At 38.5% G+C, this 72,089-nt stretch overlaps 3 pseudogenes; all 3 read right to left on the bottom strand.

Annotated features, from left to right (window-relative positions):
- Positions 1-2,412, bottom strand: part of LOC144249270 (protein arginine N-methyltransferase 6-like) — a 3,762-nt pseudogene extending 1,350 nt beyond the window's left edge.
- A 40,226-nt stretch (positions 2,413-42,638) lies between these two features.
- On the bottom strand, positions 42,639-49,081 carry LOC144249269 (BTB/POZ domain-containing protein KCTD5 pseudogene; annotated as a pseudogene).
- Positions 49,082-51,218: 2,137 nt separating this feature from the next.
- Positions 51,219-52,296, bottom strand: LOC144249268 (pantothenate kinase 2, mitochondrial pseudogene; annotated as a pseudogene).
- Positions 52,297-72,089: the final 19,793 nt, after the last annotated feature.

Genomic DNA, 72,089 nt, shown 5'->3' with positions numbered 1-72,089 from the left:
CCTTTGGGACTTACTGGGGCATATGCTCTTTCCCCTTACTGGTTAAGGGTAAGTTCAAAGAAAAAAAATGGAACTGTTAATTCTGGCTGAGAAATTAGAAAAGACTACTTAGTAAAAGTGGTATGTGAGCTAAGTTTTCAAATAGGAGTGATAGGATTCAACCAGAAAAGGGAAAATGAGATGACAGAAACTCAGACATTTTGACTTGAATAACATTTGACTCATGTTTGCATATCATTATCCACAGTACATGTATGAAAACACAAATTGGTGTAAATATATTTTATATACAACAAGAGATATGAAAGCTGTGCTCTGTAAGTGTAATATGAATTGTAATGTATTCCGCTGTCATATAAAAAATCAATAAAAAAGGCATTTAAAAGAGTGTTATATCAGTAGTAAATCTTCATAACACAGCATATGTTTTTACTTCTGAATGTTTTATTTGTATATTATAGTTACACATAATAGTGGGGCTCATTTTGACATAATTATATATCATGGAATAAAATTTTCTCCACTTCAGTCCCCAGTACTTCCCCTTTCCTCTCCTTCTACCTCCTCCTATTTCCTTTCTACTCTAATGGTCTTCCTTCTATTTAATTATAATTTTAAAATTTAGTTCTTTATATATAAACATAAAGGTCAAATTCATTGTGGTGCATTCACATGTACATAGCATAATTTGGTAAATCTTATTCCATTGTTTCTCTCCTTTCCAATTCCTCCTCCCTCCCCATCCATTGCTCCACTGATCTCCCTTCTATTTTCACGGGATTCCTCCCCCACTTTTTCCTATTTCTTTGGTCAAGCTGCCTTCTATGAGAGAAAACATTCAACCTTGACTTTCTGAATCAGATTTATTATATATATATATATATATATATATATATATATATATATATATATATATATAAATTACTCACAAAATTTAATATTTAACTAGAAGCCTACAGTTTCATGGCATTGAGTACATTCACATTTGTACAACCATCACCAACAACCATCTTCAGAACATTTCCATCTTGGCAAATTGCAACTTTTCACCCTTAATAAAGATAACTCCCAGTCCCTGGCAACCTCCACTCTACTCCAAGAGTACTTTTGGACTGTTTCTTTTTCACTTAGTAAGAGAGGTCCACCACTGACTAATGGGTGGTGTCTATATTTACAGGCCTTGCTGCACATACATGATTGAGTGTATTGTAAGGACAGGTAACAGAAAATAGAGAAAAAAAGAGGTGGAGATAAAAACTAAACATATGGATCTCTATCCACAGGCTTAAGCAGCCCTGCCACAGATCTGCCTGATTATTTCACATCAAGAAATTGACCTTCCACCTGGTGCTGTGGCGCATACCTGTAATCCCACCAGCCTGGGAGGCTGAGGAAGGAGGATTGCAAATTCAAATCCAGCCTCAGCAAAAGCAAGGGGCTAAGCAACTCAGTGAGACCCTCTCTCTAAATAAAATACAAAAAAAAGAAGGCTGGGGATGAAACTTGGTGGTTGAGCACACCTGAGTTCAATCCCGAGTACTAAAAAAAAAAAAAAAAAAAAAAAAAAAAAAACAGAAATTGACCTTTACCTTGACCTTCCTATAATCCCAACTACTCAGGAAGCTGAGGCATGAGGATTGCAAATTTGAGGGCAACCTGGGCAGCTTAGCAAGACCCTGTCCCAAAATAAAGTTTGTAAAAAAAGCTGGGGATGCAGTTCAGAGGTAGAATGCTCCTGGGTTCCAGTCCCCAGATTTTTGGAGCCATTTTCACTTTGCAGATCCACCAGAAGTTTCACACTTTCCCAGTTTCTCTGCCTTCACAGGAGGTCAGGCACATCACAGCACCACTATAGATTCATGTCCTCAGTGCCCATCCATGGTGAGGATTCTGCTGAGGGTCCTGTAGGCACTTCCATGTTCCCCTCTTGTACCATCACAGTCCTGGCATTGAACATCACATGTTTTACCATGACCTTAGAATTGAAATCTAAATTTGTAGAACCCTGAGCCCCCAGAACCCAGCTAACCTGAAGCACACTTGCTTGCACTGATGCTTTCTGTCAAGAAACCATTTCCTAGTGCAGCCTCTTGAAAAATAATTTGGCAATACCTCAGAGTTAAACAGTTATACTATGATGGAGGAACTTTCCAAAAGTGTCAAATAAAAATTAATCACTGTATAATCCTAAGCTATATGTCTACTAAATCATATTAGTTAGTAGAGTGACTGACTGGACTCATCAAAAATTGAGTATTAAAGAAAATTCTTTTTAACACTCGTGTACTTTACTTGAATATAATAACGCATAAGTAATTAGCTTAGCCTTATAAAAATATGGGGCTTGGTCAAAATAGTTACACATTTTTTAAATTAATGTAGAATACACATACCACTCACCACCACAACCATTTTTAAGTGTACAGTTCAGATCAGTGGCTTAATTACAGTCACGCGGTTGTGTGCCCAATCTTCAGAACTCTTTATCTTACAAAACCAAAACTCCATTTCCATTTAGCAACTCCATATTCCACTATTCATTCCCTGGCAATCACCAACCTAACTTTCTTTCTCTATGAATCTGACTACTCTGGGTCAGATTAACTAATGTTAAGTAGAATTATACAGTATTTGTCCTTAGTTCACATAGCATCATATCCTTAAATGTCATTAATGATGTATCAGAATTCCCTTCCTTTTTAAGGATGAATACTATTCTACTCTATGTGTGTAGGCCAAATTTTGTTTATCCATTCAACCTTTGATGGACACTTAAAATGCTTATACCTTTGGCTACTGCAAATAATGCTATGAGCATGGGTGTCCAAATACTTGTTCAATTTTTGTTATCAATTCTTTTGTGGACTTATACCCCAAAGTGGAATTGCTTATTAAGTTTCTTCAGCAACTGCCATACTGTTTTCCATAGTGGCTGCACTATTTTACATTACCCGACCAACAACACAAGAGGGTTCCTATTTTTCCATTCCATTGTCAACACTTGTTATTATTATTATTTTTGAATAGTAGCCAATCATAATGGGCGTGAGGTGGTTCCTAATTGTAGTTTTGATTTTCATTTCCCTAATGATAAATGATGCTGTACATCTTGTGCTTTTTGGTCCTTTGTGCAACTTCTTTGGAGAAATCCTTTGCCCATTTTTTAATCAAATTTTATTGTTGTTGAGTTGAAGGAGTTCTTTATTTACTTTGGATTTTTTTTTAAAAATATTTTTTAGTTGTAGTTTGACACATACCTTAATTTTACTTATTTATTTTTATATGATGAAGGGCCTCACACATGCTAGGCAAGCACTCTACTGCTGAGCTACAACCCCAGCCCATTACTTTGGGTATTTTTTTAAAAAAATATTTTTAGTTATAATTGGACATAATAACTTTATTTTATTTATTTTTCTATGTGGTGCTGAAAATCAAACCCAGTGCCTCACACATGCTAGGCAAGTGCCCTACCACTGAGCCACAAACCCAGCCCAACTCTGGATATTAAACCCTATGGGATATGGGATTTGTAAGTATTTTCATCCCTCGAATAAGTTGCTATTTCACTATCGACTTAACAAGTTTTAAATATATATAAAACTCTTGGGTTTAATTGAAACTTTAATATCCTCATCACTCTTGAAGGTCTTCAAATATTATACTTTTCTAGCTTGTACCTTTGCCCCACCCAGTTCTAGGTATGATGTTACTGCAGTCTTTTTTGAGCTGTGTGATAATTTTAGACTTAGACCTCTGGGTAACAAATCTAAACTTTTTCTCTGTCATGTAATGAGGAAGCCACATAAAATAGAAAAAGTCTTGGTCCAGGAGGGAGAAAACCCAAAGTTTAGACCTGCTCTATCACTTATTACTAGTGTAATACTTGAGTAAGTCATTTAACTTTTTTGACCTTAAGTTACATGTTTACAAAGCAGAATGTTAATTATTGGCCTCCAGTGAAACATTCACCATTATAAAGCATGGACAACATTTTCACCATGTGGTCCAGCAGTCATGTTCTCTGGTATTTAATCCAGTGAATTGAAAACATATCCATAAAAACCCTAACTATGCATGTTTATAGCTTCTTTATTCATAACTGCCCAAACTTGGAAGCAATCAAGATGTTCTGATGAAAACAAATGAATTAAATTCTAGATAACAGAATATTTTTTTCTTTGTTGTTCAAAACATTACAAAGCTCTTGACATATCATATTTCATACATTAGATTCAAGTGGGTTATGAACTCCCATTTTTACCCCAAATACAGATTGCAGAATCACATCGGTTACACATCCACATTTTTACATAATGCCATATTAGTAACTGTTGTATTCTGCTACCTTTCCTAAACTCTACTATCCCCCTCCCCTCCCCTCCCATCTTCTCTCTATACCCCATCTACTGTAATTCATTTCCCTCCTTGTTTATTTTCCCATTCCCCTCACAACCTCTTATATGTAATTTTGTATAAAAATGAGGGTCTCCCTCCATTTCCATGCAATTTCCCTTTCCTCTCCCTTTCCCTCCCACCTCATGTCTCTTGTGGTGAGCCGTTTCTGTGAACTGTGGCCGCCATTTCAAGATGGCGCTGGTTTCCCCTGTAGTCTGTGACAAACAACTCCTTATCAGAATGAGTTGGCACGCTGTGACTTGGCACCCTATGAGAAAAGTCCACGTGGCAGTTGTGCATTGGGGCTTTATCTGCTTTATTAAGGCTGGGGCACACAGGAGGAGTGTTCGAGAGAGAAACAAGCTAAAAGACATGTCTAAACAAAGGCCTGAATAAACTGCTGAAGGAAGAATACTGTGTTGTGTTTCCTTTGCTGGCGAGGGGTCGCGGCAGTTGGTGGCCCGGACGGGGACACCTCCTCGAACCCAGGATCCAGAACCTTCAGCAGTCAGGGTGGTGCACCGGTTAGTCCCAGGTAAGTGGGATCTGCGATCAAAGCGGGGTTAGTCCCAGGTTAGTGGGATCCGCGATTAAAGCGGGGCAGCTCCTCTGTAGATAAAGAGAGAGCAGGGGAAAAAATAATAAAATAAGATGCTCCTCTGTAGATAAAGAGAGAGCAGGAAAAAATAATAAAATAAGACGCTCCTCTGTAGATAAAGAGAGAGCGGGGGAAAATAATAAAATAAGACACTCCTCTGTAAATAAGGAGAGAGCGGGGTTTTGTATTTTCACTTTCTTTATACTGCTTGGAACAGTATGGGTGCTACTCCCTCAAGCCCAATTTTGCTGGCCTTGGACGGGTTACTGCGTTCTAAGGGACTTAAAGTGAAGCGGAGCACATTACAGAGGTTTTTAGAAGAGACTGACTCTGTAGCTCCTTGGTTTGCTTTTTCAGGGAGTCTCACGATTCCCAGTTGGGACAAATTAGGGAAAGATCTGGATTTCGCTTACAAACAAGGAACTTTAAGGGGTGGTACCATTCCGCTTTGGAAATTAGTGAGGGGGTGTATAATGGATGGTAAATGCCAGAAAGCTGTGAGCGAGGGTCAGGCCGTTCTTGAGCAATTGCATGAAGAAAAATCGGAGGGGTCACATAGTGAGGTAGCAGCAAGTATTAGGAGTAAGAGTGGTGAACAGATAAGGGAGTCTGAAGTTAAACAGAGGAGAAGGCTCTATCCGGACTTGACTGAGTTAAAAACTCCCAAGGACACAAGTAGCTCGGACAGTTCAGAGGAATTGGATCCACCCTAGCCGCTCTCAACCCCGCCTTCTCATCTTCCCCCTCCCTATCAGGCCCACAGAAAAGTCTTAATTGACCTTCTCCAGAATATTCACCATGGCTGATTTTAGGACTCTTAGCAAAACAAAAAAAATCTCTACAAAAAAGTTCAATATAGATAAAATTGCCTATTTTCATGTTGCCCTGTTTTACTTGGCCACTGTCTGTAAAAATCAGCACTCCAGGCGTTGGACACTCCCTTACTAGTTTTTCACAAAAATTTGTAAACAAGGCCTCTGGCCTTGAGCTGGGCTTCACAGTGCTGACTACATTTCTAAGATAAGGGAGTTACTAACTGGGCTCCATGGTAACAGCTGGCAGGAGGAAGAACTGGAAAGGGAGATAGAGGAACTGGAGGGTCGAATGAGAAAATCAAGATTTAAAGCACCTACCGCCCCGATCGCTGTCACGCTCCCTCCTTATAACCCCGATTGGGACAAGGACAACCCCAGAAGGCTGGGGGTGTTCGGTGGCAGCCTAAGACGGCCCAAACTTCCCAGTAATTAAAAACCTGGATGCCGATGGACAGCTGGCCAGAGTGCATGTTTCTCTAGCCTTTAAGGATATTAAACAACTAAAGGAGGCAGTTACTAATTACAGACCCCATGCCCCCTTTACATTGACTCTCTTCGAGTTTTTCTCTGCCAATCAGCCGACATCTAGTGACTGGCAACAGCTTTGCATGGCTGTGTTGTCCGGAGGGGATTTTTTGTTGTGGAAAAGTGAAAATCAAGAGAGGTGTCGCGAGCTAGCCCGAGTCAATCAGGATGCCGGCTTCTCACGGCGTAACCTTGAAATGTTAACAGGCTTGGGACAATATGCTATCATAAATCAACAAATTAATTATAATCCTGGGGTCTATGCTCAGATAGCTACAGCAGCCATTTAGGCTTGGAAGGCTCTACCTATTTCAAATGCAAAAACAAAAATTTCAAAAATTGCTCAAGGACCCTCTGAGCCTTATTCTGACTTAATTGCCTGATTGATTCAGGTGGCAGGGAAAATATTCCCTAACTTGGATCAAGCCACGCTGTTCATTAAGTAATTGACTCTTAAAAATGTAAACTCCTATTGCCAAAATGCTATTAAATCTACCAGAGCAAAGAGTGTTGATGACATGATTCGAGCTTGTAAGGATATTGATGGAGCTCATATTACTGGACAGGTTCTGGCCGCTGCCCTCAAAACAGGAACAGGGGCCCGCCCCAAGGTCTACTGGGCAATCCAGGGATGGAATGGTGCCCCGGGGAGTGGGCAACTTCGTCACCTCCCACGGACTAACCCCTTTCTATCTGTAGACTCCCCAGGGGAACGCCAGGAAGTGCAGGATGTACACGAGCTGCAACCGCAGGTCACAGAGACAGAACAGGCTGCTACCGCAGTAAGATCTTGGCCAGGCGGAGGGAAAATGCAGACAAAATCAAACAAAATGCAATTGGCTAGGAAAACTTGGAGAACTTTTGCCCCGAAAATGGGCAGCGGACTCCATGCTGTTTGCATCACCATGGTAACCATGGGGTGCCTGGCCGGAAGAGTAGCTTCCTGGTCACACCTCCCACACCTTTTCGGGCTTCTGATTGGTTCTTCCACAGTCACTCAGACAGGACTTCTAGTCCCGCTTTCCAGCCACTAACCTGTACTGCTGTGTTTCAGATTTCTACCGGAGCTGCTCAGAGCCTGTATTTTTTTTTTTAAAAAATGCCTACCTGTAAATGCTAATGAAAGATATCTTTTTCATACAAAATTTAATTCCACAGGTTTCTATGTTACAGTCCTAAATTTAAGCTAGTTCTAAGTTAAATAACCTGACTTTTCTCTATAGTTGTGTTACTAAATAATGTTCTATTGATGAGAGATATCAAATATGCTTCTTTATATTTTACTTTTAATTTTGAAGGTTATGAGGATGCATTTGCTCGCCACAGGAACAAGCTGGCAAAGTTCCTGTGATGACCAAAAAATCTTTATTTTCATTGCTAACTATAAAAATAAAAATGTATACTCAAGGATCTTATTTCAGTTACATCAAGTGACGTCACATAGAAGAGTGCACTCCTAGTTAAAAATAAATTAAAATGGATCCAAATATTTTAAGACCACGTGGTTACATAAAGTTAATACAATTATAAGTTATGTTCTTATTCTTAATGTATATATATATTTTAGATATTTAGATAACCTATATTTGTTAATCTATAAATTAATTAGCACATGCCTAATTGATTAGTTAATATATATTTGCCTAATTGTTTTCTTCAACAGAAAACCCATAATTTATGTTTTATATTTACATTTATCAGATACTCTGCCTTTTCAGTTACAGATATTTGAGATAAATGTGTTTACTATAAATTTGCTTTTAAGTAAAAATACAATCAAGTAATTACTAATTCTCAAGGTTATTGTTAAAACTCATAAAATGATAAATTATTATAATTATTTCTCCAAAATATCTAAAGGTTTTAACTTTATTTTCATTGATATTTCTTATCAAAATATAATAATTTGTTTATAGATTCTAAGGTTTTCAAAAATTGTTCCAAAAATATAAAAAGAAATTAAAAAAAAAAAAAGGCACACATGCCTCCTCCTGGATGAAGAACCTTGGTGTCCTGTGATTTTTTAAATGTTTTAACCTCGACGTCTCTCGCCGGACTCGGTTTCCGTTAGCCGGACTTGGCATCTGGAGGTCCTTACCGAGACTCGGAAAGCAGAGGTAAGCAGACGAAGCTCACCTTCTAAGGGAGAAGGGGGAAAATTGGATCAAAGATAATTTAAAGAGACAGGGTACATACCATGGGTAACTCAACAGTGAAACTTCGTCTGGCTAACGAAGTTAAAGAACTGTTAAGCAAACAAGGAACAAGTATAAAAACCAAGACAGCAACTGAATTCGTTGAAGCTATAGCCCAGGCTTGTCCTTGGTTTCTGACAGGAGGCTTTCTTAATAACAGTGATTGGGATTTGGTAAAGCAGGATCTCCAAAAGTTGTTGAGGGACCAAAGTCCAGATAGAGTCTCGATTGCTACTTTCTCTCTATGGAGATTGGTAAAGGATGCTCTTTTAACTGATAAAGTGAAGATTAAGGAGCAGCTTGCTGGATGCAAACAGGCTCTTAACCAGGTCCAAACTGCTGCCACTATTAATCAGGTTATTCAACAAACTTCCAACATACTCGAATCTCAAAGTAAAATTAATCAATATACTTTGTCAGGGATTTTAGCTGCCAACCAAAGAATAGATTTACTTCAGGCTCAGGTAGAAGAATTGTCTGACCTGGTGCTTTTGGGTTGCGTTGACCAACGGGAACATTTGTGCATAACCTCTGTCAGATTTAATAATTCCAGAAATGCCTCAAGCATCATCGGAGAGTATTTATCCAGAACCTGGTCCATGGAAGCAGAAAACTTGATCCAGTCTCAACTAACTCAGATTGCTGTTTTGAATAGCACCTGTGTCGAACCAGTGACTTTGGGACAATTCACCCGTTGGATTTCTTCTGCTTTTTCCTTTTTTAAGGAGTGGGTGGGAGTAGGCATTTTTGGCACTATGTGTTGCTTTGGTGTGATTCTTTGTGGCTTCTCTGTCGTCTCAAGGCCCGCAATGCTCGGGATAAGGCTATGATCATACAAGCTCTTGCTGCTTTAGAAAATGGCAACTCACCTCAAGTCTGGCTTGCGCATCTTAAACAGTAAACCTTTGACATGGTCGTTGCACCCCAAGTTATTATAACATTGCACTGGGATCGACATGTCCTTCTTTTGTCACTCTTCTAATGCTGGAACTTCTACCATATCTTTCCTTTGTGCATACCTCTCCTCCCTGCCTTTCTGCACTAGGATCTTTGCTAGCTAATCTTACGGTTCAACTACACCTGCCATTTGATGGTGATGGTCATGGGTCCTGTTTATGGAGGCGGTTACCATAACACTGTCCTGTTGGCCACAACACGCTGAGCTGATCTTGTAGTACCCAGTGACGGGCAACTTCCATGCTTGCACTGCAACCTAAGACAGGGGAATGGGGCCTCCCCAGAGACGGGTAAGCAGTGCAGGGGCGGTGGACGACCTAAGACAGGGGCTACTTGATTCCCCTTGACATGCAACAGCAAGAGAGGTTGACTTGCTGGTAGCAGGCCTTCCCTGGCCTCCGGGGCCCAGCCCCCAATTCCTTGTTCTGCATGTCAAGGTGGCCAGCTCACAAGGCCATGACATATGTGCTCCATGGGAACATCTTGACCTTTATCTAACAATGGCAGATGTCACAACCAAATTTCTCCCCCTCTCTGTTGTCCCTGCCTTTCTCTTAGGGTGTTGCCAACTTAATTTTGTCTGCCCTACAAAGACAGCCTCAGCTGTCCCCCTTCATCTACCATCGTCACGATACAGGATGCGAGACAAGGCACTGCACTTGAGTGATCTACTTGAGTGGACCTCAAGGGGAGCATGTCCTATTGCATGCAGGTTTGACGTCCACGCCCCGCCCCATGAAAAAAGGCGTCGGCTGATATGGCCTCAGGTTTGGGGAAGGGCCCTCCTTAAGGCTGGGCCATACTATGCAGCCACTTCTGCACAGTGGGATAGGACCTCTACTCTCGCCTGTATTGTCGTAATAAAACAAAAAAGGGGGAACTGTGGTGAGCCGTGAACTGTGGCCACCATTACAAGATGGCGCTGGTTTCCCCTGTAGTCTGTGACAAACAACTCCTTATCAGAATGAGTTGGCACGCTGTGACTTGGCACCCTATGAGAAAAGTCCACGTGGCAGTTGTGCATTGGGGCTTTATCTGCTTTATTAAGGTTGGGGCACACGGGAGGAGTGTTCGAGAGAGAAACAAGCTAAAAGACATGTCTAAACAAAGGCCTGAATAAACTGCTGAAGGAAGAATCCTGTGTCGTGTTTCCTTTGCTGGCGAGGGGTCGCGGCAGTCTCTGTTTAATGTTAATCTTTTCTTCCTGGTCTTCCTCCCTGCTCTGTTCTTAGTTGCTCTCATTATATCAAAGAAGACATTTGGTATTTGTTTTTTAGGGATTGGCTAGCTTCACTAAGCATAATCTGCTCTAGTGCCATCCATTTCCCTGCAAATTCCATGATTTTGTCATTTTTTAGTGCTGCGTAATACTCCATGGTGTATAAATGCCACATTTTTTTTTTTATCCATTAATCTATTGAAGGGCATCTGGGTTGGTTCCACAGTCTAGCAATTGTGAATTGTGCTGCTATGAACATCAATGTGGCAGTATCCCTGTAGTACGATCTTTTAAGGTCTTCATGGAATAGTCCGAGTATGGCAATAGCTGGGTCAAATGGTGGTTCCAACCCAGCTTTCCCAGGAATCTCCGTACTGCTTTCCAAATTGGCCGCACCACTTTGCAGTCCCACCAGCAATGTACAAGAGTACCCTTTTCCACACATCCTCACCAGCACTTGTTGTTTGACTTCATAATGGCTGCCAATCTTACTGGAGTGAGATGGTATCTTAGGGTGGTTTTGATTTGCATTTCTCTGACTGCTAGAGATGGTGAGCATTTTTTCATGTACTTGTTGATAGATTGTATGTCCTCCTCTGAGAAGTGTCTGTTCAGGTCTTTGGCCCATTTGTTGATTGGGTTATTTGTTATCTTATTGTCTAATTTTTTGAGTTCTTTGTATACTCTGGATATTAGGGCTCTATCTGAAGTGTGAGGAGTAAAAATTTGTTCCCAGGATGTAGGCTCTCTATTTACCTCTCTTATTGTTTCTCTTGCTGAGAAAAAACTTTTTAGTTTAAGTAAGTGCCATTTGTTGATTCTTGTTATTAACTCTTGTGCTATGGGTGTCCTATTAAGGAATTTGCAGCCTGACCCCACAATATGTAGATCTGAGCCAACTTTTTCTTCTATCAGATGCAGAGTCTCTGTTTTGATATCAAGCTCCTTGATCCACTTTGAGTTAACTTTTGTGCATGGCGAGAGGAGGGGATTCAGTTTCATTTTGTACCATATACATTTCCAGTTTTCCCAACACCATTTGTTGAAGATGCTATCCTTCCTCCATTGCATGCTTTTTGCTCCTTTATCAAATATAAGATAGTTGTAGCTTTGTGGATTAGTCTCTGTGTCCTCTATTCTGTACCTTTGGTCTACCTCCTGTTTTGATACCAGTACCATGCTGTATTTGTTACTATTGCTCTGTAATATAGTTTGAAATCTGGTATCGCTATACCGCCTGATTCACACTTCCTGCTTAGAATTGCTTTTGCTATTCTGGGTCTTTTATTTTTCCATATGAATTTCATGATTGCTTTATCTATTTCTACAAGAAATGCCATTGGGATTTTGATTGGCATTGCATTACACCTCTAGAGAACTTTTGGTAATATCTCCATTTTGATGATGTTAGTTCTGCCTATCCATGAACAGGGTATATTTTTCCATCTTCTAAGATCTTCTTCTACTTCTCTTTTTAGGGTTCTGTACTTTTCATTGTATAAATCTTTCACCTCTTTTGTTAGGTTGATTCCCAAGTATTTTATTTTTTTTGAGGATTTTGTGAATGGAGTGTTTTTCCTCATTTCCGTTTCAGAAGTTTTGTCGCTGATATACAGAAATGCCTTTGATTTATGCGTGTTGATTTTATATCCTGCCACTTTGCTGAATTCATTTATTAGTTCTAGTAGTTTCTTTTGTAGACCCTTTCTTTTGTCTGTCTAATTGCTCTGGCCAGTGTTTCCAGAACTATATTGAATAGAAGTGGTGATAGAGGGCATCCCTGTCTTATTCCAGATTTTAGAGGGAATGCCTTAAATTTTTCTCCATTCAGAATGATGCTAGCCTGAGGCTTAGCATAGATAGCTTTTACAATGTCAAGGTAAGTTCCTGTTATCCCTAGTTTTTCTAATGTTTTGAACATAAAGGGATGCTGTACTTTGTCGAATGCTTTTTCTTTGTCTATCGTTGCACTAAAAAATGTTAGGAAGCCATGAAAAGGCATGGAGGAAGCTTAGATGCACATTACTAAGCAAAAGACACCAGTCTGAAAGGGCTCCAAACTGTTCGATTCCAACTACATAATATTCTGAAAAAAAAATTAAAAATTTTTAAAAGAATTGAGGAAGAAGGGGGGAATAAATCAAAAATCAGACTTTTCTCATTCTCTGCTCAGCCTAAAAGGTAAAAAGAGGAACAAATAATCAAGCAATATGCTTACCTGTGTTTACCGTGATTAAAGCCAGATTTTAGTTGGAAGAGAAAGGGTGAAGCTTATCACAGGATAGTTTTTCATTTCCAAGTCTTACAGAGGTCAAATCAAATGATACCCACTGCACCTTAATACCATTAGGAAGCTGCCTATTTAGAAACTCTTCAGCACAGAACACACTTTCCCCCTTTATCTGGCATCACCCTGTTTGACGTTACACCTGTATCAGAATCTCGGCATTACACATATCATCTGTGAAGACTTTGAATCATTTATTCACAAAATGTGGATCCCTAGTTCATACAGGACAGCCTTAGGAGTCAGTGATGATAATGACAAGTAGTAGTAAAATGATATAAAGCTACCAGCACAAACAAGATTCATCCAGGATTTACTGTAGGAAACCACACTCTAGATATTTCAGAACACAAAGGAATTTCATCTGGCATTTTAGTGCTTCTGAGGTACTTGGAAGGGATGGAGGAGTAGAAATTCCCAGACCAGTGAGTCAAAAGTTACATCAGTTAAGGTGAACATTACTAGTCTGATCCTATTTCACTTCCTTTTTAAAAAATTTTATTTATTCTTTTTAGTTATACATATCTGTAGAGTGTATTTTGACGTATCGTACAAGCATGGAGTATAACTTCCCATTCTTGTTGTTGTATATGATGTGGTGTTACGCTGGTTGTATATTCATATATGAACATAGGAAAGTGATATCCAATTCATTCTACTGTCTTTCCTATTCTCATTTTCCCTCCCTTCCCTTCATTCCCCTTTGTCTAATCCAATGAACTTCTCTTTTTTTCCCTTCACCCCCCTCCTTATTGTGTGTTAGCAATTGGATATTAGAACACTTGGCCTTTGATTTTGGGGGATTGACTTGTTTCACTTAGCATGATTGTCTACACTTCCATTCATTTACTGGCAAATGCCATAATTTCATTCTTCTTTATGGCTGAGTCCATTATTATGTATACCACATTTTCGTTATCTATTCATCTTTTGAAAGGCACATAGTTTGATTCCATAGTTTAGCTATTGTGAATTGAGCTATTATAAACAATGATGTGGCTGTTGTCACTATAGCATGCTTATTTTAAGTCTCTTGGGAATGTGCCAAGGAGTGGGATAACTGGGTAAAATGGTGGTTTCATTCCAAGTTTTCTGAGGAATCCCTTATTGCTTTCCTTAGTACTTGCACCAATTTGCAGTCCCATCAGCAATGTATGAGTGTACCATTTCTCCCACGTTTCACCACATTTACTGTTATTTTTATTATTGATAATTGGCATTCTGACTGTAGTGAGTTGAAATCTCAGTGTACTTTTAATTTGAATTTCTCTAATTGATAGAGATGTTGAACATTTTTTCATATATTTATCAAGGAATTGTATTTCTTCTGTGATGTGTACATTCAATTTCTTTGCCCATTTATTGATTGGGTTATTTATTGGTTTTGGGTGTTAAGGTTTTTTTTTTTTGGGGGGGGTACTGGGATTGAACTCAGGGAACTTGACCACTGAGCCACATCCCCACCCCTATTTTTTTTTTTTTTTTGTTTAGAGGCAGGGTCTCACTGAGTTGCTATGTGCCTCACAGTTGCTGAGGCTGGCTTTGAACTCACAATTCTGTCTCAATCTCCCAAGCTGCTGGGACTATAGGTATGCAGCACCACATCCAGCTGGTGTTAAGTTTTTTGAGTTCTTTACATACCCTGGAGACTACTGCTCTATCTGAGGTGCAGGTAATAAAGATTTTTCCCCCATTCTGTAGGCTCTCTCTTCACATTCTTGCTTCCTTTTGTGTGACTCCTTTACTTCCAAATATGGAAGCTTACATTTCTAGGTCCACATGTAGATAGGACCATGTGACTAATTCTAGCCAATTACATCTGAGAGGAAGTAATGTGTCACTTCCAGATTGACACCATCACAAACTTGTGAGCACTCTCTAGACTGTCTCTTCCATGCCACTAAAGTCATGGAAGAGACCCTGGAGTAACATAGTAGGTACAAAGTTGAAGCATCCTAGATTCTAAGAACATGGAGAGCAACTGTCCACATCTGCAGTAAACATTTTGGTGTAAGAAAGAAATTTTTACTGCATTAGGCCACTGAGAATTGGGGAATCATTTGGTTTTTTTAATTTTTTAATTAATTTGGATTTTTAATTATACTTAAACACAGTACCTTTATTTAATTAATTAATTAATTAATTTTTATGTTTTGCTGAGAATTGAACCCAGGGCCTTTCAAGTGCTAAAGGAGTGCTCTACCACTGAGCCACAACCTCCCCCTTTCTGCCCAATTATTTGTTACTAATAAGCCTGGCTTATTCTGACTAGAATGTACCTAGGATTAGACACTGCTATTGCTGCTGTCAGCACCGACTCTCACACCATGAAGACCACAAAGGGAGTGTGAATGTCACATACATGTCATCATACCTCACAAGTGACCTGCAAATGCAGGAAGGTAACCTTCATTTACTTGTACATATTTTCTAAGTATATCTCTTTGGAAGACCTTATTTGTACCTAGAACTCAAGTGGGAAGGGATTCTGAGAAATGTCATTTTTAGCTTTTTAACTTCTTCAAACAGGAGGGTGGAGTGTAAGTTGGAAAGGGTACCAGTAATGTACAATAATGCAAGTTCTTCAAAGGCAGGGGTGGTTTTGCTAATTATCTTTGTATGTTTTGTATTCAGTCTGGGACTAATGTGACATTAGTGGTTGTCAAAAAATATTTCTTGAAATAATCTGAGTTTATGGACAAATCCTAAGTTTTTATCTCTCAGGTGAAATAATAGAGATGTAAAATAAATGCTAAAACTACTCCCTGCTAAGGATTTGAGAGTTCTGAAATTACTCTAGACTATGAGAAGGAAATAGCAGAAGTCATCAATACAAAGGAGTGGAGGTGGGCAGAAGAGAAAATAGCCATACCAAACAATTAGATAATACCTGCAAATATAACTTAAAATTGCATTGGCTTAAATATGATAGGAGCTCATTGTCTCCTTAAAGACAGTGGGTAAACCATCTGAAGCTCTGCCATGGGAGCTCCTTGACCCTCAGGAACTCATGCACTGTTATGCCATCATCTTTAATGTGTGGTTCTGACCAGATGGTTGATGATAGCTGCTTTTGCACCAGCCACCATTTCTCAGTTTCAGTCAGCAAGAAGATGGTAGGAAGAAAAGTATGCTCCCTCCTTTGAAGAACATTTCCTAGAAGATGCACACTCCTCTTTTATTTAAATCTCATTTAAATGAATGTGCACTGTGAGCAGAAGAATGATACCAATTGAGGCCTGGTTCATAGAGACTGCCCTTACGTGATCCTCTTCATTTCTGACATCTTCTGGTCAGATTTTTGCCATCAAGGGAAACATTGGATATCACATATTGGATGACAGAGCCTCTACTAACCTGGATCCCGAGGTGATTACGAATCAAAGAGTTACTCCCCTCACACCCCCCCCCCTTGGCCAGGAAATGCTTACACTGAACTGTTAAGTGAGTAAGAAACAAAAATTTATTGTGACCCATTGAGGTACATTTGCCACAAAAACTAGCATTGTCTTCATACAAAAATTGTTACAGAAGCAGGATGCTATTTTAAAAATCTCAAACTTGTCAGGCTGTAGACAGCAAGAAAACTTACCTGAGACGGGAAAATGGAAATCCATGGCAAAATGTCTTGGTATCTTTTCTCCTATTAAAAACATAACACCACAATTTGGATAGGTTACAATGAAGAGTGGTTTATTTTGGCTTATATTTCTGCTTCAAGGTCAAAGGGCTGCATCTGGTGTTGGCCTTCTTGCTGGCAGAGTCACAAAGTGGTGCAAGGCATCACAAGGCAGGAGAGAGGGACCATGAGAACTTCCTTTTGTAGCAAACCCACTCTCAATCCATTATCCTATTAATGTGTTAATCTATCAATCACATAAATGAGGTAATCCATTCATGGGGGAAGAGCTCTAAATGCCTCCTAAAGGTTCTTTCTCTTACTGTCCCATATGGATTCAGTTTCAGTACAAATTTTGGGTATTGAAACCATAATACAAGACATTTGGTAAGAATTGCCTGCAGTAAATTAAAAGGACAATAAGATGCCTCTAAATCTCATAGCTCTAGAAGAGGTTGGAAAATGAAATGCTGGTAGGCTATATTCACTGGCTGTATTTAACAAGGTATTGGAAAAATAAGATGAGCTCCTAGAATAATGAAAAGGTTTCCAAACATGATGAAAAAGGAATATAGAGAGTTCAGAACTTTGGAGCCTTGAGGGGTTGAAAAAACTGACTATTCTATACTTCAAAGAATAGGAAATAAATCTGAAAAGACCTTTGAGCAACAAAGGTCGATGAAATTTCAGTTATGCAGCAAAAATTAGATTTAGGGCGTGGCCTTACATTGGAGGTCTCTAAATAGCTCCCTCAAATTCAGAGGAAAAGAGGCAAAAGAATGAAGAAGCAAAGAAATAGGATCAAGAATTATCTCTAGGAAACTTTCATGTTTACTGGCTTTTGGAAGTGACAGGGAAGGAAATGGATCAGAAGTATTTTCCGTGTTTGAGAAATTGTACTGCTAAGAAAATCACTTAAGAGCTTATTTTAAAAGCTGTACTCTTTCTACAGAAATCATGCTTCTCAATACCCATTTAAAATGCAGGCTTAGAGGAAGAACTTCCAGAACACAGATGCAGTTACTACAGAGGACCAAGCACAAGAGGGTTCCCTACTGAGAGTGGTACCAGGGTCTAGTGGAGGAACTTCCCATTCAGGTCCTTCACAGTGCCTCCTAGCAGGATCTCATCTTTGCATAGGCCAGTGTCTTCTTTTCCCTGCTTTCCTACCTGGACATGTTGATTGCAGTAAATTTGCTGCATTGTTACATACTGGGTGCAGGTTGGAACAGATATCAGTTCATGGGTTGCAGTAGAGTTTCTCACCCTCAGCACTATGTTGAACTGGAAAGTTCTTTTTGTGGGGCTGTCCTGAGTATTTTATAATGTTCAGCAGCCTTCCTGGCCTCTGCACACTAGTTGCCAATAGTATCCACCTCACTCCCCCAATTGTGTCAGTCAAAACGTTTCCAGACATTCCACAAAAACCACCTCTGGTTGAGAATTATTGGTCCACAGGATAATATGGAGAGATATCATGACCAGATGGAGAATCCTGTGCATTACCTGGGAATCCTGTATTTTGAATTTAATGCAGTGGCTGGGTGGGATTTTAGGTTGTCTTTCTTGGTGAGGGAATGAGCATATTATTTGTTTGCTAAAAATAAAGGATGAAATGGTGATTTGGGGACTAAATGGATGGACTATAGCATAGAGTTCAAAGTTATCACCAAACCTGCTTTCTCGTAATTCAGGATAGCTAAGATCCAAACTGGGATTAGATAACCCACTCTGCTTAGCCCTAAATATAAGCATTCAACAAACAAGAATGTTCGCCAGAGTACTACTAGCAATGGCCTAAAACTCAAAGGACTTGGCAGAGCTTTACATCCCTCTAGAGGAGCCTGTTCTATAATCGATAAACCCTGATATACCTCACCACCTTTAACATTTATCAGCCTATATATGTTAGTCTGTAAACAAGTCAGGATGGTGCCTGGCATTTTGACAGAGAAATGTTAGGGTCTCTAAACAAGTCAGATTGGTGCCTGGCAAAATACCAGAGGGAGTGGTTTGTGAAGTAATGCCAGTGAGCCATTAAGTGTGGAGATTCCTTATGGGTTGACTGCTGTATCTAGTTTATGTTAATTAGATAAGCTGTATGGAATGTATAAATACCGCTCCTGTCCTACAATAAATGGCTCCCACTCCTGCTGTATCAATCTACACAAGTTCCTCATCACCCCCCCCCCCCGTTATTTTGCTGCAGCCAGACTACGGCATATATACTTCCATCTTCAGCAAACCCTAACAAGTTCTTATAGTAAGCAAGAGAATTTTACATTAATATGTCAGGTCAAGGTGTAGCCTATAAGGTGGAAAGTAATGGATTACATTTTCTACTTCTTAGAACAAATCTTCAAGACAGCTTTTATGAAACTTAAAAGCCCAAGTCAGATTTAGTAGCAAGTTAAGAATAGAGAGCTTAGCTGAATTGGGCAATAAAGTATGCACACACCACCCATCACCCTCTTCAAATATAATTACATAAAATCTGATACATAATCCACTTGATTAGACTGTATGAGAAGAGATAAGTCATAACAAGATAGACATATTGGAAAGTGTGTTTGAAATAAACAAAATGTAGCTTATTCACTAAATCACCTGGCCTACACCCAGGAAATTTCACCCACTATGAACATTTTGAATTAATGCTAGCCCACAATCCCTTCCCACTAAAATATGATTCATTTTAATAAATAAAACATTTATCTTAAATAAAAGTAGAGGAGATAGAAATTATTACCAGGAGCTATAGAGAAAGCACCATAAGGGAAAGATGAAAAAACATTTTATAGTGTAAAAAAGCAAAGACTAAAACTTCAACCTTTTGCATAATGATTTAACCAGAAAACCCTTGACAAGAAGAATTTAAGCCAAGCACCTCGAAACCAGACTAGCTACTTATGAGCAGCTAATAAGAGCTCATCTGTCTATGTTGCAAAACAGGGGAATGACTTATAAGTAGAGGTGAAAAGCCTAGGCAGCTTGGTGATAGTTGGTTGTCCAGATTAGAATTTTAGATCTACTTTAAATTTACCTGAAGCACAAGCAAGCCAAATGTAATTTTAAATGTTAATCTAAAGAGGGACAGCTCTTTAGAATCAAGGAAAAACCTTAATTAGGGAGTAAATCTGCTAATTTCCATAGTTGGCCTAAAAGCAGTCTTCAATTGAAAAAGCATTAAAGCTTAACCTAATCATCAAAACTTAATACCTAACTCTCAATAACCTCCTAAACCAACACTGGACTAATCTATTTTTCTTATAGAAGAAATTATGTTAAAATGAGTAACAAGAAGATAGTTCTCCCTGCATAAGTTTATATCAGACCGAATAATTCACTGATAGTTAACACTGATAGTTAACCTTTGACATCATCAATTATACTATTTATTGTTGCTCCTACCCTAGCCCTAACCCTTTCATTTACCATGTGAATCCCCCTACCCATACCCCAACCCCTGACCAACATAAATATAGGCGTACTATTCATTCTCGCTACCTCAAGCCTAGCTGTATATGCAATCCTGTGGTCAGGCTGAGCCTCCAACTCTAAATACACTCTAATTGGAGCATTGTGAGTCATAGCACAAACAATCTCATATGAAGTAACTCTAGCCATTATTCTCCTCTCTGTATTACAAATAAATGGCTACTTTACTCTATCTACCCTTATTACTAATCAACAGTTCACATGACTACTTCTACCAACATGACCCCTAGCAATAATGTGATTCATCTCAACACTAGCAGAGACCAACCAAACTCCGTTTGACAAACAGAAGGAGAATCAGAACTTGTATCAGGCTTCAACGTCAAATATGCCCTTTCACCTTATTTTTATAGCTGAATACACAAATATTATTATAATAAATGGCCTAACAGCAACCTTCTTTATAGGGACATTACTCAACCCTTCCCTTCCCGAAACTTTTACACTCAGTTTCACCCTAAAAACCCTCATTTTAACTTCTATGAATTTGAGCATTCTATCCACGATTTGGTTATGATCAACTTATGCATCTTTTATGAAAAAGCTTCCTATGCCTCACTCTGGTCCTATGCGTATGACATATCTCCCTTCCCATTATCACTGCATGTATACCACCCCTAATCAAAGAAATATGTCTGGTAAAAGAGTTACTTTGATTGAATAAATAACAGAGGTTTAAATCCTCTTATTTTTAGAACCATAGGACTTGAACCTAATCCTAAGAATTCAAAATTCTTCATGCTACCTTTACACTGTGTCCTAAAAAGTAAGGTCAGCTAAATAAGCTATCAGGCCCATACCCCGGAAAATGTTGGTTTATATCCTTCCTGCATTAATTAATCCCCTAAACTCCTCCACAATCTACCTCACCTTATTTTCTGGAACAATAATTACACTATTCAGCTCCCACTGACTACTTATTTGATTAGGCTTAGAAATAAGTATGCTGGAAATTATTCCCATCCTAATAGAATAATTCCACAGAAGCTGCATGCATATATTTCCTAATTCAAGCCACTGCATCAATAATTTTAATAATAGGCACAATTATTAATTTTACAAACTTAGGCCAATGGACCCTATCCAATTCATGCAATCAAATCTCATCATTTATATTCACAATAGCACACTCAATAAAAATGAGACTTGCCCGTTTCAACTTTGAGTACCAGAGGTCACTCACGGAGTTACACTTAAATCAGGACTAATCCTACTAACATGACAAAAAATTGCCCCAATCTCCATGCATATCAAATTGCATCTTCCATAAACTCCACCCTTATATTACTTATGGGAATCCTGTCTATTATGTTAGGAGGCTGAGAAGGACTCAACCAAACTCAACTATGAAAAATCTTAGCATATTCATCAATCACGAATATAGGATGAATAATAGCAATTATTACATATAATCCAACTTTGACAATATTTAACTTAACCATTTGTATTACACTTACCATTAATATATTTATACTTCTCCAATACAACAAAAAAACTTCTAATCTCTCCTTATCAAATTTATGAAATAAATTCCTCCTACTAACCCCATCAATTCTAATCATACTAATATCAATAGGAGGATTACTTCCTCTAACCAGATTTGCCCCCAAATAAATTATTATTAAGGAACTAATTTCAAACAACAATATTATCTTCTCTATACTAATAGCAATAATAGCCCTCCTAAATTTATATTTCTACACATGACTTATTTATTCTACATCCCTAACCCTATTTCCATCATTTAACAACACTAAAATAAAGTGGCAATTTAAAAATACAAAACTAACTCCCATTCTACCAAATTTTATTATTATCTCTACCCTCTCCCTACCACTCACACCTCTCCTATCATCTCTGAGCTAGGAATTTAGGTTAACCCAGACCAAGGGCCTTCGAAGCCCTAAGTAAGTGTCCAACACATAATTCCTGAGTTAAGGACTGCAAGACTCTACCTTACATCAACTGCATTCAAATCAATTAATTAAGCTAAGCCCTTTCCATCTAGAATAATGGGATTTAAACCCATAAAACTTCAGTTAACAGCTAAATGCCTAATTCACCTGGCTTCAATCTACTTCTCCTGTGGTAAGTAAAAAGGCCAGAGAACCCCTGGCAGAGTTGAAGCTGCTCCTTTGAATTTGCAATTCAATGTGATTATTCACCTCTGGGCTTGGTAAAAAGAGAGCTCAACCTCTGTCTTTAGATTTATAGTCTAATACTTACTCAGCCATTTTACCATCTACCTATGTTCATCATCCGTTGATTCTTCTCAACTAATCACAAAGATATCGGAACACTTTACCTCCTATTTGGTGCTTGAGCTGGAATAGGAGGAACAGCACTTAGTCTATTAATTTGGGCTGACTTAGGCCAAACCCCGGAGTCCTGTTAGGTGATGATCAGATCTATAATGTTATCGTAACTACACACGCATTTGTTATAAGTTTCCTTATAGTCACGGCAATTATGATTGATGGATTTGGGAACTGAATACTACCCCTTATAATCGGAGCCCCTGATATACCATTTCCCCATATAAATAACATGAGCTTCTGGCTCCTTCCCACCTCCTTCCTCCTTTTGCTTGCTTCTTCTACAGTTGAAGCAGGTGTGGGAACAGGTTGAACAGTATATCCCCCACTAGCTGGAAACCTTGCCCATGCAGGAGCCTCAGTAGAATTAACCATCTTCTGCCTTCACTTAGCAGGATTATCATCAATTCTAAAAGCAATTAATTTTATTACAATTATTAACATAAAACCCACTGCTATATTCCAATATCAAAACCCTCTGTTCGTATGATCCATACTAATCACAACAGTATTACTTCTTTTATCTCTTCCAGTCTTTGCAGCAGGGATTACAACACTTCTAACAGATCAAAATATAAATACTATATTATTTGACCCCGTGGAAGGTGGAGATCTATCAACAATTATTCTGATTCTTTGGGCACCCTGAGATCTATATTATTATTCTACCAAGGTTTGGTATTATCTCCCATATTGTAAAATATAGTCAGGTAAAAGGAACCATTCGGTTATATAGGAATAGTATGAGGTAAAATGTCTATTGGTTTTCTCGGATTCATTGTATGAGTGCACCACATGTTCATTGTTGGGATAGATGTCAATGATACCCGAGCTTACTTCAAATTTGCAATGATAATTATTGCTATTCCAAGAGGGGTAAAGTTTTCAATTGACTAAGCAACCTTTCATGGAGGTAATATTAAATGGTCACCAGCAATACAATGAGCCCTCAGCTTCATTTTCTTATTCACCATTGGAGGTTAGCAGATTCCGGCTAACAGGAATCATTCTGGCTAACTCTTCATTAGATATTGTCTTACATGTTACATATTATGTTGTAGCTCACTTTCACTATGTCATATGTATACGAGCAATATTTGCCATCATAGGAGGGTTCGTTCAATGATTTCCCCTTTTTTCTTGTATATGCTAAATAATATATGAGCTAAAATCTACTTTACTGTAATGTTTATAGGGGTAAATTTAACTTTCTTCCCTCACACTTCTTGGGATTATCAGGAATACCATGTGGATACTCCCACTACCAGACTCATACACAGCATGAAACACTGTATCTTTGATGGGCTCATTTATTTCCCTCACAGCTATCATAATTATAACTTTTATAATTTGAGAGGTATTCGCATCAAAACGAGAAGTTCTTACCATAGAGTTAACACCCAATAACTTATAATGACTACACGGATGCCCTCCACCTTATCACACATTTGAAGAACCGACTTTTATTAAAGCCTGGACCAAGAAAGGGAAGAAGTGAACTTCCTAAAACTAGTTTCAAGCCAGCCCCATAACCATTGTTACTTTCTTCATGAGATATTAGTAAAATAATTACATAACTTTGTAAAAGTTAACTTATAGGTTAAACTCCTTTATATCTCTATGGGATACTCCCTTGAATTAGGATTTCAAGATGCCACATCACCTATTATAGAAGAGCTCCTACACTTCCATGACCACACTCTTATAATTGTGTTCTTAATTAGCTCTCTTGTCTTCTACATTATCTCATTGATATTAACTATAAAACTAACCCATACAAGTACCATAGACGCCCAAGAAGTAGAAATTATCTGAACTATTCTTCCTGCTATTATTCTCATCTTAATTGCCCTTCCCTCACTCTGTATTCTATACATAATAGACAAAATTAACGACCCATCTCTAATGGTAAAAACTATAGGCCATCAGTGATATTGAAGTTATGAATATACAGACTATGAAGATCTTAGTTTTGACTCCAATATGATTCCAACCTCGGATCTGGCTGCAGGAGATCCTCGATTTCTGGAAGTAGATAACTGAGTAGTACTTCCAATAGAGTTACCTGTGCGAATACTAATTTCATTTGAAGACATGCTCCACTCCTGAGTGGTCCCATCCCTTGGCTTAAAAATGGATGCAATTCCAGGTTGAATTAATCAGGCTACCTTAACATCAACATGCCTGGGGCTTGACTATGGGCAATGTTCTGAAAACTGTAGCTTTATGCTAATTGTCCTTGATCTGGTCGCATTAAAACATTTTGAAAGTTGATCCTCACCAATGTTATAAATTCATTATGAAGCTACAGCAGCATCAACCTTTTAAATTGAAGATTAGGAGCCAAAATCTCCTCATAATGAGATGCCCCAATTAGACAGATTGGCATGATTTGTTACAATTTTATCAATGATCCTAGCCCTATTTTTCGTATTTCAACTTAAAATTTCAAACCATCTGTACCCATCTAACCCTTCCCCCAAAGACATTAGTTTAACTGAACAAAAAACCATATGAGGAGAAAGTTGAACGAAAATTTACTTGCCTCTTTCATTATCCCTACAATAATAGGACTTCCTATTGTTATCTTTATTATTATGTTCCCCAACATCATCTTTCCCTCACCCAACCAACTTATCAACAACCATCTAGTATCATTCCAACAGTGATTAATTCACCTTGTACTAAAACAAATAATGGCCATACATAACCCAAAATTATCAAGCTGATCCCTAATACTAATTTCACTGATTATATTCATGGGCTCTACAAATCTACTAGGTCTACTCTCTCACTCCTTTATACCAACAACCCAGCTCTCAATGAACTTAGGAATGGCCATTCCCCTATGAGAAGGTGGAGTAATTACTGGTTTCCACCACAAGACTAAAGCATCCCTCGCCCATCTTCTTTCACAAGGAACCCCTATCCCCCTTATCCCAATATTAATTATTATCAAAACAATTAGCCTTTTTATTCAACCCATAGCACTAGCCAAACGACTAACAGCTAATATTACAGCTGGCCACTTTATTATACACTTAATCGGAGGATCCACCGTAGTATTAACATCAATTAGCCCTCCCACAGCTATCCAACTTTTATTATTCTAGTATATTAACAATACTTGAATTTGCTGTAGCACTAATTCAAGCCTATGTCTTTACCCTCCTAGTAAGTTTATATTTACATGATAATATTTAATGACCCACCAAACCCATGCCTATCATATAGTTAATCCTAGCCCCTGATCTTTAACAGGAGCCCTTTCTCACCTACTCTTAACATCCGGTCTAGTAAGATGATTCCACTTTAATTCCTCTTATCTCCTCATGTTAGGCCTAATAGCCATCATCCTTACAATATACTAATGATGATGAGATATTGTACATGAAGGTACATTCCAAGGGCACTATACAACAATTGTTTGAAAAGGTTTATGATATGGGATAGTCCTATTCATCATTTCAGAAGTATTTTTCTTCGCTGAATTTTTCTGAGCATTTTATCACTCCAGCCTAGCTCCCAATCCAGAATTAGGCAGCTGATGACTTTAAATGGGAATTAACCCTCTTAATCCCCTAGAAGTTCCACTACTCAACACCTCCATGTTTTTAGCTTCAGAGGTCTCAATTACCTTGGCCTATCACAGTCTAAATGAAGGGGACCGTAAAAACATAGTTCAAGCATTATCCATCATGATTGCACTAGGAATATATTTAACCTTACTTCAAGCCTCAGAATACTTAGAAACATCTTTCACAATCTCAGATGGTGTATATGGCTCAACATTTTTCATGGCTACAGGCTTTCATGGTCTCCACCTTATTATTGGGTCGACCTTGCTCTTAGTATGCCTTATCCATCAATTAAATTTCCACTTTACATCTAATCACCATTTTGGATTTGAAGCAGCCTCATGATACTGACATTTTATAGATGCTGTATGACTATTCCTTTATGTAACTATTTATTGAGGAAGCTCATACTCCCTTAGTATTAATCAGTACAGTTGACTTCCAATCAATAAGCCTTGGTAAAACCCAGGAGAGAGTAATAAACCTTATAATCTCCCTACTTATCAATTCTTCTATTGCACTATTACTAATCTCAGTGGCATTTTGTTTACCCCAGCTAAATGTATACACCTAAAAACCAAGTCCCTATGAATGTGTTTTGATCCCATAGGATCTACCCACCTACCATTCTCAATAAAATTTTCCTTGTTGCAATTACATTCCTTTTGTTTGACTTAGAAATTTCTCTACTTCTCCCCCTTCCCTGAGCCTCTCAAACAATCTGAATCTTATACTAACTATAACTTTTTTCTAGTTCTAATTCTCATCCTTTGGTTAGCCTATGAATGAGTTCAAAAAGGCTTAGAATGAATTGAATATAATAATTAGTTTAAGATAAAATAAGTGATTTTGACTCACTAGACTATGGGTTACCATAATTATCAAAATGCCTATTATACTTAACATCCTCCTAGTTTATACAACATCTTACTTGTCTCATTTAATATCATCATTCCTATGCCTAGAAGGCATAATATTATCTATATTTGTCTTATGCTCCCTCCTAATTCTAAACTTTCACTTTTCCTTATCATTTATAATCCCTATTGTCTTACTAGAGTTTGCAGCGTGTGAAGCGTCCTTAGGGCTAGCTCCCCTTGTAATAGTGTCTAAAACATATGGACTAGACTATGTTCAGAACATAAATATCCTTCAATGTTAAACAATATTATACCTACAATTCTACTCTCCCCCCTCATATGATTCTCAAACCCCTCAATAATTTGAATCAACCCCTCAATCCATAGTCTGATAATCAGCTTAATGGTGCTCCTTACATTAAATCAAACAGCAAACACAGATCTAATTTTCTCACTAACTTTCTTCTCAGATCCGCTATCTTCCCCTTTACTGATTTAACACCATGACTCCTTCCCCTTATAATTCTAGCAAGCCAAAACCACTTAGCCCGAGAGCCACTGATCCTAAAAAACTTCATATTCTTATACTAATTTCCTTTCAATCATTTTTTAAAGAGAGAGAAAGAGAGAGAGAGAGAGAGAGAGAGAGAGAGAGAGAGAGAGAGAGAGAGAGATTTTTTAAACATTTATTTTTTTAGTTTTCTGCAGACACAACATCTTTATTTGTATGTGGTGCGAGGATGGAACCCAGCATTGCACGTGCATGCCAGAGGAGCATGCTACCGCTTGAGCCACATCCCCAGCCCAATCATTTTTAATTATAACTTTTTCAGCCACCAAACTAATCATATTGTATATTCTATTCAAAGCCACACTAATGCCCACATTAATTATTATTACTCGATGAGGAAAGCAAAGTGAGCATCTAAATGCAGTCCTGTACTCCCTATATTATGATCTGGTAGGCTCCCTTCCCCTTCTAGTAGCATTAGTCTGTTCAAAAACCCACTGGGTCCATAAACTTTATTATCTGTATATATCAGTCATCTGTACTCTCTTCTTCCTGAACTAGTGATATCTTGTGACTGGCATGTATTATAGCCTTTATAGTAAAAATACCCTTATATGGTCTCCACCTTTGACTCCCCAAAGCCCATATTGAAGCCTCTGTTGCTGGCTCCATGATCCTGGCAGCTATTCTACTCAAACTTGGCAGATACGGAATAATCCAAATTTCAACTCTACTCCACCCTATTGCAAGTAATATGGCATATCTCTTTATTATGTTATCGCTATGGGATATAATTATAACAAGCTCAATCTGCTTACAACAAAAAGACCTAAAATCCTCATCGCCTACACATCAGTAAGTCATTAGCATTAGTTATTGTAGCAATTGTAATTCAAACACCCTGAAGCTTTATAGGAACCACAGCACTAATAATTGACCATGGATTAACATCCTCTATACTATTTTGTCTCACAAACACTAATTATGAGTAAATTCATAGCCGAACTATAAGGCTAGCCCAAGGCTTACAATCCATTCTTCCCCTTATGGCAACATGATGAATTCTGGCCAGTCTAACTAATCTAGCTCTTCCCCCCCACAATTAACTTGGTTGGAGAACTATTCATTATCACATCATCATTCACCTGATCAAATATTACGATTACTTTAACTGGCCTTAATATATTAATCACTGCCCTTTACTCACTATATATATATATATATATATATATATATATATATATATATATGAATCACAACACAACTGGGAAAATTTACATACCACCCGTCTAACATTAATCCTTCTTTCACGTGAAAAAACACACTCATGTTACTTCACCTTTTCCCACTTATCATTCTAACAGCAAATCCTACTATCATCCAGGGACTTTTATACTGTGAATATAGTTTAAATAAAACTTTAGCTTGTGAATCTAACAATAGAGAAGAAAGTATGCAAGAACTGCTAATTCATGCTCTCCGTGATTACACCCATGACTTTCTTGCCTTATATAGGATACAAGTAATCCATTGGTCTTAGGAGCAAAAAATTGCTCCAAATAAAAGTAATTAATATATTTTCTTCACTCATCCTTATGTCACTTGTTACACTAACTTTCCCCATTCTCCTTACCATAACCAACTCCTATAAACACAGCAACTACCCAAACGATGTAAAAACATCTATTATCTATGCATATTCATTTTGTATAATTCCAACACTAATATTTATCAATTCAAATTATGAACTTGTTATTTCAAACTGACACTGAATGACAATTCAAACTTTTACTCCCTCCATAAGCTTCAAATTAGATTACTTCTCTATGCTATTCATTCCTAAAGCACTATTTGTTAAATGATCAATCATAGAATTCTCAATATGATATATACACTCAGACTTCTTTATCAACCGCTTTTTCAAATATCTACTAATATTCCTCATTACCATGATAATCTTAGTCACATCCAACAACCTATTCCAACTGTTCATTGGCTGAGAGGGAGTAGGCATTATATCATTCTTACGTATTGGTTGATGATATGATCACACAGATGCTAATACAGCAGCTCTCCAAGCTATTCTATACAAAGGAATTGGTGACATTGGATTTGTTTCAGCTATAGCATGATTTCTACTCAACTCAAACTCATGATAACTAAACAACTCTTCATAATAGATGTATCTCTACTTCTATTCCTAGGCTTACTCTTAGCAGCAACAGGAAAATCCACCCAATTTGGCCTACACCCCTGATTGCCCTCTGCCATGGAAGGCCCTACTCCCTAATCAGCTCTAATCCACTCCAGCACTAGAGTAGTAGCAGGAGTATTTCTTCTTATTTGTTTTTATCCCCTAATAGAACATAGTAAGACTATCCAAACACGTACTCTCTGCCTGGAAGACATTACCACCTTATACACTGCCATCTGTGCCCTTACCCAAAATGATATTAAGAAAATTATCGCATTTTTCTACCTCAAGCCAACTGGGATTAATAATAGTCACTTTTGGAATTAACCAACCCCACTTAGCATTTCTCCACATCTGCACCCATGCATTCTTCAAAGCCATACTATTTATATGTTCTGGGCCAATCAATTCATAACCTAAATGATGAACAAGATATTTGAAAAATAGGAGGCCTATTCAAAGCCCTTCCATTCACCCCATCCTCACTCATTATTGGAAGCCTAGCACTAACAGGGACCCCTTATCTAACTGGATTTTATTTCAAAGCCCTAATTAGTGAGTCTGCAAACACATCTTATACAACCAACGCCTGAGCCCTTACTATCACACTTCTTGCCACTTCCCTAACTGCTGTATATAGTACACACTAATTATCTTCTATGCTCTTAAAGGACAGCCTCGATTTTCAACACTAAACTCTAGCAATGAAAACAACCCCCAGCTACTTAATTCAATTAAACGCTTTCTAATCAGCAGTATCTTTGCAGGATTTATCCTTTCCTACAACATCCCACCTATAAATGTTCCAGTAATAACCATGCCTATGTATCTAAAAATCTCAGCACTACTAATCACCAGTCTAGGATTTATAATTGCTATGGAACTAAATTTAATAACCCTCTATCTTAAAACTAAAATGTACTCAAGCACATCAAAGTTTTCCAAACTATTAGGCTATTTCCCTACTATTATTCCCCGCTCAGTTCCCTACCTTAACCTAGTTATGAGTCAAAAACTCTCATCAACCCTGCTAGACCTAGTCTGATTAGAAAAAGCCATCCTCAAACTCATTGCCAACCTTCACTCAAAGGCTTCTGTTATAACCTCAAACCAAAAGGGTCTCATCAAATTGTATTTCCTATCCTTCTTAATCTCAACACTACTAGCAATTATCACTGTACTCTATTTCCATGTGTAATTTCAATTACAATAAAAATACTAACAAATAATGATCAACCTGCTACAACCATCAATCAACTCCCATAACTATACATAGCTGCCACCCCCATTAAATCCTCAGGAATCAACCCTAACTCATCCCCCCTCAAACATCATTCAGTTCTCAGAATTCTTAAATTCAATTACAATCTCTACCTCATCATACAATACCGTAAACATAACAATCAAAAACTCCATTAAAAATCTTAACAACAGTACACCGCAAATTACTACACTTGACCCCCGTGTCTCAGGATATTCTTCCATTGCTATAGGTGTAGTATAACCAAATACCACTAACATATCTCCTAAATAAATTAAATATACTATCAAACCTAAAAAAGACCCTCCAAAATATAATACAACCTCACACCCAATTCCTCCACTAACAATTAACACTAATCTACCATAAATAGGAGAAGGCTTTGAGGAAAATCCTACAAAACCTAAAACAAAAAGTATGCTTAATAAATATGTAACGTATGTCATTATTTTTACATGGAATGTAACCATGAAAATGACATGAAAAATCATTATTGTTATTCAACTATAAAAACATTAATAATAAATATCCACAACCACTTCTTTATCGACTTACCAGCACCCTCTAATATTTTTACATGATGAAACTTTGGTTCCCTTTTAGGCCTCTGCCTAGGTATCCAAATTCTTACAGGGCTATTTCTAGCAATACACTACACATCAGACATAGTAACAGCCTTTTCATGTGTCACTCACATTTGTGGAGACATTAATTACGGTTGACTCATTCGTTATATACATGCTAATGGTGCCTCAATATTCCTTATATGTCTCTTTCTTCACATAGGTCGAGGGAGGGTTGTATTATGTGTCCTACACCTACTTTGAAACATGAAACATGAGTTATTCTTCTCTTCGCTGTAATAGCCACAGCATTTATAGGCTATGTTCTTCCCTGAGGCCAAATATCACTCTGAGAGGCAACCGTAATTACAAATCTTCTATCTGCTATCCCCTACATTGGAACCACCCTCGTCGAATGAATTTGAGGAGGGTTCTCAGTTGACATAGCTACTTTAACACGATTCTTTGCATTTCACTTTGTACTACCATTTATTATCAAAGCACTAGTAATAATCACCTTCTTTTCCTCCAGGAGACAGGGTCAAACAATCCCTCTGGCCTTATCTCTGACTCAGATAAAATCCCTTTTCACCCATACTGTACTATCAAAGTCATCCTTGGGGGCCTTCTCCTTATCCTAGTCCTAATCGTCCTTGTCTTATTCTCACCAGACTTTCTAGGAGACCCCAATTATTACACATCTGCTAACCCTTTAAACAACCCCTCACATTAAACCAGAATGATACTTTCTATTTGCCTATGCCATCCTCCGATCTATTCCTAATAAACTAGGAGGCAGATTGGCCTTAGTTTTTTCTATCCTAATTCTTATACTCTTTTCTATACTCCATATATCTAAACAAAGTAGCATGATGTTCCTACCATTGAGTCAGTGTATATTCTGAATTCTGGTAGCTGACCTATTTACACTAACCCATTCATTATTATTGGTCAACTAGCATCAGTCTTATACTTCACCATCATCCTCCTTATCCTACCAACTGCCAGCTTAATTGAAAATAAACTCCTCAAATGAAGAGCCCTGATAGTATAAATATTACCTTGGTCTTGTAAACAAAAAATGAAGTTATAAACATTTTAGAGCAAACACCTTCAACTCCCAAAGCTGATATTTCTTACTTAAACTATTCCTAGTAATTAGATGTAGCTGCAAGAAAATTTCAGTCAACAAAATGTGTGCAACTTCCAAGCCTGGTTCATAAAGAACTCCTGGGTGTGATCCTGTCAATCTTCTTCCCATTTGATGGCTGCATATTAGTGTCAAGAATGACCTTTGAAGCCAGGTGTTGTAGATGGAAAAGGCTCTATCAGCCTGGTTCCCTATTGGAAGTCTATAAAATCTGTGTGTGTGGGTTATGAGAGAGAGAGAGAGAGAGAGAGAGAGAGAGAGAGAGAGAGAGAGAGAGAGATTTAAAAAACACTTAGGACCTCAAAATAATTACATACCTAGCCAAGAAAAAGTTGTTGTTGTTGTTGTTTTAATTCACTTCCTGGGTTGGAGTTGTCAATCAGTGATAGAGTGCTTGCCTAGCATGTGTGAGGCACTGGATTCAATTCTTAGCACCGTATATAAATAACTGAATAAAATAAAGGTCCATCAACATCTAAAAAAAGTTTTTAAAAAGTTCACTTCTGAAGAAATGTGGTGGTAAACACACATTTTTCTTTGGTATTGTGGTTGAATAGATATTATTGATCCCTAAGAACTGATACATAATCATCTTTAATACTAGTTTACCTGATTGAAGAATAAAGGCTTTCAAATATAGAACCTTTCTGAATTATCTTTTAATGCTAAAACTTGATCTCTTTCATCACTATTTCTTTTTGTTTGACCCATGTTCAACTTTCTATGGAAAGATGAAAAATTGCCTTTGTAGCTTTTAAAAACAAATATTAGATTGTAGAATTTTCTATCAGAAACTATAATGTTTAGCCAGATGTGGCGGTGCACACCTGTAATCCCAGAAATTTAGAAGGCTGAGGCAGGAGGATCACAAGTTAGAGGCCAGCCTGGAAAACTTAGTAAGGCCCTAAGCAACTTAGGAGATCAAAATAAAAAAGGGTTGGGGATGTAGCTCCATGGTCAAGTGCCTCTGGGTTCAATTCCTAGAATAAAAAGCAAAACAAAATACCATGAATTTGTTGGGATGAACTCAACAACTGTGTATAAGTAGAAAGCTCAAATGAAAAAATGAAGAGAAAAGAGAATGCTTTTTCAATAACTTTTTTCTAGTTTGGACATAACTTGAGTGGATCAAGAGTGATCTTCAGCTGAGCAACTGTGAGAGCTCTAAGTCCTCTCTAGGGGATAACCTGAAGGGGATCTCTAAATTCTTACTTGGTCCTTCCTTTCCTAGCCTTCTTGATAGTATACTGTTAGGGAAGCCAGATGAATGATCAGGAACAGTGGCTTTGTCACTGTTATAGTTAAAGCTTTGTCCCAGGGTTTCATAAACTGACTTCCAGACCACTCACGAATAATCAAATCAAGCCTTTATTGAAGCACACCGGTGGCGGCTTACCAGAACATAAAGCTGTTCCCCTGATCAGCCCCGAACAATTGCAAGGGCACTCCTTATAAGCCTGAAAATCACAAAAGGGATATTCAGGGGTTTTAGCCAATGCAAGCAAGCCAGGTTACAGAAGCAGGACAGTGGAGTCAAGCGGAGGTAAGCCTAAGCAATCACAGTTAGCCCAGTCACCCCAGTTATAGAAACAGAGCCCCATTACCCTAGTTACAGAAACAATGCCCCATTAGGTAGTTCCGTGTTCTTAAAGGTTTCCATAGCAAAAGGAAAAGAACATTTTGCCCCAGTTATGACTCTTCTACTTGGCATGGTTGTTTTATAGGATGAAGTCATAAAACAAAATGGAGTCACATTTGCTCCTACTATCACATCACCTCTTTATAATTATTCCAGTCCTATCAGGCTGAACTGGATTTCTCTTTTTCCAGAGAACACTAAACACTAATTTCATAAACAAAGACATCATGGAAGTTGTAGAAAATGAGGCTTTTTCTCTAAAGGCATTGAAAAAAAAACACTGATGCTCCCTATTAAAGCAGAAAAAAATCTTTTCAAATTCAAACCAACTTTGAATTTCAAGTCATAACAAACTGTATTCATTTTTTGTTTAAGATCCAGTCAATTTTTACAAATCAGTAAATATAGGACTACATTAAAAGAAACCAAAATAAAAAGCACCCTTTAAAACCAGAGCCTATTCTATGAATCTATTTTTCTAATTAAATTGGCACAAACCCATAATATTTTAATATTTTTTTTGCTAAACACATTGAAAGCATTTTGAAAGTTAGCATCATTTTTTCCTCATACACCAGAAGTACAGAACTCCTAGATACATTTTGTACCTGCTGTATATTTTTTATAAAACATGTGAATTGATAATTAAAATACAAATAACTTCTATAGCAATCATAAGACAAAGACCATGTTTTGTATAATATCACTGGAACTCTAAGTTAAGGTTACACATAATTGGAATTCTGCAATGAATCATCTATAACTTAACAACAATGGATTTGATTTAGGAGTTTCTAGTTTTACTCCCAGTTCTGCTCCTAATAGCTTGTTTTTGTGCAAGTGACAACTTCCCTGAGCTCATTCAGTTCTGCAAATTGAGGGAAATTGTCTAGACCAGCATTGGCCAATAGAACTTTCTAAAATGAAGGAATTGTTCTCTGCTTATGTGGTAGTCACTAGCCACATATGATGACAGACACTTGAAATGAGGCTAGTGTGACAAAGGATAAATTTTAAATTTTATTTAATTCTAATTAATTAAATAGCCTCATGTAGCTAATGACTGCTTATTGGACAACAGAGGGCTACATGCACTCTCACGCCATCACTCAGAAAGCTTTTGAGTGCCTACAATCCCCCAAACAACAGGTGAACAGGTGAGGTGAAGGCAAGGACACTGGTCATTATAATGTCTTTGCCCTAAAGGAGGGAGAAAAACTAAATGTTTTTGCTAATACATATTCAAACCAACTATGTACTCATAAAGGGAGAAAAATAACTGGAATCATCTCTAAGGTCCTCTTGGCTCTAAAATTGCATGAATTACACTTAGCAAGTATTTACTGTTATCTGTGGTGCTCTTTATTGGCTTTCTTTCTTAATACATAGATAGTAGAAACCAAGCTCTTTATTGGCTCTATTTCTTAATATGGAGATAGTAGGAAACAAGTACTATGTGCATGTTCATTTCATCCATTGGTTATATGGCTGATTAATTAATTCATTAATTCAATATTTAGTGAGGTATTGTTTTGTTTTGTTTTAATACCAAGACTTTGCTAGGAACACACAGAAAAAAACAAACAAAACAATATAAGAATAAATCTGATGATGTCTTAAGGTGATCTAAAAAGTTCATAGTGAAACAAAGACTTTATTTTTCAGGAAATGGTTACTAACAGGTGCTGAGTTCAATTGGGATATATTTAGAATTGATGGTGTTTCAAATGTTATTTGAACAAGCTAGGGCCAAATCAGCAGTGTTGCTTCATCCTAATAATAAAGAAAGTAGAATAGTTCTGCATATCTGTCTTTTAGGCAGTAGCTAGTGATGAGTAGTGAAATGCATGGCAATGTCACAAGTGTTCTTTAAACTACTTCCAAAGTAGATGAGAAAGCAAATTATGGTAGTTCATTTGTAGAAAATAAATAGAAGCAAAGACGCTAATGAGAACACACATCAAGAGAAAAGGATTAATGGGACTAACTCTTGACAGGGCCCATTAAGACTGGTGTGAGGCTAGAATTTATGGCTACAGGGGTTTCCATCGGTGTGGGAAAGAAGGCTCCTTTAGTAGCTCAGGTGCACTAAGGTAACTTCTAACTGGCTATTGACTCCAGTGCCCACATTAACATGGGATTGACTTGTAGATGACCACCCCCCACCGCCCAAAAGGATGGCCACCATGACAGCTCCAGAGAGGACAGTTAAGGTCAAAACTCCACTGCCTGAGGTGAAGGAGGAGTTGAACATCTGATTGGCAAAGAGTGCAGAAGGCAGTCCCCAGTTCTCCTGGTAAACAGCACACAGTAATGAACCTGGAGACAGCATTGTCTCCTTTGTCATTCTCTGCTGGGAGACAGCCCATCCTCTCTCTTGAAAGTGCTCTCTGCTTAAGCCTCAATAGGATTTTACTTGACTTTCACCTCACTTTCTCTTTACATTTACTTATAATCAAGTTCTCTTGCATGGTTTTTGTTGTCTGACTTTAAATTTTCTTTCATCAGAATGCAAGAACAGAGGTTTGGAGTTTTAGCTCCCTGCTTTCCTGTGAAATGTCCATTAAAAATTATGCACAAGGGCTGGGGTTGTGGCTCAATGGTAGAGTGCTAGCCTAGCACATGTGAGGCACTGGGTTCAATCCTCAGCAACACAAAAAAGTAAAGAAATATAGAAAAGTATTCTGTACAGCTACAACTAAAAATGTTTTTAAAAAACTATGCACAAAAGCCAGGCACAGTGCTGGGTTTGTAATTCAGTGGTAGAGCACTCACCTCACACTTGGGAGGCCTTGTGTTCCATCCTCAGCTCCACATAAAAATAAATAAATAAATAAATAAATAAATAAATAAATAAAGGTATTATGTCCATCTACAACTAAAAACAAAACAAAACAACAACAAAAAACAACAACAACGACAACAAAAAAAAAGCAGCTGTGCTTGGTGGTACACACCTGTAATCCCAGCAGCTTGGGAGGCAGAGACAGGAGGATCAAAGCGAGCCTCAGAAACAGAGAGATGTTAATCAACTCCATGAAACTTCTGTCTTTAAATAAAAAAATACACAAAATAGGACTGGGGATGTGGCTCAGTGGTCGATGGTAGATCATAGTCATATTCTGGTTTTAAATGCTAGAGAGGGGCATCTAAGTTTTGTTTTGTAGTTTGTAAGACATTTGAAAAGGGAATGAAAAATCATAGTTGTTTATTAAAAGATTGATTTGAGAGAACTATTTGCCTTGAGATAGAGAGAGGTTAAATGCAGGGACAAATTGTAGGAGTAGTTATCACAGCAGGGCAGGTAATCTCTCGAGTTAGGGGGATTGGAGAGGAGGGCACTAGAGAGGTTATTGCAAAGCTAGAACCAATAGAACCTGGCAACTGAGTGCATAAGGTGATGAAATAAGGGAAAAACTTTAAAGAATGACTTTGGTATTAAAAGTCTCCCTGATAAATAGGATGGTGGTACTTCAAGAAAATTTAAGTAATGCAGGAGGGAAATCAGATTTAGGTTGACATTAGAAAATATGCTCTTGTAAGGAAGAAACACATTCAAACTATATTTTAGAAAAAAAATACATAATTTTTAGGCATCTATATCCATCTATTCATCTCTCTCTCTCTCTCTCTCTCTCTCTCTCTCTCTCTCTCTCTATATATATATATATATATATATATATATATATATATAACTGATGCCAATGATGAAAATGAGAAAGGCACTGGGGACATCTTGAATTTTTGCACTGAGGTAATGAGTATCCCGGTTACTTGTATTTAATACTATTTCCTTTATTACATAAGTGTATTTATTCTCTTAGACTGAGGGTTGAAAAAATTCTTCTTGTAACTTTAAGCTGACCTTCATGGTTAGCCAAGTGTCTGAGGTCTATAGATTTTCTTACTGCATTCAGAATCTTTAGCCAAGGGAATTCTTAAAAAAGCAGAAAAGATCTTTATTGTACCAACAACAAAAAGTGTCCATGCTTGGAAAGACTTGATTTACGCTTTTAGCTCACATGCTCTTTGAACACTTAAAATGAAGGACTTTCTAGATTAAATCTGATATGCTTAACAAATTTAAAATAAATAGCCCATAGACAATTGCTGTCATGAAATGAAATACAATTTCTCAGTTGGCAATCTCTCTGAGAAAGAGTATTCAGATTTCCAAATTTGTTAATATATAATAATAATAATAATAATAATAAGTGCTTAACCAATTGCTTCACAAGGTACTAAATAGGGAGGGAAGATCTGTTATTACAAGTGAGTCATTTTTTAAATTTTTTTCTTATTTTTTGAGTTATTTTATAACACAAAATGTCCTAAGCAATACTTTATTCCATATCTATGGCTTTTCATTTTCAATCTGAAATCACAGTAGGAATATGGGATAGGCTCAACTAGAATGGTATTTATAGTGCTATAGTTAACTTCACTGATATTTAATTCTCCCTTGAATCAAAAGAACTGTCTTTATGAGAAGCTCTTCTTTCGTCTGGCTGTTGGAGGGACAGGAGGGCTGAGGCTCAAGGTATGTTGAGACACCAAGCACAATTTCCTTTCATTGGCATATTTTGAAATTGTAAGAAAAGGTGGGAGGTTGTTTTGTGGGAACAGAAGAATGCTACATGCTTGGCAAGTCAGTTTGGCCAAAGGAGAGTACAGCAAAATCCTGATGGTTTTAATACAAAGTAAAAACACCAGAACAATGAAGATAACAACAGCAAAAAAGATGGAAAAAAAAACATTTTTTCCCTAATTACATGTAGAAAAAGAAACTGAGATAAATGCATAAGCAACTGGCTTAAAATCAAATTTTATTAAAAAAAAATCCATATTTTTGCTTCAATTTTTGGCTTATTTTTAGTGCAGAATTGATAGTTAACACTTAGCTAATCAATCACCTTCATTTGTAGAACCCTTTTTGTGGGTCAAGTTTATTGGCTTTGCACTAATGTGATAAGTCTGGGCTAGAGCAAAAATTATGTTGCTTCCTCCAGATCAAAGCTGTTAGTAAAGAGGGACATGGTGCTTATGTGGTGTAGGAACACAAAGATAGTGGGAAAGGATTCCACCTTCTTTGCTTATATGGTTGCATTTAGTTTTAAAGATACATATGTGCTTTGTTATCCTGCAAAGTTGTATATAAACTAATTTTTTTGGTTGTTAATCAAATTTGAATGGCTCCATCATAGTTTCATACTTCCTTTGTATTTATTGCTGATTTTTATTTTATTTATTTTTTAGTACTGGGGATTGAGCTTAGGGACAGTTGACTACTGAGCCACATCCCCAGCTCTTTTTTTGTATTTTATTTAGGGACAGGGTCTCACTGAGTTGCTCAGCACGTTGCTTTTCCTGAGGCTGTCTTTGAACTTGAGGTGCTTCTGCCTCAGCCTCCTAAACTGCTGTGATTACAGGCATGTGCCACCACACCCAGCTGCTGATGGATTTTTAATTGGCAGAAGTTTCTAAGACTTTCATTTCAAGTTTCTCTACTATTTTTAACCTCTGCTTTGTAAATCCTAATACGCATTCATTTGTTATGATTTTCAAATGTCCTTTATAATGTGAAAAATGGCCCTTTCCTCTACCTCCTTAATTTAAACTTTGAAAGTCTAGATTTCTGTAACAATAACAATATCAGGAGGCTGGATATAGCTCAGTTTGTAGGGTGCTTGCCTCACATGCACGAGGCCCTGGGTTCAATCCAAGCACCACCAAAAAAATAAATAAATAAATAAACAAAACCCAATAATATCAGGAAGCACTAATAGAATACTTATTATTATTAGGTATTATTCCAGAATAAGCACTTCATGTATTCATTTATTCAAACCTCATATTTAATGAAATAGGTGACATTTTCTTAGATTTCACAGATGAAGAAATTGAGGCACAGGGATATTAAACAACTCTCCTAAGATTACCCAATCAGTAAGCAATATCTAGGGTTTGCTAAATTAGATTCACAACTCTAATTATTAGAGTGAAACAGTAACATTTGTTTAGAATCCATTAATATATTTGTTTGTTCCAAAATATATATATTGCATTCCTATGCATTGAGAGCACTTCTTCTATGCACCAAAGAAATAGCAGTGGACAAGGCACACAAAATTCCTATGCTCATGAACTTCCTCAGGCTTTAAATGGACACATAACAAGCAAGCAAATATGTAATATCAAGTAGTAATAGGGCAATGGAAAAAAGAGTAAACAGGAGAAGGAGATGGTGAAAGTGGGTGGTGGCCATGGGAAGAGGCAAGATGCTATTTTGGGAGGATTATCAGGGATTGAACCCAGGGTTGCTTAACCACTGAGCTACATCCCCAGCCCCTTTTGTCTTTTATTTTTTTATTATGAGACAAGTCTTGCTAAGTTGCAGAGGCTGACTTTGAACTTTAGATTCTCGTGCCTCCCCTTCACAAACTTCGAGGATTACAAATGTGCACCACTGTGCCTGGCTAAGGTGCTATTTTTTGAGAGATTGTCCAGAAAGGCTTATCTAGGATTTCTGAATGATGTGACTGACAAATCCATGAGCACACGTGGTAGAAGAGTATACCAGGCAGAAGAAGAGCAGATACAAAGGCCCAGAGGCATGAAGGAGCTATTGCATTCAAGGAACAATCACAAAAGTAGGGAAAAGTAAAGAATCAGGAGAGTGGTATAAAGTTAATTCAGAGAGGTATCCAGGAAGGAAGAGGCCATGAAAAAAAGTTTGAATTTTACTGAGTGTGAAAGGAGAATGTATGAGGATTCTGCATAAGTGTGTGGCATTATCTGATTTGTGGGTTTTTTTTTTCATTTATAAATACACAATTTTATTTGCTATTTTCAGGAGAAACTTAGGCATTAAATGGTAAGCTGATAAAATATGGATACGGAAAAAAGTACAAAAGTATAAATATCACCTTAGAATACATTTTAATGAATTAAGTCTTAATATCTTTAAGTTAAAAAACAAAAACAAAACAATCCACAAGCATACCTATTATGTCAATGTAAAAATCAAAAAATGCTAGTACCCAGGAGCTCCCCAGGGCCAACAGGGACACCTTCCCTTGGAGCTCTGCTGGGGAGGACCAGTTCAGCCAGTGACTAAATCTGCCCTATAGAAAGGTTTTTATAAATTGTTTAAGCTGAACCTTTAACAACATACAAGAGGCCTTACAAAAGGAGGAGGTAAATCCTAGATGCTGGAAAACTTGGTTAATCAGGTTATTGGCAAAGAAAAAAAAAGAGGACCTAGGCAAGAAGTTTCTGGAAGCATTGACATTGGACAGTATCAGAGCCTCTGACCTCACACAGGCAACTCCAGTGGTCAGTCTGCACAGCTCCACTGGGAAGCAGAGTTCAAGAGGCAGAGCTTGCTCACTGGAGCCAGGCTCCCAGCCCCCACTCAAAGGTTTTAGAGCCTGCAGGGGGCAGCCTCAACAGTAACCCCAGCAGCATGGATGGCACACTGGCTGGGTCATGTAAGTTGTGTCAAGTCTCAAATGTTCCAGGAGTATTAGAAAGAAGAACTGCATAGTTTTACAGAGAAAACAGAGCCAGAGTGAAAGAGACACATGATGCACTAAAAATATCCCGACTCTTCAATGTGACTCAGAGTGTCAGCTCCAGAAGCTAGGGGACAGGCCTCCACCTAGCCTCCATCCCAGGTGTGACAAAGGCACTGGTGGGCACCAGCTCCCCGATGAGCCCTCAGGTGGAACCCATGAGGCAAAACTTCTACTTCCCTTTTAACAATCTGACAGATCCATCTAAACCATATCAACATTTTTAGTCATTTCTAAAGAGTATAAACATTGGGTAATCTATCCACACTTAAAAAAAAAGGGATACAAAAATCTCTTGCCTGGAAAATACAAATCAAGAAGCCTTGACTGTCCTGGCTGTGCAGGGTGGAATAAGAGCCTGGCTCTGAAGGAGGCCGGTCCTCAGGGTAGGTGCCCAGAAAGTAGTGATGATGTGGAGTCCACCATTGTCAGGGGTCTTCGCTGAGGTTGAGAAACTGTCAACTGATCACACTGAAGGCAGAGCATTCTCCCTGACCTGAGGATGATGTTCAGGTGCTTAAGCAGTGATCACCCAGGCATCTGGACCTGAGCCACGGTGTGCTGGACAATCCACATGGCTGCTGCTCCTTCCTCCTGGTGAGGCCTGAACTTCTATCACAGACTGTGAATGTAGCACCAAGGGCCCTGCCCTTCAGATGGTCTTCAGGACTGTGTAGGCTAGTTGGGAGCACCCTGCCTCAGTCCCATTCAGCACTGGGAAAGAACAGAGCAGGCTCCCAGAGAGCCCCCCTGGCCCCTGTGCCTCCTGTCTATGGGGATGCCTGCCCTTAGACAGCTGGGCTGTCTCTCACCAGCCATCTCTGAGGCAAAAAAGGATGCAGACCCAGATCTCTAGAGAAATGATCAAAAGCAGTTTTCTTCTCACAGACGTACTTCCTGGACATGGCGGTTCACTAATCTTTGGCAAAAGTATATCATTTCTTCGGCTGTCAGTGCTGCATCTCTCATCCTTGAGCCCCGTTCTTGCAAAATCTTGGCCTCCTCGCTGGGCTCACTGGTTGTACCATATGGGGTGTTGGGCAGCTCCTTGGAAACCACACGGAGGAGCTCGGCCAGGTCTTTGTTCCCATAGTTGTAAGAGGAACCGATACTGACCAGCTGCTCAAATTTCCAGCCATCAGGCATGGTGGACACCATCTGTGTGAGCCCCTCCTCCTGACACTGAACACAGGGTATACATGCTTCACAGGCACCTGTGATGTTTTGCTGTCTCGTTCTCTAATTTTATCCTTTACAAGTTTTATGAGTGAGGTGATGTTGTAAAATTCTGCTTCTTCCCACACTCCTTCCTCAGCGAGGTCTTTGTTAAGGACCAGCTTCCCATGTCTCAAGGAGTTCAACACAGATCCAAGGTCCCTGGGATCCTGCCAATTAAATAGGCACCCCTTTCACCCCAGGGCCAGAGTCCAGGGAGAAAAAGTAGGTCTGCAGCTAAGTCAGGGGTCTGGGGGACCTCCTCCTCCACCACTGGAGGCAGGAGGCAAGGGCAAAGGGCGCCCTTGGAATGGTGACCAGAGTCCCTGAGACAGCTGTTGGCACCAGGGTGCAGTGCTGTCCTGTGGCCTAGGCGCGGGGCCAGGGCCCCTGGCGGGCCTGCACCGCCCTCACCTTATCTGAGTCCAGGTCTGAGTCGGCCTACCACAAGCAGTATAGGAAGGACTTCGGTCCTGGAATAGTGTCTGCTGGGGGGTGGGGAAGTAAGTGACACTGACATTGAGCCCATTGAGCAGGACCCCCTGGGACATGCTGCCAGGGCGCTAAGCCAGGGCGCCCGCTGAGCCCTGCTCTTCAGGGGCAGCATAGGCCACCTCCCAGTCTGGCCCCATGGCCTCCTAGGGCTGCTGGCAGAAGCTCTGAGAGATTCTCCACCAGGATCTCAGCAAGCCCTGCTACAGTGCTGCTTTGTGTTTTTGAAAAGGTAACTGGCTCTGGATGTTGTGTGAAGAACTTCCTAGAGAGGGCCCCTTAGAAGATTGTCACTGGGTGATAGACAATAGTGGCCTAGACTCCTCTACTCAGACGGGGAAGACATGTTATGTATTAGATTCCTTGTAAGCAGCCAAGTAGAGACTTTGAGAAGGTGATCAAAATAGAAATCTAGAACTTTGCTGGATTGTTAGAGAAGGAGATATAATTTTGGAAGTTATCAATGTATAGATGTATTAAAAACCTGGGATTGATTATGATCTGGAAGTGAATGTAAATAGAAAAGAGAGCCCTAGGACTCAAAGAAGGGTTCTTAGTATTCTGTGAATAATCTCAAAGATCCCTCTTTCCATCAACAATAACAGTCATTGATGATCATTGTCTAGATTCATTAATTCATTAGTATTTAAAATGGTGGTAATCTAATTCTATCATTGATTGTTCAATTTATTAACTAGAATCTTCTATAAGAAGAAAACTCCTGTGGGTGCCCTGGTGCTTACCTTTAATTCCAGGGACATGGGGGACTGAGGCAGGAGGCATGAAAGTTCAAGGCCAGTGTCAGCAATCTAGCAAGACCTTCAGCAACTTAGTAAGATCCTGTCTCAGAATAAAAAGGGTTTGGGATGTTGCTTAGCAGTAAAGTGCCAGAGTTCAAAGTCAAGTTGAGAGAGAGAGAGAGAGAACTCAAAAGACTAATCCAGTAAAAACTTGCTTTTGGTTAGGGAATGATCCAACCAGGCTGCTGATGATGTCTTTAGGATCCTGGACTCTCTCCATAAGCACTAACCTACTTCTCCTTTGCAGTTCTATACTCCTCTGGGTCTTTAAATCTTATCTATGAAATTGGTGAATGGAAAAAGAGAATGGAGGATTACATGTGGCAGAACTCTGCAGGCTAGAACCGGAAGCTACTTTTTGCTGCCTATATTCCCTTGGCTATAACAGTCATCTGGCTGCACCTAACTGCAAGTGAGATCAGGAAATGAAGGTCAGTTGTATGAGGAAAGTGGAAATACTTTGGCAAATAGTTACAATTTAGGATTATAACCTGGGATAGAAGCTGTAAATTAAAATAATATGTGCAGATGAGAATAACAGGGTGGGCGAAGGGAGCAATTTTAGGAAAATTTTTTGTTATGAGGTAAACAAAAAAAACTCTTGGTCTTAATGCATACCTGGGATCATGCTTAAGAGGACTAAAAACTAAGAAATCAAGAAGCAGTGGGAGAGGTGAATGAGGTGGCTCAGGCCTATAATCCTAGGAGTGGGGGAAGCTGAGGCAGGAGGATGGAAAGTTCAAGGCCAGCCTCAGCATCTTAGTGAGATCCTGTCTCAAAATAAAAAAAATAAATAAAAAGAACTGAGGATGTAGCTCAGTGTTAGAGTGCCCCTGGTTTTAATCCCCAGTACTTGGAGGGGGGGACTTTTAAAAAAGTACTCTAAAAGGAAGTTCCCTTTCTAACCCATTGCCCCACTATTTTGGAGAATTGGGGGAGCGGTAGGTAATTAGGTGATAATAGGGGTTTTCATTCAAGAAGCAAGAATTATCTTAAAGGACAATCAATCCTTGAGTAATATCATTGTCAGAAAAAATGGAATGATATTAATAATTCTAAAATGAATGTCATATTTGATACATTCTCCCAATTTTTATTTTACTTATCTTGTATCTTTTGATGCTGGGGACTAATTCTAGGGCCTTGTACATTCTAATCATGCACTCTAACGACATGTTACTCTCCAAACACCCACTTCCAAAATGTAATTGTTAGATGTCTTATAAACTTAATAAACTACATAATAAATTCACCTGTGTGGACTGTAATATAGCCTTCAGGCCTTTGTTCTCAAAAGTTCACACATAAATGCACAGGTAAAGTTTTTGGGCCCTGTTATCTTAAACACCATAAATGGCTTTTCTCCCACACACCCCACCCCTTATCTCCCCTTTTCCTGGTGCTGGGAATTGAACACAGAGCCTCCTATATGCTAGGTAAATCTCTACCACTGAGCTATATCCTCCTCGGCACTTTTCATTTTCTCTTTGAGACAGGGTCCCACTAAGTTGCTGAGGTTGGTCTCCAACTTGCTATCCTCCTGCCTCAGCCTCTCTAGTCCCTGGGATTACAAGCATGTGGCACCACAGGCCAGTTTGGATTGGCACTTACCTATGTTGTAGTCAATTGATCTTTGTAACCAGGGCAACATACTCATTCCCATGCTAAAGATCTGCTGAGGAGATACAGGAAACTTTTGTTATTTTTTTCCCTTCCTGCCTGGGATAAAATCAGGGGTAGAGACAAGAATTTCACTTTTGCTTGCAGTCTGGACAAAACTGTGTTTATTATCCCCCCCCCCCCCAGGCAGCTAGGGTTTGGAAGAGCATTTGCATCAGATGCCAAGGCTGACCCATGAATAAGCAGCAGAAGCCGCTTTTAGTCTTAGCCCTTGAGTTGTATAGAAACTATAGAAGTGACTCAAAGAACTCTTTATAGACCTGCCTATTGTTTCTTCATCAGAATTTCCTCCCTGTTCTCTTTCTGGACATTGCTTGACAAGGAGAGGCTGGGTCCTCCAGGGCTCTGTGAGCATGGGGAGAATCTGGCTGCTCCCTGAGACCTTGAAGTCCAGCCACACCATTCACCAAGTTTGGGTCCTCATCTTGGCTTAATGACTACAGTGTTCGTGGTGTAGAAAACACTCTTTTAGGTAAGACCAATAAATGTCCTGCTGCCTAGTGACAGATGTTTGGCTTGGCATGTTACACTTGCATTTGGCCAAGCCAACCACGTGATCCAGAGGGAGAAAAATAAGATCAAATGCTAAAATATTGGACCAATTCCCCAGCAGCTGCCAGGTGAATAAGAGAAGAGGCCCTGATGTTCATATAGTGACTATGTTGTTAATAGAGGAACATTTTGAAATCCTTGCGGGTTGATATCAAGAAGTTAAAATGCTTAAAACCAAATGTTTCATGTTATTTTATTAGTGAGCAGCTGGTAATACTTTGAAAATTTCCAAATCTAGCATCATCTCAGTTGTGATGGTATTTTGGGGTTCTAGTGCACATTTTTGTGTGTGCTGGTCTGAACCAAGAACTGTTTATTCTTTTTATTTTTTAAAATTGATTTTCTTTAATTTCCATCAACATAAAAATAAAATACTATTGGAGAGTTTTTATAGAAAAACAAGTGTTTTGCCTTTTTCCTAGTCCCACTTGCCACAGGCAAATATTCTCCCCTTTTTGGCAGGTTAAAAAGACTAAAACCTTTAATACTGATTTTTATCCCCGTATTCCTTTCAACTGATCCCTGAGAAGTTACATCTGCAAGTAATCTGGTGTATATCCTTCAAGAATTCATTTCTCAGCTCATCACAAACATACATATGGTCATGCATTGCCTATGGTTGGGCTATGTCCTGAAAAATGGATCTTTAGGCAATTTGTCATTGTATGAACACCACAGTATGTACTTATACAAACTGGAACAATTACCATGTCAATAACCACTAGATATCACGTTATAGGACAATCATTGTGTTTGTGGACTGCTGTGTTATTCAGCACATGACTGTACATATATAGCACAAGCGGCCACTTTTTAATTGCCAGTACTGCAAAAAATATTTATTTTTTCTTTTTAGTATTCTGGTAATGACCTCCAGACATTCAATTATATGCTTTTGCTGATATTTCTTTATTTAACAATTTAAAAGTTACTGTTTTCTGAGTACAGTGGTTCATACCTGTAATCCCATCTATTCAGGAGGTTGAGGCAGGAGGATTGCATGTTTGGGACCAGACTGGCTAATGTAGGGAGACCATGTCTCAAAATAAAAATAGATAAGGACTAGGGGTATAGCTCAGTGGTAAAGTACTTGCCTAGCATGCAGGAGGCCCTGGGTTCTATTCCTAGGAACACAAAACAAAACCATGAAAGATACTATCTATTCTCTTTCTGTATTCAATGTGAATATCTTTGGAAGAAAGTTCCAGACAGGGGCAACAAGCAAAAGCCTCAAAGCATGAGTGTGAGATGGTGGAGGGCCACATGGATCAATTTAGGGATTTTTTTAACTCTAAGTTCAATGGGAACCCACTGCAAGGTTTTGAGCAGAGAAGTGACATGGTCTGACCTGTGTTTAGAAGGCTGTGTGTGTCTTCCATGTTGATAGGTGCAGGAAGACATTGGTGGAGGCAGGGGACTGACCATGCAGCTCTTAAATAACCCAGAAAGATGAGGTTCCTTCTGAGTAGACAGTGCTCTTGGAGTTAGTGAAGTAGCCCATTCTGGATATACTTTTTTTTTTGTAAGGTATATTTTTGTATATTTAATTGCTATTTTGAAATTTTAATTTTTTTTTTTTTTTGCTAATCACTTGTTTAAAAACCGAAACACATGTAAATAAAAAGCAGGTTTTGAAAATACTTAATGTTCCAGTGTGTGCATTTCAATTCCGAGTAGTTGCCTGGGTAGCAAGACTTGGAAATACAAAGGGAAAGGTTCTGCTCAAGCAGAGGAGGGAGGTGTTGATGCCTTTAGCCACTTCTGTAACAGACCATAGTGTGAGAATGCTAGGCTTCAAATGGAGATTACAGTGGAAGTCCAGGCCTTACCAACTACCTAGGCTTCAATTATACAGGCACATGTTGACAGTCTCCAACTGTGAACTCAGGGTGGCCTGAAGTAGCAGGACTGGGCTTTTTCCCTGTTCAGCCCACATGACCCAAAGGATTCACCCCCAAACCAACCCTCTTGCTATATATCCCAGACCTGAAAGTATTTGTCTTGAAGAGAAAAAGTGTTGGTCCAAAGTCCTCTAAGCAAGTGCTACTCCTCACTCCTCACTAGGACATCTGTAGCTTAGCTTCAGTCCCATGGCTTCAGGAAAACTTGTTTTGAGGCCATCTATGACCATGTCCTTGAACCTGGACAGCCTCATCCATTCTCCACCAGGTGCCTGAAGACCTACACTCAGTCTGAGCCACTGGCCCCTATGAATAGCTTGTTTTGTCTCTTATTCCTTCACTGCCCATTGCATTACTATGATTTTTCTCATGCTGTTGGAATTCACAAAATCCCCTTGCTTTTCCCATCTGCATGCACATTATCCAGCTCTGTATCTCTGACTTAAAGTCTCAGCTGCCTATTTGACAGTCCAAAATCAAGCATAGGTGCCCTTACTGCCCTCATCTCCCTACACCCAGCCACCTCCTACCACTTACCAGCCACCCTCCTCCATATATTTTTCTCTGCACCATAGACACAGTCCACATGCTGCTTATACTGGGAGTAGGATAAGGTGAGACACTCAGGCCACCAGATGGAAAGCAGACTAGGACAACCACTGAGAGCAGACAGGGTGTTGGCCATGGTGACCACCCTGAGTGCACCTTATGGGCTAAAGGTCATGAGATGGCAGGAAGCTTGGATGAGGATGTACACATCTGCAGGGATAGCTTGGAGGTCCACAGGTGGAGAGGAAACAGCATCTAGGGCTTGAGTTCATGGTCCATGTCTGGGTGAGGTGCTGCCTTGAGGAGATCCAGGATTGTGGTGATGGCTTGAGGAGATCCAGGTTTGTGTCTGAGAACTGACACCATCTGTCATCAGAGAATAAGCTGGAAAAGATGGAAATATCCCACAAGGCAGAGAAGCAAGAGGAGCCTGCTAAGAGCTGACACAGCCAAGATCCTGAAATACCCATTAGATTTGTAACTTGAGGTTCACTGGTGGCCTATCAAGAACACTCTCATGGAATGACAGGGTGGGCTGAACACAAGGTAGAAAGTGAGGAAAAACATCTTCTCAAGAGAGGAACAGTGGATTGGAGGAAGGCCAGGAAGACATTCACAGATCATGCTCTGGGTCCAGAGGGATCTGGGCTTGATTCCAGTTCTGCCCATTTGTAGCTCTGTGACCTTGGGTATATTTGCTCTTCTGGGCTTCAATTTTCTTCTAGGCTAGACTGTAGGAATAGCCAGGGCTGAAAAGACTGCCCATGTAGAGCACTGTCATAACCTCATGTGCTCCATGAGATGGAAGTTCACTGGAATAATCTGCCCAGCGGAGCAGGAAAGCCAATGTCACAGGAGCTGAGAAATCCCTACCTCTAGTCCCAGTACAAGTGGGTAGATGGTGGTGGTGTTTTTGGAAGCAAGGAGAAAGTGCAGCCAACAAGCAGACAATTGAGAGTGGAAGGCCAAGAGATGAGTGGCTGCAATAAGGGTGGACTGCCATCCCAGCAACATCCCTCTTACTCTGCTACAGGAGGCCCCAGCCCAGCTGGACCCACCCTCTAGATGTGTCAAGGCACATGCATAAAGGCATGTGTTCCTCGGGGAAAAGGCTATGGGATGCCCTGCATGCAGCTGGCTCTCTGCTGCCATCACACAGCCAACACCCAATCTACTCACCCCTCTCTTCCACCACAGAAAGAAACTGAGATACATGTAGAGATCACAGAATAGGGAAGACCTTAAGATCTTCCTTCTGGTTACAAGGCTGCTTTATACCAGGCCTTTCCTTGCCTTCAACTGTGATTCCCACATCACTTAGATGTATTAGATATAAAAGCTGCACTGTCTCCAAGGGGAATGCTTCTTTACTTAGTCTGCACAGCAGAAAGAAAAGGTCCAGCCCTTAGCAAGACACTCATGTAGCCTGAAACCCATGAGCACCAGAGGCTCCCAGATTTCATCAGCAGACATTTCAAATCCTCCTTTGCTACTCAGCCTGAAAGGATACTCTCTACATGGCTCCTTGAAGAGCTGTCAATTCCAGAGGCTCTTTGGTGTCACACTGCCAGCCTCTGCTTTTTCCACTAGCTCACCCACTTTGGTCAGGTCATTATGCCCCTTACCCTAGGGAATTCTGCCAGCAGTTTTCCTCCTTCCATATGGGTCTTCCCATGATTTAGAGAAGTAACACAAGAGCTGCCCTTCTAAAAGTTGCTTTTTCAGTTTCAGGAACAGAATTAACCCACCCAATTAAGTTTGAAGATGCTTAAAATAAACCATTTTTCAATATGTACACACAAAGGCTAAATGCAAACCAGAGTAATGCACAGGTGATCTCTAAGGCTGTACTGAGAAAACAGTGACTAGATTATCACACACAGAAGCCTGTCCTGCACACAGCAAGTTAAATCAGGATGCACAACCACAGCCAGCTCAAGGCAGGAGAGCTCTTCCAAGGTGTCTGCAGTGAGTTATGGTGAGATTTTCAAAAACACCACAGGTGTAACAGCGCTACTCTGAAGGGCAACTTAAACACAGCAATCCTCATGCTGCCTGAACATGGTCCACTTGTTTTTTAATGCTTCTTTCCTTACTGGTTGCTAGATTAGACTGAAATTTTTTAAGGATTTATCTTGATGACTTAGAAAAATACATGTCATTTCTTAACTTGATTCAGGTAGTACAGGATCATAAAACTGAGTAAGTCTTTTAAAAAACAAAAGTCCACAGATCCCATTGTAGAAATTTCAGGTTACCCTCCCAGGTAACAATCAGGAAATCTTCAACAGTTCCAGGAGTGCTCCAACAGTTCCAAAATAACCCTAATGTTCTGAAAAAAGTGTTTTCAACTGTTTCTTGGACCAATAATCTAAAGCATATGCCAAAAGCTGCATGGCGATGGTATTAATTCTCAAAAAATTTCCAACAAATACCACCTGGTTAATGTTCTCGAAGCTACAGCCCAGCCTGACAATCCAAACCTCTCATAATCTCCTCCATAAATATCTCACACTAGTTTATCCACTTTGGTGCTACCTCCACAAGATACCATTTCAAGAGCTTCTTCAAAAGTGCTATAGCCAGTAAGAAGACAGCAGAGACCAAAAAAATTTCCTCCACTAAGACTTGTGCCTGTGACCCTCTTGTAATTATCTTTGGAGTACACTACTAAAATGCTAACCCCAGAGCAAATGTTCAGCAGAAGCAGAGGATGTGGGTTTTTCAACTCAAATGGTAACTTCTGACACTTTTGAGAATCAGCAGGATTTTCAAAGTAATAGCACTGTGATAGTCCATTGAAACCAACTGAGTCAATACATAAAATTCCTTGGATTAAGCAGCCTAGTTCATGCAGTTTGCAAAGCTGAAGATCACCTATCTTTTTATCCACACAGAGTCAGGGCCTTCAGCTCCAAGTACACGTCTCTAATGCCCCTGGACCCATAAGCCACATTGGAGGTCAAGTACTTCTGAATGCTTTGAAGACTCTCCACTTCTTCCTCTTGTTCTTCAGCAGTGATGTCTTTGGGTTCAAAATAAACCAGCATTTTACAAGGGTTCCACCAATATCCAAGCCAAACCATGGAAAAAGCAGCTGCTTTTTCTGGAGGCTTTCGACCTGTGAGCCAGAGACCCAGGCAGGGCCGCTGTAGGAGTTGAGCCCATGGGGCCTCACACCATCTGTGGAGGCCCAACAGCAGGCGCTGACAGGCTGCTCGCCAGAGGCCCCAGTGACACCCGTCTCTGCCCTACGGAGCCTGTGGGCGCAGGCTCCCCAGCCCAAGAGGCTGAGGTGGAGGCTGCCCTGCCATGGTGCTCCAGGGGCAAGCCGATCATGCCGGCTCCCATTGGCACCCCCCACTGCTGCCCCCCCATCCAGCCCCACTAGGGCTGGAATCCTCTTGCCTCCTCAGAGGCAGTCCTGCCTGAGCCTCTGGATATGCTTTGATGAGGCAATTGGCCCTTTTCTCCTTTCTTCCATCCTCCACATGCTTGTACCTGAACCCTCACACATTCTGTCAGCTGTATTTTTGTTTTTGCATTTCAAAGTCAATGCCAAATTCATTCTTTACCTGAGACCCATCTTTCATACGTTGCTTATAGGTTGATCCTCAAAATTGAAAATTAGTGCTTTCCCTAATTTATATTATTGTGTCTTTTTAACTATCATTTACTGCATAGTCACATAATGTTCAACAATTACATTTCTTTTTATAGGTTTAAGGTCATGATCTCTAGAATCCTTGGGGAAGAATATTCTAGTGCCCAAATGAAATAAATTTTCTTTTATCATTTCAGAAATAACTTAAGATGATGCTGTATTTTAATGGGCTTTGTATTTGTATCATGACTTATTTTACACAATTTTTGTTGCTTGTGTTTCCTGAAATTTCTATTTGTCTTTCTTTTATTTTTACTGAGAGAACATTTCTTTACTACATCATGGATATCACACATTTCCATAATTATTCTATCTTTAATGGAGACCACATTTCATTTTTGTTCTTGAAGACATTGTATTTGGGGGCCAACTGACTTCCTATTCTGATTTAGATTGTTTAGCAAACTCCATGCACAACTCTCAACCTGGAATTTTTTTTTTTTTATTAAACTTCACTCCTATTTCCACTCCCTCATATTCTACATCATTACTGGTTTGTACCTCACTTCTCTGGAATATATCCAAAGGCATATTGAACAGAAACAAACAGACACATAGAAGGGAGATGAAATTTCTGAGCACTTGCAAATTTGAAAATGTCTTTCATATGCCTTCATGTTGATTTAGAGTTTGGTAGAGCACAATGTTGAGAGTCACAACCAAGTCAAGATGGCACCTGGCACTTTGCCAGGGGGAGTGGTTTGAGAAGTAATGCCTGCAAGCCATTAAGATGATGCAGATTCCTTAATGACTGACTGCTGTATCTAATGATGTTAATTAAGATAAGCTGTGTATAATCATTAAGATGATGAGGATTCCTTATTAGTTGACTGCTGTATCTAGTTTATGTTAATTAAGTTAAGCTGTGTGTAATTAGTTGGGTATATATACTTCTCTGTCTCATAATAAAGTGGCTCCAGCTGTATCAACCTTCACAAGTTTCTTGTAACCATCCACTCCCCCCATCCCACCCCCGTTATTTTGCCCACCCCCGACAGATGGTGGCCCATATGGGGAGGCCCGGGACACTCGGGTTAAATGACAAGGGAAAGCTGCCCATCCTTAGAGATAGGACAGGAGCAAATCTGCTCATCCCTAGAAGTAGATAGGACAAGAGGAAGGATGGACATTTTGAGAAGATGGAGAGGATTAATACAGTATGTTTGTGTCTTGTTTTGTCTTGGTTTGTTGTATTGTCTTTGTTACAAAAAATCGGAAGGGGTGTTAAGTAAATTGCTAAGGTGCACTGTGCACAATAGCCTAGATATGGAATAAACCTAAATGTCCATCAGGAGATGAATGGATCAAGAAAATGTGGTATGTACACAATGGAAATTCTATTCAGCCATAAAAAAGAAGAAAATCCTGCCATTTGTAACAACAGAGATGAGCGTATAGGGCATTATGCTCACTGAAATGAGTTCATGACAGAAGGACATATTCTTCAATATTCCACTTCCAAGAGATTCCTAAAATAGTCAAATTTGTAAAAGCAGAAATATAATGGTGGCTGCCAGGTACTGGGGGAGGGGGAATGGGCAGTTTCTGGTCCATGTCTAGAAAGTTTCAGTGAACCAGGATAAGTAAGTTCTAGAGATCTGCTGTACAACACTGTGCTTGCAGTGAACACACTGTCCAATAAACTTAAAATGTAGTAAAAAAGGTAGACCTCATCTTATATGTTCTTACTACAGTAAAATATAAAAATAAAATCCTTTCTCTAATCATTTGGTGTTCTAAAATTTCATGGTAACATGGCACGGTCTTTTTTTCCCCTTGGTACTCATTTATCCTTTTTATTAAGTATAGTTATGTCTTTAACTTTGGAGGAGAACTCTCTATATTTTTTACCATTTCATTCTTCCTTATTTTTATTTTTTCTCTATTCTTTTAAATTTTTTTTAAGTATTGATTACTTTTAGTTGTAGTTGGACACATTATCTTTATTTCATTTTTATGTGGTGCTGAGGATCGAATCCAGGGCCTCACACGTGCACCTCAGACATGCTAGCTGAGTGCTCTACCACTGAGCCACAACCCCAGGCCCAACATTGTGTGTGTGTGTGTGTGTGTGTGTGTGTGTGTGTGTGTGTGTGAGATGCTGGGGATTGAAGCCAGGGCCTTGTGCATGTGAGGCAAGCACTCTACCAACTGAGCTATATCCCCAGCTATTTTTCTTCTCTATTCTATTTGCTGGATGTTGGAACTTAAGGATTTATTTTCTTTGTTTCACCTTCTCTGAAGCTCTCTTTTTCTAATCTCTTGATTTATTTTCTAGAGGGGGTCCTAGTCTTTGTCTTTCAACACTTCAATTTTATTTGGGGGGTTACTGGGGACTGAACCTAGGGGTAATTTACCACTAAATTACATACCCAGTCCTTTTTATGTTTTTATTTTAAGACATGGTCTTACTAAGTTGCTGGAGCTGGTCTGAAACTTGTGATCCTCCTGTCTGAGCCTCCTGAGTCCCTTGGATTACAGGTATTTGCCACTAAACCTGGCACACTGTCCCATGAACTTTCAATTGATTTTTAAAATTTTAGCAATCATATGCTTAGTTTACAAGACTTTCCTTTTGTATTTTATTTTGATGTGTGTGTGGGGGAGGCAGGGTGAGGAGTAGGATTATCTAGGGCTAATTTTGTGGAAGTAATTAATATATTTTCAAATTTCTCTAAGAATACAAATTCAAATATTTTAGTTTTTTTCCCTATTTTATAAGCCTACAATCTCTGTTCTTCTTTCTGGATTAGTAAATCTTGGATTTGTTTGTTTATTTTGCTTATTTTCTTTGTCTTTCAACACTTCAATTTTATTCGGGGAGTTACTGGGAATTGAACCTAGGGGCACTTTACCACTAAAGTGGATCTTTAGTTGTCCATCATATTTAAGAATGGGACTGTCCTAGATAGCTTTTTGGAGTTTCTTACTATTGAATATATAGGTCTTTCCTCCTACAAGTTAAGTGCCTGTGCTGGGAGCTCCATGTACATGGGAAGGATAATTAATTATGGTAATGCTGGTTACCAAAATAAGCCTCAAAATTTCATTGGTTTTCTATGATATTTGCTTGTTTCTCAACTGCAGCATGATTCAGATGTTCCTGATTCATGGGTGGCTTTTCCTCATGTAGTGACTCAGAGACCAAGGCTCCTTCAACTGATGCTACAGCCATCTTTGACCTTCTTGGCTTCTGCTTCTGGCTGGCACAGGGTGAGTAAGAATGTGAAAATTCACTTTTTCTTTCTTTATTCCTTCCTGTCTTTCCCATTTCCTCAGCACCACCCCACCATCCACTGGGTACAGAACCCATGGCCTCACAAATGTTTAGCATGTGCTGTACCATTGTGCTACATCCCAGCTCTGCAGTTGCTTTCTTAAAAGCCCTGGCCTGAAAGTGACACACACACCACTTCTACTCACATTCCGTGTAGTTAAATAGCTACATTTGGATATAAGGGAGGCCAGAAAACGAAATACCCAGTCTGGTAGTCCCTTCCCAGAAAAGCATCAGGTTAAGGAATGAGGAAGTCAAGTTCTTGTTACATAGCTAACCACAGCTTTTTAATATATTTATTTAAATTGTGGATGGGCAAATACCTTTATTTAATTAATTAATTTGTTGATTTTTATGTGGTACTGAGGATCAAACCCAGTGCCTCACACATGCCTGACAAGTGCGCTGCCACTGAGCCACAACCCTAGCCCCAGCTAACCACAGTGTCAATAAACAGATTTACCCACTAGTTGCCTTAATCTTGGGGTTAGAATGTTGATGACTTTTAGTTTTGCAGGGAGAGGTTTGGAACTCCAAAGAAGGAGGCAGAGGGCTTTACTGAGGACATTGATGTCCATCCTCAGCATACCTAATTCTCCTCAGTTTGATCTGTTTTTCAGAAGAAGAAAACTTATTTGATTTTTCCCAGAGGTGAAATGCTAGTTGGTATTTTATGTATTTAAAAATGGTAGAGGAAGGCAGGAAGTTTAGGCAGATATCTGGTGCCATCATGTGCTAGGCCCACTTTCAAACAATCCTTCCATTTTATCCTCTTAGCTCTCTGCCCTTAGAGGCACCTGCAAACTGAGCCTGAAGCTTCTTTGGGTTTCTGCCATGGACAACTTATCTCTTCTACACTAAAATCACTTCCTGCATATTCCATCCTGCACTGGCAATTCTCCTCCTGCTTCCCTTGGTGTTCTGAATTAATTCCCATTTATCATTAGGCCTTAGAAAGGTAGGGAAGAAGTTGTCTTGTGCTGGGTCTTGAAACCCCAGAAGTTTCCTTGCAGGAATGTTTCATGTATTCAACCAGAGTTTTATTTGGCTATATTATCTTTAAAAAGTCACTTATCTGTCTGCTCAATTGTTTTAAAGCATGTTCAGAACTAACAGCTCAGACTACTAATTTTGGGTTTTCATCAGGGAGCATGGCTCCTAGAGTCTGTCATCCTGTGCCTACCAAAAGGCCAGCAGGAGGGTGATATTTGAAGTGTGTTTAGAGGACATTTGCTTCAATTATTTAACCTCTATTCTTCAAATAAATTGGAACAATCATTGGCCTAGTCTTAGCCATAACTGCCTTGAATGAGTTGTGGTTTAGCTTTATGACCTTCATTTTAACAACACGACATAGTACCCTTATTAAGCCTGTTATTGTGATTATTTTAGGATTTTTTAAGAGACATTATTCGCTATATTTATCTTTCAGAAAGATTTTTTCAAACAACTCTTTGCTACAAAAACTTGACTTTTTTCAAAACCCAGATGCATTCCCTCCTTTCTGATAATGAGAATTGTACAATTCATTGTACAGTCATGTGCTGAATGCAGATGATTTGATCAACAAGAGAAACCTTATACTTGGTAGCTAGAAGATACAGCTTAGTGTGTAGTGGGGCTATGCCACCTAGGTTTGTGTATGTGCACTGGTGTTCACTCAATAACATTGTCTAAGGATTTGTTTTTTAAAATACATCCCTGTCATTACGCAACATGATGGCATTTCCTTTTATCATCTTTTTAAAGTTCTTTAGTCTTGATTTTATTCTCTGAAAACTCTAAAAGTGTCTCAAAGATCATGTGAATTCAGGGCTGTGGTTGTAGCTCAGTGGTAGAGAACTTGCATCACATGTGGGGCACTGGGTTTGATCCTCAGCACCACATAAAAATAAGTAAATAAATAAAATAAAGGTGTTGTGTCCATCTACAACTAAAAAAAAGGAAAAAAGAAGAAGATAATATAAATTGAGGTAGAACTGGGTTGGTAATTGGTTTCATACTTTACCCGGCTGCAATTCTCAAATGGGGACAGGCTAAAGGTGGGCAGGGTGAAGAGTGCTCTGTGATTATTTAAGGCTTTTTAAATTTAATATATGGTACAATTTTAACATAATTTGTTTCTTATACATTTTATAAATGTAAACATAAATTAAAATACACATTAACTGGAAATCTACTTGAGAAATTTGTGTTTTTTTAACCTTGCAATAATGTGGCCATAATTCTTACATAATAGAACTTTTTGGACTCTACTTATAGTAAGATTTTACTATACCTTCCTTTATTTATTAATTCTACAGGGTTAACACAATGTACACACTATTTGTTGACAATGATCAGCATACATTTTATGTTATACTTATTGTATAATGAATGGGTTATTTTATTATACACTTCAAAACTCCTGTACAAGATAACATAAATAACATGAATATGAAAATAAAGTAAATAAAAAAATTTAGTTGGGTACATTTTGTATGTATCTATTTTGATAGAATATAATATATTTGGTACTCATTTCCATAGAGAAAATACTTTTCTTCCTTTTAAATATTTTTTTGAAGACATACAAAATAGCCTTACTATTTGTAGTGGATTGAAAAAGGAATCTGCAAAATTTATGCCCATTGGAACTTCAGAATATGATCTTGTTTAGAAATAAGGTCTTTGCAAATGTAATGAGTTAAGATGAGGCCATACAGGATTAGAATGTGCCCTCAAATCCAATGATTGATGACCTTGTAAGAAGGTCATGGGAAGACCCAGAGACACGTATAGGGTGAATATCTCTTATGCCAAAGGCAGGGATTAAAGTGATGCAGCTAAAAGTCAAAGAAAACCAAGGATTGCTGGCAGCCACCACAAGTTAGAAAAGGGGCTGGGGAGAGAATCTCCTCTGAACCTTTAGAAGGAACACACTCTGCCAACACCTTTATTTTGATCTTCTGCCTCCTGAATTAGGACAGAGTAATTTTCTATTGTCTTAAGTCATGGGGGTTCTGGTAATTTGTTATAGAAGTTATAGGAAACTGCCCTAGCTCAAATTTAAAACATCTCCTTCTGTGACTACTAATAAGTTGAGCATTTACTGGATCTCCACAAATAACTGCCAGCTGATAACTTTCCAAATGAGAGTTAACTAACTCACTGGTACCTAGAGGAGCATTTCCACAGTAATCTTAAACAAAACATGATTAAGAAAAGCCATTTTCCCCTTCTTTTTCATAGAAAACACACTGTGGATTAATATAAAATGCTTTAGTGCAATTTAAAAAGCTTTGATCACATGAATATTTTTATATGAATTATAGTCAAAGGAGATGACATAAATGAAGGTTGTCAAATCTTATGATGCAAAGAGATGCTACTCACAAGTAATTTGAAGAAATTTTTTTATTCTGTCAAAACCCACAGCTGGTGCCCACTTTGTGTTTGATTAATTAATCTTGGGAAGACACCAATAATAAAGAAGTGATCTACAATACTTATGAGAAAAAAAAAACAGATTAAATGTATTTTCTTGAATGATAAATTTTCATGATTTTATAACATGGAGAAAAAATATAAAAAAATGATAAATGACACAGGAATAAATTAAAATTATTATTTTTAAGAATATTTTTTAGTTGCCAATGAACTTTTATTTTATTTATTTATATGTGGTGATGAGAGTTGAACCAGATGCCTCACACATGCTAGGCAAGTGCTCTACCACTGAGCTACAACCCCAGCCCCACAAAATTGTTATTTTTGTCAAGTCATGAATGTATTTTATTCAGAATGAATTTGTAAAATTTGTATATTCATAGTTAAATATGTTATTGAGTCTGGGGAAAAAAAACACTTGGTTGAATAAATTGCTTTTAAAGAAAAAGGCCTACATCATGGTCCACAGAGTCTTACTCAAGCTGTCATTTTGATGTTCTGTTGCCCTCTACTGCTCAGAGAGACAAATTACAGTTAGCCCTTTTCTCTACCAAAGTTGATTTCTTTTCTACAGGTTAAAAAAAAAAAAAAAAGAAAAGAAAAGAAAAAAAAATGTCCATTTGCTTAATCAACTACTTATGTTCAGAAATAAATAAATAATACTGGAAATTAGAATACATAAAATCATCTGTTTATGTCTCTGTGAACTCCTCAATGATAGGGACTCCTTTTTTTATCTTCATATCCCTGGCAGCCAATATACTGTTTAGCATGGTTGTGTACTCAATAAATATTAGGCAAAGACAATGCTGAGGCAATCTGTGCAATTATTCATGTCTTCATTTATCATTTTTATGAAATTCCTTATTATAAATATCATTACCCTATATTTATAAAATTAGTAAAAAAATTCTAATATATGAATTCCATAAAGAATTAAAGTTATTTTAACATCGATATTACTCACCATTTCAAACCCTTTATTAGTAGACATTTTGACTGTGGTTTAACGTGAGTACTTTTGTGGCTATGTTATTCTTTTTAGTTAATTGGAGATTTTTTTGCTGGTTGGTTAGGATCAACTGTGGGAGGCAGAAAATGTGAAAATACTAGTGACTTAAGATCTGAGTTTGTTTCTGTTACACACAAATCTATGTATATCAGGTCTGACATGAAGTTTCCATTGTCCACAGGATCCTGACTCCTTCTGTCTTATAGCTCTATCATGTATCAGCCATGTGTACTAAGTGTTATGAAGAGACACAGAGCCTCTGTGAGAGTGCATTAGGACGTCTGTATGCCACATCAGAGTGGAGGTTGGCATATGGGTATTCTGACAGAAGGTGTGATGTAATGCTCCATTACAACTCTATAAGATTGGTGTGCTCAATTCTTTTTTATTTTTTATTTATAGACAGAGTCTTCATAATTTGCTTTAGGACCTCACTATGCTCAGGCTAGCTTTGAACTTGGGATTCTTCTGCTTCAGTCTCCCAAGCTGCTGGGATTATAGGCAAGTGTCAGGGCTGGTGTGCTCAATTCTGAGCTACATGATGCCCAATAAAGTTCAGAAATTGATATCCTATGAATTCATAGCTCAAAATTAGTAATAAGGCCCAAATATCTTATTTCTTTTGTAACATATCCTTCTCATTCTTCACAGTAATGATCTTGAATCTCTTATTTCCTCAAATTTCTGGTCCTCACACCCTGTCCTTCTGATACTTTCTGCTTTACATTCTTACATCCTCATTTTTGCCATAGTTCTTCATTTTTCATTTAAGAAATGGAAGCTACTGAATGGGCCCTTTCTCCACAAGGTCATATCTTTTTTTCTACTGTCATATCTCCAAACTCTCAACAGAGTTTGTACCTGTTTTTTTTTCTTTTTTTGCATTGAAGGAGGAGTATCTACAGCCGAAGTCAGCTACAGGTGTGAATACAGAGAATTGGATTTTCTCAAGAACAGGGTTTTGAAAATGAGTAAGAGAAATGGACTATAGAGCAGGGAATAAAGGGATGTTTAAGATACTGATTAAGATGATGGATCATGGAATCTAAGTAGGAATAAAGAGAGAAATGAGGACATGATGAAGTGAGGACTGTGACAATATGGAAACATTAATAAATTGTAGGTCCTGTGAGGACCTTTTTCTTTGACTATTAGGTTATTTGTCTTCTTATTGATTTATAGAATTCCTTGTGTGTTCTGAGCACCATCTTCTGTTGGTTGTCAGGTTTGTATTTTCATTCTATCTGGGGGTTTCCCCCCAAATTTTTATGATATATTTTGATGCACAGATGTTTTAAACTTTACCGAATTTATATTTTATGATTTGTTTTTTATGTTTGAATTTGGAACTCCTTTTCTATACTGAGGTTTTAAAGGTTTAGTTTAAATCTAGGAGATTAAAATTCTCCTAGAATTTAAAGGTTCACCTTTTTACATTTAGATCTTCACCTAAAATGTATTTTTATTTCTAGTCCTTAATGCTCATTAACTGATTTCTGTCCCATCAGTTCATCAAAGATGCTTAAAAAATGCAGATGCTTTTTTTTTTTTCCAAATTCAGAAGACACAATTGAGGAACAGGCTCCAAATTTCCTTGTTCAGCTACTCTGAATGTGTGAACATATATTTATATATTGTATATATTTGCAATTGTCAATTCATGTTACATATCGGAAAGTTAATTTTTTCCCTTAGATGCACACGCACTCGCTCACAGACACACACACACACACACACACACGCACACACATTAGGATTTTGTTTTAGATACATACATATTCATATATATGTAATACACACCCCCCACACACAGAGACACACATCCAAGGAGAAAACAACATTAGGACTATTTTGGTATTATATGTGCATATGTATTTCTCCCTTGGCCCAGGAGTACCAAATGGGAGCTTATCTACAGCAGCCTTGATTTTGAGCACAACTGAATAAAACAACCACGTCATAAACACAACCACTCAGCCAGTTTAGAGGCCAAATCAAAATTGTGTGGGACTCTCCATCCAAACAAAACTAGGGGGAACAATGTGGTCCTCAGCTGAGACCTGAGTGGCCTCAGGATGGGCAAGGCCACAGCCTCCTGACCCCTGTGTTCTGTTGGCGGTTGCAGCGCTTCGGAAGCCCCCTGGTGCCCACTACCCAGCTACAGGGATGGGGCTCTCCTTCCTTTTCGGGCTCTTTGGCACTCTGTCATCATGCTGCGCAGGGTGTGGGGCTTTCTGCTGCCCACGGTGGCTGGGCTTGATTACGATGAAACCTACCACGTTTTTGAAGAGCTCTTCCGGAAGCTGGACCGTCATGGGTGTGGGATGGTGGACATCGAGGAACTGCCAAGAGTCCTGTAAGCCATGGGCGTCCCTCTGATGGAGGACAGCAGGTGGGGCGTGGTGGCGTCTGGAAGGCAGGGGGCTGGGGTAGGCCGCTCGAGGCCTCTCCAGCCTTCCAAGCTCTCCTCAGGGACTCGGACGTTCTTTCCTAGTGAGCAGCTTCCTGCAAATGATGGGGTTCTGGGAACACTTGGTGCAAGTTCATGTTCTATTAGTGAGCTGCTCTGTGAAATGCACAGGGAACCTTACTGTTCTGCCTGAGGGGCCACCACCACCCAAATACATAGAAGGAAACATGAACCAACTAAGCCAGAGGAGGGTCCCTCTTGGTGGCTGATGATGGTTCATCCAAGTGCTCTCCTCAAGGGCATCCCAGCTTGGAAACTGGGGCCTGCACCCCTGCAGAGGAGTTGCTCCCAAGGCCCCATCCTGGGAAAGTGCTCATCAGGGAGCAGGAACATGTCTTGGGGCTTTCCCGTGTGCCCTCACCTTTTGGCTGATTCAGGGAGGGGCCAGTAATTACAACCACAGATTTTCAGTTCAACCCTATACTAAAGGCATATCTATACTATAATACTGTACAGTATAGTATAGAATTGTCATAAACAAATGACAGTATAATTACTATTGTATTTTCAGAGTCTCTTCATTTCTATAGCTGTGTATTTAACCAATTGACCCAATAAAGTTTAAAAAAAAAAACAGACTTTGTTTTACTTTAAGCTTCTCTAATAAACTACATGGCCCAATGGGCAGTGTGAGAGAGGTTGTGGGGTGCAAATATGTTTAAAAAGGACTGTGACCCCAGATTTTGTAGAAATCTTTTTTCAAGATACAGAATTAAATTCAGAAAGAGAAAAGAAATAAGAAATCTAATAAATTTCTCTCTGGAAGACTTGAATTTAATGATGGATGTGAAGGTAAGGGTCTCTGAGTCCAGAAAAAAACATGTTAGCATAGTAACAGTCAACATTAACTGTATCATTCTTAAGATTTACAAAGTACATGCCAGAGAAAATGAGGCAACTATATAGTATGAATAATGCTATATCACATTTTACTTATGGAAATTGATGGTTTATTCCCTGAGGCCTATCAAACCACAGATGGCAGTGTTAATAATAGTCAGTATGCATTGGTTACACTGGATTCTGGGAGGCTATGTTTTCTTTCTACTTTTTCTGCATTCAGCTTTCATTGTATAAATCAAAACAAACAAATAACAATAGCAACACCCTCCCCAGTGGTTATATCCTTCTTCCCGACTGAATTTAGCCCTAGAATCTTACAATAACATTTGTCTTTTAAGCAAGAGCTGGCTCCTCTCCTCTTCTTAATCAGGCTGTCTAGAGTTAGCACTGTCTTCTGTACCTCCACCTCAGGGATGACTTGGTTCTCTAGCAAGATTACTTTGTCAAACCACACCTTCCCCTTTAGAATCTTTTAAAGGCATCTGCAAACCACCTACAGCTGCTCCCACCACACCACCCTAAAAGGGTATTACTGAGCAGAAAATGCCTTGCTCTCATCTCCATTCTCACACCAGTGAGTTCCCCTCTAGTGAACTAAAGTTAGTTTCTTCTTACTGCCTTCAGCTGAACTCTATTACCTGCAAAAGCAAAAATATCTGCTGTAACACTGGAGCTCTGCACTGTTCAGACCTGCCCCCAAAACAGCCAGTACAACACATCCTCTTACTGTTCTTTAAAAGGAAGGCTAGACTCACGTCTCCCAAATGTAGCCAGATTCCCTCCTGGTTTTGCCTGTTTTCTCTCTGCCTTCACCTGACAGTTATCTCAATATTGAAGAATCTACCCAGAATCATAGACTAAATCTCTGGTCATGGAACAGGTGAAAGCATTTCCTGCCACTGACAAGGGATCTTGATGGGAGCCCTGGCTGAGACTCTTTAGGAAAGCTATGCCTCTAGAGCTTCCATGTGCTGTCAATCATGTGATGCCCACAGCCCTCTCTCCCACACTGTGGTTCTGCAGGTTTAAAATGAAGCCTGTGAATTGTATTCATAACAAGTTCCACGTTAGTGATGCTCTAGCTCCCACTGGATTCATTGTCAACAGCAGGAAGCTAGATGAAACAGGCACAGCTCACCTCATCCCTCTCCCCCAAACATATCATCTGAAGGAAAAGACATGCATTGCTGTTTACTGTTGAAGACCTCTATTCATCATCCTAAATACCACGTTTTTTTGTTTGGATGAAAAGTTCACAAAATGATGGAGATGGCAGTTTTGTCAGAGGAAGTATTTTTTTGAAAAGGCATCACATATACATTCATTAATGCAATGTTTTCTGAGGAGAAACTGTGTGAACACAGGATGTTTCAGTGCATTCTACTGAAATCTAAATGTTCTGATTTAATCAGTACAATACACTTAGATATGGGTACTAATTCTCCTGTAATTCTTATGATTCTTATTATGCTATCATTGATATTTGTGAAATATATCGAACAAAAATTAAACTTGAATATGAAAAGATACAGTAATAAAGGTGAAAATTGGTAACTTCAAATTTTTTTGTTTGGCACAATAATACAAATTTCTGAGGTGCAGTGTATGGTGTTTGATTTGCATACACATTTGTTAGCAATATCGAGGAAATTTGCATGTCTGTCTCCTTAAATCTTATTATTTCTTCATTTATTGTATCTTGCTAGGTGCATTATCATTATATGTACTAGTGGGGCTTCTTCAGACATATTCATGTATCTGTCTTGCATAATGGGTCTCAATATCTTCCCCACTATGTCCTTCCCCTGTTGAACCCCCTTCCCATGGTCCCTGTCCTCCACAGTTCTGATGCAATGTACACTTTCATTATGATATGCTCACAGACACACACAGCATGATTGTTTTTCAATTTTTCCCTGTGCTTCCCCTTCCCACACTTATTTCCTATGCCTTGATTCCCTGTTTATTCTCTACTGTTCCTCATTTTATTTTGAGATTTCTCATTTCTTTTTTCTCTTTAGCTTCCACATGAGAAAATACTCTCTATTTATCTAGTATGTATGTGTGTGTGTGTGCGTGTGTGTGTATATATATATATATATATATATATATATATATATAATTTCATGCTGAAATTGGATAGAAGTCTATTAGAAATTTTAAATTCAATGAAGTAATACATAAAAATTAACATGAAAAGATATAGCTTTCATATACACAAAAATGAAATCAGAAAAAAATTACATTCATAAGCATCTCGAGAGCCATGTATGATTATATCAAAATGAACCCAACTATTATGTCTAATGACAATGCATTAATAAAAAAGAAAAAGAAATACTTTATCTGTGTCTCCCAAATTTTAATACATTTTGCATTATTTACTTTGACTTTCAATTTTTTCTGTAATTTTTTTGTTAATTAGAAGTGTATTAATTATTTTTTAGTTTCATTTTATTTTTAGATCTCATTCTTATTTTGTAAAGCGATTTTACTTTGGTCAGAAATCACATTCTGTAAGAATAGAGACTATAATATTTGTTCATTTTTTAGTTAATTCTTTGTGCATTGACACTTCCAAGGAAGGAATATTCTGCAGGTGTTTTTGGAGAATTCTCTGTGAGTCAACTGCATGAAGTTTAGTGATAATGAGGCTTAGATTTTCTGTATAATTTGCAAGTATTTTATATTAATCTCTCAAGAACTGGGAAATACTAAAATCTTTGATTATGAAAAATAAAAGGAAAAATGATACTTCCCTTTTTGAAAGACCTCTACAGTGAAAATTAGAAAACATTGAAGAAAGAAACTGAAAAAGTGTCTAAAATGTCAAAAGGCAACCTGTCTTCATGGATTTAAAACAGTGTTGTAATGGCCATGCTAAACAAAGCAATCTAGATTGAATACAATTTCCAGTAAAAAGACTCACATCACACTTCACAAAACTACAAAAAAAAAAAAAGTCCTGAAACTCAGCATAATATTGGCAAAAAACAAATCATAGCCCAGTGTGACAGATAATCCAAAAATAAACCCACACATCTTCAGGCAGTTGATTTCTGACTAGGATTCCAAAAACAAACTTTGAGGCACAGAAAAACTTTCTATCAACTGGTTCACTGGATAATCCCATCTAGAGACATGAAACAAGGTCCTCCTCCCTCATTCTGTACAAAAGTCAACTGCAAATGAATCAGAGAACCGGGAGGGAGCTCTGAGGAGCCTGCTTGTGTGGTGTGCTCCAAGTCCTGGGTCCAATCCCGAGTGCTGCAATAAATAAATGAAAGAAAGAAATAGAGACAAAGCAGGTCCAAGACCTGGAGGGAAGACAAGAATATTTGAATGCAATAGAAGAAGTCATGGAGGAAAGTGATGAAACTATTCACACAGAGATTATTTCTAGATAGGACAAGAACATCCCTGGCACAAAAGCAAAATTTGTCCAAAGGTATAACCATTGCAGTCAGAGAGCTTCTACACAGCAAAGGAAAAAATCCATGCAGTGATGAAAACACAGAAAAAAAGGCATTGCTAGCTATTCTTGTGATACAGATCTAATTTCCCGAATATATAAAGAACACAAAACTGTTCAGATTTAATCTAAGTTGACTCAATAAATTATCCCATGGTCTGAATAGACATTTTTTTTTAAATGAAAGGAAGTAAGCTACAAATAAATTTATGGAAAAATAGTGCTCAACATCTTTGGGAAAAGGATACACAATGTCACCTTGAAACTAAGAACAAGTTGAACAGAGATATTGTACATTTCCTTCTTGCAAACTGCCAAGAGAATGGATTTCAAACTCAATTCAAAACTAAATTGGTATCCCTATTTAACATGGTAGAATGACTACTACATAAGTGAAAATTTACCAAATGCTATAAAAGATGTGGAGACATATGCATCATTTCCTTTTTGAAAACTCAAAGGGACAGTTGATATTACAGGTTTGCAGTGGATAACAGCATCAATAAAAGCCATGTAGAACAGGGAAGGAGAGCTTGACATTTCCACAGTAGAGCCTCCTCCTCCTCAGATCTGCATGGCACAATTAGGAGAACATTTCCATTCATTCCCTGTTCTTCAGGAGACACAGAACATTGGAACATGTGTGCACTTGGATCTTTCTGGAAGGTTCCCTGAAGATTCTTGCCCTAACATGGTGTGCTTAAGGAAAGAGTGGTATATTTGAATGACAGGTCCTAAAACTGAAGGAAACTGATTCTTACAGCAACAGAGACAGACCCAGTGGGGAAGTTTATGCAACCTTAAGAAAAATTATAGCAATAATTTTCAAGTGGACAAACAAACAAAACTCTAACATGACATCCTGAAAACAAGTTTAAGAGGCAAAAAAAATATCTAGCTTGGTGTTTGATGCCTGTCTTGTCTAGATGAAGCAGGGCCTTAGATTATGGCACTAGAAATAGTGACTCTTTGTGACTTATATTTTGACTGAGGGTAAAAATTAATATTTTAAAGCACAGCTATTCCAGGGGGTGAGTAGTCTATGTAATTAACATCCATACTACATCATAAGTTTAGCATTTTCTTGGTGCCAATACTTAACGTGCAACCTCTGTGCAGGTTAAGAAAAGAAAACATATTCTTAACTACAGTACAATACTTCTAGTCCACTTATTCCTACTTCAAGATGGCATTGAATCTTTTGTCCAAAATTCTCCCAAAACCTTCAGCTCCTGGCAGCAACCATTGCAGTCTACTTCTATAAGGCTGTGTTGTTTCTTTCAACATAAAAAAAATGAGATCTTGTGACATTTGTTTGTACTTAGCCTGTTCTACTATACATTTTGTGTTCCAAGTTAACCCATGGTGGGAGAAATGACAGGATTTTCTTCTTAGTGATTTCGTAAAAAGCCCTTAAACGTGTGTGTTTGTGTATGTATGTATCTAAAGTCCTCCTTGAAGGTTATAACTTTTATCACTCATGTGAATGCTGATTTTTTGACCTCCCATAATTTACAGAACATCTTCCTGGCATCTTGAGTGGTAAATGCATTCCAATTTTCTTTGTCCACTTATACCAGAGGATTCACTGTCTAGGATACCCAGGGTTTTATAAAATGCAGTTTTTAAATAAGAAGGCTTAAAACTCATCATTGCTTTTTTTTCTTTTTTTTATTGGTTGTTCACAACATTACAAAGCTCTTGACATATCATATTACATACATTAGATTGAAGTGGGTTATGAACTCCCAATTTTACCCCAAATGCAGATTGCAGAATCACATCGGTTACACATCCACAATTTTACCTAATGCCCAATTAGTAATTGTTGTATTCTGCTATATTTCATATCCCCTACTATCCCCCTCCCCTCCCCTCCCATCTTCTCTCTCTACCCCATCTACTGTAATTCATTTCTCTCCTTGTTTATTTTCCCATTCCCCTCACAACCTCTTATATGTAATTTTGTATAGCAATGAGGGTCTCCCTTCATTTCCATGCAATTTCCCTTTTCTCTCCCTTTCCCTCCCATCTCATGTCTCTGTTTAATGTTAATCTTTTCTTCCTGCTCTTCCTCCCTGCTCTGTTCATAGTTGCTCTCATTATATCAAAGAAGACATTTGGTATTTATTTTTAGGGATTGACTAGCTTCACTAAGCATAATCTGCTCTAGTGCCACCCATTTCCCTGCAAATTCTATGATTTTGTCATTTTTATTGCTGCATAGTACTCCATTGTGTATAGATGCCACATTTTTTTTATCCATTCATCTATTGAAGGGCATCTGGGTTGGTTCCACAGTCTAGCTATTGTGAAGTATGCTGCTATGAACATCGATGTGGCAGCATCCCTGTGGCATGCTCTTTTAAGGTCTTCAGGGAATAGTCCGAGTATGGCAATAGCTGGGTCAAATGGTGGTTCCAACCCAGCTTTCCCAGGAATCTCTATACTGCTTTCCAAATTGGCCGCACCAGTTTGCAGTCCCACCAGCAATGCACAAGAGTACCCTTTTCTCCACATCCTCGCCAGCACTTGTTGTTGTTTGACTTCATAGTGGCTGCCAATCTTACTGGAGTGAGATGGTATCTTAGGGTGGTTTTGATTTGCATTTCTCTGACTGCTAGAGATGGTGAGCATTTTTTCATGTACTTGTTGATTGATTGTATATCCTCCTCTGAGAAGTGTCTGTTCAGGTCCTTGGCCCATTTGTTGATTGGGTTATTTGTTATCTTATTGTCTAATTTTTTGAGTTCTTTGTATACTCTGGATATTAGGGCTCAATCTGAAGTGTGAGGAGTAAAAATTTGTTCCCAGGATGTAGGCTCCCTATTTATCTCTCTTATTGTTTCTCTTGCTGAGCAAAAACTTTTTAGTTTAAGTAAGTCCCATTTGTTGATTCTTGTTATTAACTCTTGTGCTATGGGTGTCCTATTAAGGAATTTGGAGCCCGACTCCGATGTAGATCGGAGCCAACTTTTTCTTCTATGAGACGCAGTGTCTCTGATTTGATATCTAGCTCCTTGATCCATTTTGAGTTAACTTTTGTGCATGGCGGGCGAGAGGAGGGGATTCAGTTTCATTTTGTTGCATATGGATTTCCAGTTTTCCCAACACCATTTATTGAAGATGCTATCCTTCCTCCATTGCATGCTTTTCGCTCCTTTATCAAATATAAGATAGTTGTAACTTTGTGGATTAGTCTCTGTGTCCTCTATTCTATACCATTGGTCCACCCGCCTGTTTTGGTACCAGTACCATGCTTTTTTTGTCACTATTGCTCTGTAATATAGTTTGAAATCTGGTATCGCTATACCGACTGATTCACACTTCCTGCTTAGCATTGCTTTTGCTATTCTGGGTCTTTTATTTTTCCATATGAATTTCATGATTGCTTTATCTATTTCTACAAGAAATGCCGTTGGGATTTTGATTGGCATTGCATTAAACCTATAGACAACTTTTGGTAATATTGCCATTTTGATAATTTTAGTTCTGCCTATCCATGAACAGGGTATATTTTTCCATCTTCTAAGATCTTCTTCTACTTCTCTTTTTAGGGTTCTGTACTTTTCATTGTATAAATCATTCACCTCTTTTGTTAGGTTGATTCCAAAGTATTTTATTTTTTTTGAGAATATTGTGAATGGAGTGTTTTTCCTCATTTCCGTTTCAGAAGTTTTCTCGCTGATATACAGAAATGCCTTTGATTTATGCGTGTTGATTTTATATCCTGCCACTTTGCTGAATTCATTTATTAGTTCTAGTAGTTTCTTTGTAGACCCTTTTAGGTCTTCTAGGTATAGAATCATGTCATCTGCAAATAGTGATAATTTAAGTTCTTCTTTTCCTATTTTTATGCCTTTAATTTCTTTCGTCTGTCTAATTGCTCTGGCCAGTGTTTCCAGAACTATATTGAATAGAAGTGGTGATAGAGGGCATCCCTGTCTTGTTCCAGATTTTAGAGGGAATGCCTTTAACTTTTGTCCATTCAGAATGATGCTAGCCTGAGGCTTAGCATAGATAGCTTTTACAATGTCAAGGTAAGTTCCTGTTAGCCCTAGTTTTTCTAATGTTTTGAACATAAAGGGATGCTGTACTTTGTCAAATGCTTTTTCTGCGTCTATCGAGATGATCATATGGTTCTTATCTTAAAGTCTATTGATGTGGTTAATAACATTTATTGATTTCCGTATATTGAACCATCCTTGCATCCCAGAGATGAATCCTACTTGATCTGGTGCACAATTTTTTTGATGTGTTTTTGTATTCAATTCACCAGAATTATATTGAGGATTTTTGCATCTAGGTTCATTAGAGATATTGGTCTGTAGTTTTCTTTCTTTGAGGTGTCTTTTTCTGGTTTCGGAATCAGGGTGATGTTGGCCTCATAGAATGAATTTGGAAGAGCTCCCTCTTTTTCTATTTCCTGAAATAACTTGAAAAGTATTGGTATTAATTCTTCTTTAAAGGTTTTGTAAAACTCCGCTGTATACCCATCCGGTCCTGGGCTTTTCTTGGTTGGTAGTCTTTTGATGGCTTCTTCAATTTCATCCATTGATATTGATCTGTTCAAATTGTGTGTATCCTCCTGACTCAATCTGGGCAAATCATATGACTTAAGAAATTTATCGATGTCTTCACTATCTTCTATTTTATTGGAATATAGGTTTTCAAAATAATTTCTAATTGTTTTCTGTATTTCTGTAGCATCTGTTGTGATATTGCCTTTTTTCATCCCGTATGTTAGTAATTTGTTCTCTCTTCTTCTCTTCGTTAGCATGGCTAAAGGTCTGTGGATCTTATTTATTTTTTCGAAGAACCAACTTTTAGTTTTGTTAATTTTTTCAATAGTTTCTTTTGTTTCAATTTCATTGATTTCCGCTCTGATTTTAATTATTTCTTGCCTTCTGCTACATTTGCTGTTGTTTTGCTCTTCCTTTTCTAGGGCTTTGAGATGAAGTGTGAGCTCATTTATTT

The sequence above is a fragment of the Urocitellus parryii genome, chromosome 11 (assembly GCF_045843805.1).
Source record: "Urocitellus parryii isolate mUroPar1 chromosome 11, mUroPar1.hap1, whole genome shotgun sequence".
Lineage (NCBI taxonomy): Eukaryota > Metazoa > Chordata > Mammalia > Rodentia > Sciuridae > Urocitellus > Urocitellus parryii.
This window is presented reverse-complemented; position numbering and strand designations above follow the sequence as displayed.